A 72,089-nucleotide genomic window follows, 5' to 3' on the forward strand; every position below is an offset into this window, starting at 1 on the left:
GCCAGAGCACAAAGGGCTACAAGCACAAATGTGAGAATCATACAGACCTAGTTTCCAGTCAAGGCTCTGCCAGTTGTTAACTCTCTCTTTTTGCAAGTTATACGACCATTCTGGGCTTCAATTTTCTTACCCGCAAAATGATCACTAGTTGTTCTTTCAGGCTGTTGAGTGTCTAAATCTTCTTCTAAGCGTCATTAAATTCCCCACCATATGAATCTTGATGGGACAGAGCCCTCCTGTCACTATAGAAGCTTAAAATGCTAGATACTGCTCTGGCTAATTTGATGAGATACCTGCTCTGGTCTGAAGAGCTCAGATAATTATCTCTGCGAGTGAAGGTAATTACAACAAAGTCCCATTCCTCAGGAAGTAGTGCCCAGAGCATCAGCCACACAAGTTGCTGTACCTACTGTGTGGCAGTAATGGCAGCCATTTTCCCACTGGACCAGGTATCTGCTATTATCATAGGAATTAAGTTGGCTTACATTTTATTCCTGCATATACATTCTCCAAGACTGGATTTCTAAGCATCTGGGGAATTCTGTTGTTTTCCATCATCACTTTAATTCATTTGTTTTTTGCTTAAGTCAAACAAGATCTACTTTCAGGTGTTAGCACAAATGATTCAAAACTGTCTTTTATATAGCACCATTGTGAATAATGAATAAGCTAATACAGGCTATATAATTAACACAGGAAGAGGAAAGCAACATGTGCTAATAAATATTAATGTTATTACCAATTAATATGGTATTATTCCTTGGCTGCTTAATTGCTATTTTCCAGAAGATAAAAATGTCACTCCTATATTAGGTTATTTTCATTTTTATAGCCAACAAGAAAAGCCAAAGAACAAGAAAATAAAAAGCTTCAAGGTAGATTAACAGAAAATGAAACTCATAATGTCAGACCATACTAAAAATACCAGTTATTTATATTATTCAAGTGTTTAAAAACTTGTCAAATAAACACTATAGTGATAATGCTTTGCAGCTAGTTCTTATAATAGCCAGACAATTTTTTTAATGATTAGTAAAAATTTATTCATTAAGTAGATCCCGAGATTAATCCTTAAATTACCAGTGTGCTGTGTGATTTATATTACTAACTTAACCATTAAGACTTTAAAATTAATGGATTAGACTAGGAAATATCCACTCCCTCTTATGTCTAAAATTATATTTTTAAATATAATTGTTATATAAATGCTATAATAGCATTTTGGATTGCCATCTTATGTATTGTCTTTTTTCTTAGAGATTTCTTTATTTATTATTGTAGAGAGAGAGAGAGAGAAAAAAAATCTCAAGCCGACTCCTCACTGAGCAAGGAGTCTGATGCAGGGCTCAATCTCTAGAGTTGAACGCCTAACTGACTGCACCGCCCATACATCCCTTGAAGTTTTTATGTATTTTCAATGAACAAAATGATAAATGAGTTAAAATAATCAGGACAGAGGTAAAGATTACAAAATAGAGACAGAAATGTTGTAGCAACTCCTAAACTCCTATCTACTTAGAAAAGAAATTTTGCTTGAGTAGAAACTCAGGAAAATATGAAAGAAGATTATTCAATGAAAATTCACATCCTGAATCCTAGGATATGTTATTCCCAATACCTGGCAATCATAAACCCTGAAACCTCATAATTTTTGCACGTGTGTGTCTGTGTGTGCGTGTTTTATTGACCTATAATATTATATTAGTTTCAGGTGCACAACGTAGTGATCAACGTTTATGTACAAAATGATCACCACAATAAGCTTAGTTGCCATCTGTCACCATCAAAATTATTACAATATTATTGACTATATTCCCTATACTATTCATTACATCCCTATGACTTACTCATTTTATAACTGGAAAATTGTACCTCTTAATCCCTTTCACCTATTTTGCTCATCTTCCCACATCCTCCACCCCATCTAACAACCATCAATTTTTTCCCTGTATTCATGAGTCTATTTGTGTTTTGCTATTGTTCATTTACTTTGTTTTTTAGTTTCTTTAATAATATGCTATTTGCCTTTCTATTGCCTTTCTGACTTATTTCACTTAGCACAATACCCTTAGGCCCATCCATGTTGTCACTAATGACAAAATTTCATCCTTTTTTTTTTTAAAGATATTATTTATTGATTGACAGAGAGAGATCACAAGTAGACAGAGAGGCAGGCAGAGAGAGAGAGAGAGAGAGAGAGAGAAGCAGGCTCCCTGCTGAGCAGAGAGCCCAATGCGGGGCTCTATCCCAGGACTCTGAGATCATGACCTGAGCCGAAGGCAGCAGCTTAACCCACTGAGCCACCCAGGCGCCCAATTTCATCCTTTTTTATACCTATTCATTCTATTCTGTGGTTATGGTAATATTCTATTGTAATATCCATTTTTTATGGCTAAGTAATATTCCAATATTCCATACCACATCTTCTTTATTCATTCATCTACTAATGGACACTTAGCTACCATATCTTGGCTATTGTAAATAATGAGGCAAGGAACATAGGAGGGCACACATCTTTAAAATTAGATTAACTGTCATAGCTTGATTATCTGGCCTCACAAAGGCAATTTTGGTAAAATCATAGGAAGAGATCATCTTTTGTAGCTTTCCCACTTAGCTCATCTGTTCCTACTCAAAGAGCATTCCCTCACAAGTATGCTGAGCCTTTATTTAATCACTATTCAACAGCTATTTACATGAAAGAATCACTATGACATAATACCATAAACTAAAAACACAGACCTAGATAAGATGTGGTTTTGCCCTCAAAGAACTAGCATTTATTGTCAAAAAGACCAGTTTAAGTAAAACATAATGCATTGTGATGGAAAGAATAAAAGTAGAGAAAAGAGATTTGGCAAAAATCCGAATGGCCTTGATGGAAACAATACATAAACTGAAATTAAAGAATTATAATAAAAGTGAGGTTAAAGAGAAGAGCATTACAATCAAAGGAAATACCATGGATTATGATAGAGGGTGAAAAACCATCATATCTTTGGGGAACTGTTAGTATTTCTTCATAGCTAAATCAAAGATAATTGTGGTAGTAACAGGAAGTGAGACCTAAGTAATAGCAAGGAAGAGATCATGAGGAGCTTGCATGATAAACATGATTACTCTTAAATATATCTGATATAAATGAAAAAGTAAGAAGAGTTTTCAATAAGAAAGTGACATGATCTATGCCGCCATTTAAAAAGTTGACCATAGCAGTGCTATAGAGTCTGACAGTCAGCATCTTATTTTGCTTTAATCTGGATAATAATGACAATAATAATAATGTCAGTCCAAACTAAGGCAGTGGCCCTGAGAATAGAGAAAATGAGTTGGAGAAAGAACTTGAGAAAAACACACCAGAAAGGATAAGTAAATGATGAGAGAAGAGCACGGATGAGCAAGAATAATGTCACTCAACACTGATCACCAGATCTGCCTTAAGAAGTTGAATTGTTTGGGGCGCCTGGGTGGCTCAGTGGGTTAAGCTGCTGCCGTCGGCTCAGGTCATGATCTCAGAGTCCTGGGATCGAGCCCCGCATCGGGCTCTCTGCTCGGCAGGGAGCCTGCTTCCTCCTCTCTCTCTGCCTGCCTCTCTGCCTACTTGTGATCTCTCTGTCAAATAAATAAATAAAATCTTTAAAAAAAAAAAAAAAGAAGCTGAATTGTTTGTTAATGGTAACATTTGCCAAGGTGGAAATACTGACAGTTAAGCCCATTTGTGTAAAACCATAGAGGAATGTTGAAAAATTATTTTTAATAGTTGGTTTAAGGGACTATGAGATAGCCAAGCAGAGATTTCAATTAGACCGTTAGAGAGGGGAAGCATGAGAGATTTAGAATGCAAATATATATTTGGGATATGATTGGTAGCAGTCACCATAGATTTGAATGAGGTTATCTTGGAAGAACATAGAGTAGGAGGTGAACATAAGGCTTAAGATAGAGCCTTAGGCATTAGGAATATTTGTAGGTTGAGCAGAGCAGGGGGACTTGTGAACAGGTTTGGGAAGATCCCAAAGAGTTAAGAGGAAAACCAAAAGTGTGCTTTTATGTACACCAGAGATAGGAAGGAAAGATTTGAAGGAAAAGAAAATGGTCAAGGGCATCATAATCTACAGAGAGATTTAAGATAAAAAAGAAAGAGACTTTTAAGTTTGGCTGTGAAAGCTGATTTTACAAAGAATAATTTGGTAGAACATGGAAATAGAAGCCAATCTGGGAAGGAACTGCCAATGAAGTAGAGAAAACTTAAATGATAGATTGCCTTAAAAAGCTTTGTGGAAGGAAAAGAAAGAAATTATAGAATAACTAGAAGGGATTATGATTTAGATGCAGAAACTGGAGGATATTAATGTGTTAAGAATGACAGGATGAGTTCCTAGCAGAGGGGTTCCAGTCTTTGGGAATTGACAATTAGGGAGAGAGTGAGGACAGATTAAATCCACATTAGTGGAAGATAACTTTCCTGGAGAAGAAGCAGGTAAGCCACAGATAAAAGGAAACATGCAAATCATATTTTTGGATGATAGGAGTAGAATTTGAAAGGTGCTTGACTACTCTAAATGCCTTTATGTCACTAAACAATAAATACTATTTATGAGTTCATAATATGGATCTGGTGATTTAAAATGACATTCCTGGGAAGGTTCTGTATTTTATCAGAGTTAGAATTGTGCAAGACTATGCATTTAGGAGAGGCAATCTGGAGAGTATGGTAATAATATTTACAGGACAGCTACCTTGTACAAGGTCCTTTCTTATATGTGCTATCATAAGAAGGCACATAATTCATACTTATATTAAACTTCTATTTATTCCAGTTTAAGATAAGAGAAAAACAAGCCTCAGGAATCTGCAGTATTTTACCTGAAGTCATAAAATAGTAAACACTTCTGTCCCATTTTTGCTGTTTTTTTTCTTTTTTCCCCTGACTTCAAAGCCCATTCTTCCTCTACCAAGTGCATCAGTTATCTCTTAAATTCCTCAAAACATACCAGGTCCATCATTGTCTCCATTGACAAATGATACCAGTAACAGATCATTCATTGTAAATCCAGCTTGGATTATTCCGAAGTAGTATTGTCTTTCAGGTGCAGGGAAGAAGTCCAGAGGCCAGAGATGTTTTAGAGTCTTAAATAATTCACTGACAGAAAAGTTTAATAATGCCAATATTTCTAATGTAACAGTTCAATTTACCTTAAGAAAAAAAAAAAGGAGATGTTAATTTCCTTTTCCAATTGGTGATTATTGCAAGAAAACTTAAAATAGCAATCACTATATTAACTATCAGTCCAAACCGGCTCCATATTTTACACAAGTTTACTAACTTCTTTAGAAATTGAGGGTCATTCAAATACCTTTCTTCTTAACCTGAAAGATCCTAATACCAAGATTTATTCTGTGAAAGCTTTTTAACTTTTGAAAAGGATCTGAGTATTTATTTAAATACTGATCAAAAATGGGCTTTTAAAGAATCTTCGAACATTTCACTTTTTTTGAAAAGTAGTGGAACATGACAGCAAGCCCAAATGTTATTTCACCCTCCCTCTGCCCTATTTTATTTGGGGAAGAATAACTGACAGATCATCGCAATAAAAATAAAAATAGCTATCCTTATTTTATTTATCTACTTATTTATTTATTTATTTATTTATTTATATGAGAGAAAGAGCGGGCATGGTGGGAGGGGCAAAGGAAGAGGGAGAAAATCTTGAGCAGACTCCAAGCTGAGCATGTGACTCAATGCCAGGACCCTGAGATCACCACCTGAGCCAGCCAAAACTGGGAGTTGGACACTTAACCGACGGTGCCACACAGGCACCCCTCATTCGTGTTCTCTTTTAAATCATATCAACCATAAAAAAGAAATTCAAGTGTCAGGTTATATAATTTCAAAAGCTAACTTACCATGTCCTTAACCAAACGTTTTAGAAAAGATCATCTCAAAACAAATCTGCTATATCTGGCACTATAAGCAATCTGAACAGATAGAATAAAAAGAGAAATAATTCCCTTGTTCATAACTGTGTCTACTGTATTCATATTGCAGTACAATCATTCAACAGTCCTCTACTTCCTGGAACCCTTCAATGAGTAGTATTCCTGATTACTCTCAAGCTCTAAGAGGAGATTTCTAGAGTTCTTCCTATACGGGGACATGGATGACTAAGAACTCATCTCAGTTCTCTTAAATTTCTTCAACAGTAGCTACTAAACAGCTTGAAGATTGAAAAACAAACTGTTCTATTCCTCTTCCATATGTTTTTCTTGCTTCTCTTGCCCTTGCTCTTCCAGGATGCCAAAAGCATTTCTCAGCATCTCCGACCTTAACAAATGACTGTGAAGGAAATAAAAGGGGCTACAAAAATATAGATTTTTTAAATGTCTTTAATGAAGTTGAAGGATAATTGCCTAATGCTCTCCTTTCTGATTTTCACCTGGCACTCTGGCACTATTAGGACCCTGCCGGATTTGTCTTCTGATGCTCATATGTTGACTGTGGGAGCAAGAGGCTGTGTAAAATCATAGCCCAAGGCAACACTACTCAGACCCTGGCTTTCCTGGCAGATTTGAAGTCAGAGCTGCTCATTAGTGGCCCCAGGCCCTACTGCTTTAGGCACCCCCTTGGTGTAATGAGAGGCCTGGTAACCATAAGGTTGCTACAAGTTGCAAAAATGAATCAACTTCGGGGAGAAGCTTGACTTACACGCTTTGTCATCTAGAATTTCTTAAAATAAACTGACAATAGGGACATTCCATTACACTTTATTAGCCCACCCTGATCTTTTCTTTCTTTGACATTTCCTCCTAAGAAATGTGCTTCTGAATTTTATTTTCTTATGTTGCCTGTTTTACTCCCATATTTATTTTATGTTTCCTGCATGTGGGAAGGTCAGAATAGGGAAAGATACAGCAGTGTACTTTAGAAGTCCAATGAGCTATCCATTGCGTGTACTTTATACTCAGCATTCCCTTTTAGTCTTTGTTCATTTTCACTGTCTTTCTATTTCACACTCACATTTTTACTTCCACTCATCCCTAGATTAACCAGTTGTGTTTAACCATGTTTGCTCAACTTCTGAAATTCTTTTGGGAGGAAACTTCGCTCATTTTTTTTTTTATTACAAATCTGCCTTAAAAAAAAAAAAAAAGCCCACAATCTCGCTTATTCCCTAAGGCAGCATTCTCAGAGCTCATTTCACAGGACTAGTATTTTTGGAGTGTCGTCTGAGGGCCACTATGAGGCTGCTGAAATGAATTATAAAATGTCATATAAAAGAGTGAGCTTCCTAATACAGATGGCTTCTGAATTCATGTCAGTAGTTTTTGTTGTTGTTGTTTGTTTGTTTGTTTGTTTGTTTTTAAAGATTTTATTTATTTATTTGGCAGAGAGAGATCACAAGTAAGCAGAGAGGCAGGTAGAGAGAGAGAGAGGAGGAAGCAGGCTCCCTGCAGAGCAGAGAGCCCGATGTGGGGCTCGATCCCAGGACCCTGAGATCATGACCTGAGCCGAAGGCAGAGGCTTAACCCCCTGAGCCACCCAGGCGCCCCATGTCAGTAGTTTTATAGCAGACTATTTTATATCTTCATAACCTATGAATAAGATTGCACTCAATTAGCACTCTCGAAGAGAAAATATTTTTAAATTCATAAAGGCCATTTCCTGGGTGTTAGCACTAAAAGGTGAAAAGACAAAAGGGTATATCTCAGATGTGTAGGTGGCTCAGTCAGTCAAGTGTCTGTGGCCCAGGGTCCTGGGAATCAAAGACCTTGCTCAGTGGGGAGCCTGCTTCTCCCTCTGCCTGCTGCTCCCCCTGCTTGTGTTCTCAATCTCTCTCTCTCTTCCTCCGACAAATAAATAAGTAGAATCTTTAAAAAAAAAAAAAAATGGCATACCTGACCCAACACTTCCATTCCGTCATCCTGGCTTTACAAGAGAACGATTTGATCCACCTGATTTTTGTTTTTAGAAGTTACATAAACTTAGAGCTCTGATGCTTTCATGACCTAAGAGTCCAGACCGAAGACTGGACTCTTAGGTCACGGCCAAATAGGTGATATAACAGGTCAGAAGTTCAAGGTAAAGGTCAGGTCCATTACAGTTTGGTTTCAGTGATTTTCTCCTCTGCTTCCCACCAGTTCTGTCAGTCTACATAAATCTAGTTCCTAGCTGTTGCCTGTCACATGGACTCAACTTCAGATTGCTCATTTCTGAAAACTTGGGCAAAGCATCTGAATTCTAACTATTCTTACATCAATTATCTTTTCTTAAGGAACAAAAGAACACTTTCATGAAGCGTAACATTATTTTGGCTATTGACTTTATGTTACTCTAGAGAAAATATTTTCCTGTTCCTGCCTCATGAGTGTTTCTGGGGAAAGAACACTGGGATGTTGGCTAGAAGACGAGCCTTGAAATTTCAAGGGTGATTGAACAGCCGCAGACAATGGGAGAGATTTAGAGTCTACTGGTTCACATTGCAGGTGGGAAATGAAACTTTGATCAATGAGTCAGTCATTCACATATCAAAAGATTAGAACCAAAGGTCTGAGGGGGAAAGCAGGCAGCATGTAGTCTGTATGAATTAGCAGATTCATCATTTCAAGGTTTCTCTTTTCCTCTTTTCCAGGAAAAGCTTGTTGCTTTAAGTAATGACAAGTCTTATACTCTGAAAACCTTATGTTTGCCTTCAGGGTAATATCAATTAATGTGGTTGCTAAAAACTCATCAGACCTATGAAAGTTATCTTTCAATTTATGATTCATATTGAGCCAAATATGTTAAATATCAGTTGATTTTTTAAGAGGAGTAAATATGATAAAAAAGAATATTCAAAATAAGAAAATTCACATGCAAAGATCAACACCCTCTTCATGTTTTTGAAACAAGCCTCAAGGTTGAAAATCACAAAGAAAATTTTAAAAATTGCATCTTCCATTTTCCAGTTCTACAGAAAAGTGAAGAAAGAAAATCTTTGCTGGTAATCATTAGTAGGAGTCCACAGATTAAAACCATTATCTTACAGCTATCAGAATGTCCAAAATGCTGACAGCATCAAACACTAGCAAGGACGTGGAGTAACAGCAAAGCTCATTTATTGCTTGGTGGAAGTGCAAAATGGTATAGACACGTTGGAAGACAGTTTGATGGTTTCTTACGAAATGAAACATACTCTTACCATTCCATCCAGCAACTGCACTACTTAATATTTACCCAAAGAAGTTAAAAAAAAAAAAGTCTCTCTATACAAAAATTGCATATGGTTGCTTATAGTAGCTTTATTGATAACTGACAAAACTTGGAAGCATCCAAAATGTCCTACAATAGGTAATTAGATCAATAAATTGTGGTACATCCAGACAATAGAATAATACTCAGTGCTGAAAAGAAATGAACCACCTAGACGTGAAAAGACATGGGGAAACTTAAATGCATATCACTGAATGAAAGAAGCCAAACTGAAAATCTACATAGTGTATGATTCCAACTAAATGAATGAAAAGCTATGAAGACAGTAAAAGGATACATTATTGTCAGGGGTTGAGGGAGGGAAGGATGAATCAGCAGTGTACAGAGAACTTTTAAGGCAGTAAAACTATTTTTATGATAACACAGTGGTACATACATGTCATTATACATTTCTCAAAACCCTAGGATAGACAACATCAAGAGTGAACTGTAGTATAAACTAAGGACCTTGGGTGATAATGATGTAACTTCATCAGTTATAATAAATGTACTGTTCTGATGGGGGATGCTGATAGTGGGGGGAGGTTGTGTCTGTGTGGGGACAGGGAGTACAAAGGAAATCTCTGAACCTTCCATTCAGTTTTGCTGTGAACCTAAAAATGCCCTAAAATATAAAGTCCACTTTAAAAATAATATCTGAGAGGGGCTTCTGGGTGGCTCGGTGAACTAAGCATCTATCTCTTGATTGCAGTTCACATCATGATCTCACGGTCCTGAGATGGAGCCCCTCATAGGGCTGCATGCTGTGTGTGAAGCCTGCTTGAGATTTTCTCTTTGTCTCCCTCTGCCCCTCCTCTCTGCTTGCTCTCTCCCTCTCTCTCTCACACACACACACACACACACACACACACAAAAAAAAAAAAAAAAAAAAAAAAAAAAAACCCTGAGAACCGTCTAGTTTATTCATTTATTCAGTATGGGAGCCTTTAAGGAGTACCTACCATATGTCAGATACAGTGACCTCTGCCTTTGAAGAATTATAAAATAGGGAAAAAACAATAAACTGGAGGAAATATGGCAGCTATTATAATATTTTAAAAATCTAAGATATTCTACAGAAAACAGTCTCTAAAATTCACAACCACAAAGATCAAAAGTTATGTGGTCAGATCCTGAAAGAGATTTGCTCTATTTCTGCAGCAGTTCTCTGACACTATCCCTCTCCATAAAAGGAAAAATGTTACAATATCACATCTGATGGTTAAATGTGGAGTGGAACGTGTAGGTCAACAGCACAGTTTTATACATTGTTTGTAGAGCTTTCGATCCATAACAGAAGAAGCAATGGGATGTGGGGATATCCAATTATTTGTCTGTGCTCCAGAGTAAAATCCTAAACTGTGATACCCTTGCAGAAAGGAAACTGTAGTGACATGAGTAATTTGTTTATAATCTGACTTGGAGTTACATGCATAATCTATTCACAATTAATTTTCCTTTCTTTAATTTTGGTTAAAAAATGTATAAACATATTTGGAAAATAATATAGAGTTTTATCAATACTGGATATTATAATGTTATTCAGTCATTTACAAGAATTTATAATGAATTCATATTACTCAAATACTAATGTAACCTAGAGGTAAAATAAGAGAGTAAACGTAGCAGGTATATTTGAGAAGGAATGCTTTCAAATTCAAGTAGGAAGTCCAACTGTTGGGGCACCTGGGTGGCTCAGTGGATTAAGCCTCTGCCTTCGGCTCAGGTCATGATCTCAGGGTCCTGGGATAGAGCCCCGCATCAGGTTCTCTGCTCAGCGGGGAGCCTGCTTCCCCCTCCCCCTCTGCCTGCCTCTCTGCCTACTTGTGATCTCTTCCTCTCTGTCAAATAAATAAATAAAATCTTATAAAACATTATAAAGAAGTCCAACTGTCAGTGGTTTAAATAAATGCTTAGTTTTTATATATGAAATGAAGTCTGAGTTGGCTGTTGCTGTAGTTCAGTGCTGTAAAGTGTCATACAGACCCTGTGCTAGGAGATTTTTACATTTTTGCCTACATTTTCCATTCATAATCATATTGGTTGCCTTGTGGTCATAAGAAAAGTGCTGCAACACAGTATCAGGACTGAATTCAAGGTGAAAAAAAAAAGAAAAAAGAAAGAAAAAGCAAAGGAAGAGAAGTGTCAGCCACTCTTCTGTTTTATTAGTCAAGCAAAAGTATTCCTGTTAGGTAGAAGCCAGACGAGCAGTGGAAGGAATACCAGAGGCAGAGTGCCAAGTCCTTGAAGGGGAAGAACAGAAACAGGAGCTGAAAGCAAGGACGGTGACAAATAAGCTACACAGTATAAATCCAAGAGCTCAACATCCTGACCTTGTGGCTTCCAAGATGTTGGGCCTGAGAGCAATAACCACTGGTGCAGAACATGTGCTCTCTTCTTCCATTTCTGCCCCAAGGTAACCTCTAGACTCATCATAATGCATTTGCATTGAGGGAACAGCCCCAACAGATGGAGAAAGACTGCCATGATGGTTCTGGTACAAACCTTGTAGGGTCAAAGTCTTCCCCTCCCAACCTATGGTAGTTTCCCAAATGACTGGAAGCAGCCTCCATCAGAGACCACTCCACTGTATGTTGCAGTTCCTCCTAGCCCACAGAGAGTCAATAATATCCAATTGCAAAAGAACCTAGGATTGGTTCCACCTTGTGGGACCTGCCCACTCTCCCACCTTGAGAGTGTACTTTTCCTTTAATAAACCACTTTGTGCTTGTTCCTTTCCTACTGATTATCTTTATTTGAGTGTGTATTCTCACATAAATCTTCTTGTAGGGAATCCAAGTACCAAGACCTCCATGTACACAACACAGACTCTCTCAGAAACCACTCCATCACACTTACACTGAAATGTCAGTGGAGAGGTTGCAGACAACCTGGCAAGGACAACAGGATAGTTATGAATGGCTCAGGCAAATCATGATGCATGACCAGAGGCTGGCTTCTGTTACCAGAGAGATGGGAAATAAATATTGGGCAGTCAATATATTCCATAGTGTACCACCCAGCTCTATGTACCAAACCTATGCATCGTGTGGCCAGTCCTTTCTCAGACCAGAGAAAAGAGAGTGGTCCCCCATCTGGGAGCTGATTTCCCATGATACCTCACATTTGTATATTCAGTGTAAGGCTACACTTCCAACAATCTTTGTATCAAAGACAGGAGTTATGCTTTGTTGTAGGAAAAAAAAGGCAGGCAGTAGAAGAGGCAGTACCTGGGAAAATCATCATGGAAATTTTATATGTCTATTATTCTTTCTAGTGAAGGAAATGGTACAAACCACTTCAAATTCTAGAAATGAATTTTATAATTCATAGCAAGACAATCAGTTACTAGAATTGGCCGGTATAGTTTCACACCAATAGTACTAAATGGCGATAAAATGTCAAGAAGTTGAGGGGCACCTGGGTGGCTCAGTGGGTTAAGCCTCTGCCTTTGGCTCAGGTCATGATCTCAGGGTCCTGGGATCGAGCCCCACATCGGGCTCTCTGCTTGGCAGGGAGCCTGCTTCCCCCTCTCTCTGCCTGCTTCTCTGCCTACTTGTGATCTCTGGCTGTCAAATAAATAAATAAAATCTTAAAAAAAAAAAATGTCAAGAAGTTGGTTAGGGCCTGTGCATATCAACCTGGGTTTAGCTTTAATGCCTCGAAGATGATGTTAGTGTCAAAAGCTAACAACTAAGAGAAATTGAGGTGACTCTGCCCATCCTGTTTTCAATACAAAAGTAGTAATAGATAGAGCTCTTGTTAATCTGCTGAATTCAAAGACTAAAGCCCTATAAAAATGAATCTTTTTGAAAAAGAACATCTATAATTCAACTTTTAGAAGAAATGCACACATTTGAAAGAAAATATCCATTAGAAATAAATTTATATTACCATAAAATTCAAAAATTTTATCCTTTGTGAAAAAAGAAACTGGTGCCAGGTGGACTGGAGAGACCTTGGGTTCTAAGGCCTTGACAGCCCATCCAAAAGATGTCACCAGAGGCTCTTGATCTCCGCAGTTTTCTTCCTTATTTGGTCAGGGGTTTCCTGCCATGGCCCCTCAGTTAGGAGATTTCAGTGTGCTAACAGGGTAAAATGAAGGAATAACATGAACTTTGACCTACTTTCTCAGCCCTCTGGTTTGATCTGTTTTCTTGTTGTTTTGTGTTGGACTGCTGCCAGGACAGGCCTCTGACCTCCTTGTGGTTGGCCATGACTTCTTCTTTCCTGCCCTGCAGACATGCTGTTAGCACCTAACTAACTGCCTGCTCTCACAAAACGAAAGGTGAAGTGGTAAGCAAATGCTGCAAAGGGCAAAAGAAATAATATACAAAAAGAAAAAAAAAGAAGTTAGATACAAAACGGGGACATGATAAGGCAATTATGTTGTCATCGTGGAGTTCAAATCACCATTGAAATTTTTTAAAACCTTTGCACATATTTAAATTTGAGTGACTCTGAACTTAAAAACTAGACTGGCCAACAAAGTTATAGTGAAGAAAATAAGAATGTGCTACTACAGGTAACATTTAACCAATACAGCCAAAGCTGTAGGCAGAGAAATTCACATTCCTAATAGTTCACGTAAAAGGGAACAATGATAAGAACTTGAACTAATCTTCAAATAAATAAATAAATGAAAAATAAAGCTAAACCAAGGAAATAGAAGGAAGGAAATAAAGTTACCAAGAGCTAGAAGGGTAGGGTGTGAAATTAGAACACAGTATAAACAAGAAAGGGGCAATAATTCTCTGAATCTGGTAAAAATGTTGTATGGAAAGATACAAAAGTCGTTTTGAGTAAGAAATTTGTAAATGACACTTATTCTGTACTAGACAATAATCCATGTCAATATGGTATTACTTAATTCTGACTACTGCCCAAGGAGGTAGCTAATTTCATTATTCTGCTTTTCATATATGAAAAAAACTGAGGCATGGAGAAACTAAGTTAAGTTGGATTCTGTGCCTAGCCTAACCAGGGCACAGATCACAGAGAGGAGGCAGTAAAACCAGGATTTGAACTAGAGCAATCCATCTCCTGGCTCCTGACTTTGGACTTAACATAATGCCATAGAAACCATGCTTCTAAAATGCATCAATAAACATAATTTAAAACAAATACCCAAGGTATATTTTTGGACTTGAAAAACTAATTGTAAATTATATTTTAAGAATCTTCAAGAATGTTTTGATTTAGATGAATAATAGAGATTGATTTTACCACCAGTTATTATGGAACACATAATCAGTAATATTGTTCTGTAATTAGACTAGATAAATCACCATAACATACCAGAAAATGACAAAACTAAGCTTACTAGAATGAAATATGTGCAGTGATGAGATTTAAATCAGTGGTAAGAGGATTAATTCATAAATGGACAGACATTTATTAGAAAATATTCCTATGTATACAATGAATTACAGAATGATTTAATGGTTAATCTGTTTAAATGAGCGAACTGTAAAATACATATATGAATATTTAGCTGACCTTCAGCTGGGTATTGTCTAACTACAAAAAATGAGAAATGTATAAATTGATAGATTTAAATATAAAAAGTTATGAGACAATATGACAAAAACTGCAAAATTAAAAAATAGTCTGAAAACTAAAGTATATTTTATTTTATTTTTTTTTTAAGATTTTATTTATTTATTTGAGAGAGAGACAGTGAGAGAGAGCGTGAGTGAGGAGAAGGTCAGAGGGAGAAGCAGACTCCCCATGGAGCTGAGAGCCTGATGTGGGACTCGATCCCGGGACTCCGGGATCATGACCTGAGCCGAAGGCAGTCGTCCAACCAACTGAGCCACCCAGGCGTCCCTAAAGTATATTTTAAATATACACACACAAAAAAATTGACTAGAGTATTCTACCAAATAAGTTAAAAAAAAATAAAAATCCCAATTGTAAAACATAAAAGGTAATTCCAACAAAGTTACCCTCTAAAAGAGAGAATATAAATGACTATTGAATATGTAGTAAAATAATGAAACTTTTTACCAAAGACACAATAAAACAACAATAGAGTATTATTTGCATATTATCAAACTGTCGAACTTTTTAAAAAAAACTTTTGAAAATAGCTCCATGAATCAGGTACATTTGTGCATTATTGGTGGTCATATAAATTGGTACAACCTTCACAAAATGTAATTTGATAGAAATAAATTAATGTACTAAAGCATTCACGAGCACTTTCAAAGAATTCTGTGTTAAGAATTTTCTTTCCTTTTTTCTCTTCTTTTCTTCTTTTCATTTCTTTTCTTTTCTTTTAAGAGGTGCCTGGGTGGCTCAGTGGATTAAGCCTCTGCCTTTGGATCAGGTCATGATCTCAGAGTCCTGGGATCAAGCCCTGCATCAAGCCCCGCATCGGGCTCTCTGCTCAAAAGGGAGCCTGCTTCCTCCTCTCTCTCTGCCTGCCTCTCTGACTACTTGTGATCTCTCTCTCTGTCAAACAAATAAATAAATAAAATCTTTTTTAAAAAAGAATTTTCTTTTAATTTGGTATAGAATGTAGTAGTGAAGCATGATTTCTAAGCTTCCTTCCTAAATTAGGTGTTTTCCTATCTACCTCTCTATCTATCTATCATCTATCTATCTGCCATCTATCTATCTATCTACTGTCTACACACACACACACGCACGCACACACAGAGTATTCAAGATGATACACATATAGAAAGCAAAGTGCATAAAGGAAAACTATAGTCATGCAAGAACTTACTTCAAAAAGAGAGAGTAAGAGAGATTTGCCTCTAGCAAGCACAAGTGCATAGTGCATAATTTATTGCACATTTCCTTCCAATTTTACATAATAGCTTGCATTGTTCAGGCACCAGTGTTAGCTATACCAGTTTGATTGCTTTTTTATGGCAGAAAATTACAGTGCTGCAAAGTCCATTATTTTTTATATAACATTTAATAAACAATTCATTTTAGGGTTTTGGAACCAAAGGAAATGAAAACTACCTCTTGCAGATGGGTAATCCCAATGGTTTCTATATTTAAAGGAGAATGAATCCTGAATACCTTGTTTAACTCAATTGATTTTAACAAGTACTGTATATAACACTGGACCACGCTTTGAGATGCTCACCAGAAAATCTTACTGAAATTCCAATGCTTAAAGAAGTAGGTAAGAATGTCATAGAGCCAAACGATGAAACGATAACATAAGAAATATTGTTGACAAGTCCTTCCCTAAGTCACAACTTCTTTTACTGATATTTACATAAAATTCACATCTTCTGATCTAAAGGGGCAGGTGAGTCTGCTCAGGATAAATTGTCACTGTGGATAGAGAATAATAGGAAAGTAAAAGAAGGGTAGTGTAGAAATGAATGTTTTGCTAGGTGACCCCACATTTCAGTGCAAAAAGAAAATAAGAGCCAGAGGATTTTTTCTAGATCCTGTGAGCTCCTAAGCTAATTTGTGTCAGAGATTTGTGATTTTAAGGTCTTCAGGAAGGAGGAAGGATGTGTTTCAGGGATGTTATTTGCTCTTATGTATCATGACTGGGCCTTTTCTTCTCTGCCTTGATCTATCTTAGCTGGCTAGTGAAGGATGAAGTGGTGTTTGTTATTTCAGTCTGTTTTGCTTCTTCTCTCTTACAAATATAATACAAAATGTAAAATAATGTAAATGTAATGTACCAAAATCCCCCTTTGTTATCCATAACATAAAGATGTAATCCTCTAAAAATATGCAATAAAGTTTTATGACAAATATTCAAATTTTTAATATTCAACAAGTTGGTAAATATATTCTAAAAATCAAATCAATGGCAATATCTACCATATTGCAAAATTCTCCCCAATCTTCACAACCTTGCCAATGTCACAAAATTGATAAATCTTTCATACAAATAAACTGGTAGGACAGAAGGAGAACAGGCTCTCTGTTGCATCTGCCATCACTTTGACTAGGAAGTGTGATTCTGAGGTTGATAGGGTAAGAACTGATTCATCCTTCCAGTACCTTCTCCTTGAAACTAAATCCTTGGATAGTGGAATTATACGATAACATTAAACGTGATGTAATTCTTCTTATCAAGTGTCATTTCCTTATTATTTGCTTAATATTCCATGTAAGTAATTTATTCTAACCACCTAGCTTTAAAGAATGTTTAGTGGGAGAAAACATACCTTTGCTGGTCTGAACATGTTTATTATATAGGCATACCTTGGAGATATTGTGCATTTAGTTCCAGACCATCACAATGAAGTAAATACTCTAATAAGGCAAGTCAAACAATTTTTTTGGTTTCCTAGTGCATAATAGACTGTAGTATAGTCTATTAGGTATGCAATAGCACTATGTCTAAAAAAATATATATATATATATATATATATACACCCTAATTTAAAAACACTTTATTGCTAAAAAATGCTAACCATCATCTGTGCTTTCAGCCAGTGGTAATCTTTTTGCTGATGGAGAGTCTTACCTCATTGTTGGTAGTTAAAGACTGATCAAGGTGGTGGTTGCTGAAGACTGGGGTGGCAGTGGCATTTTCTTAATATTAGATAGCAATGAAGTTTGCTACATTGATTGACTCTTCCTTTCATAAATGATTTCTCTGTAACATGTGATCCTGTTTGATAGCATTTTACCCACAGCAGAAGTTCTTTCAAAATTATAGTCAGTCTTCTCAAACCCTGCCCCACATTTATCAACTAAGTTTATGAAACACTCTAAATCCTTTCATAACATTTCAACAATCTTCACTGTATCTTCACCAGGAGCAGATTCCATCTCAAAAAAAAATTTTTTTTTGTTCATCTATAAGAAACAACTCTTCATCTGTAAATGTTTTATCATGAGATTGCTGCAATTCAGTCACATTTTCAGACTCCACTTCTAATTCCAATTCTCATGCTCTTTACACCACATCTACAGTTACAGCCTTCACTGACATCTTGAATCCCTCAAAATCATCCATGATGGTTGGAATCCACTTCTTCCAAACTCCTGTTCATGTTGTTATTTTGATCTCTTCCCATGACTCATGAATGTTCTTGGTGGCATCTAAGTGAATTCTTTCCAGAAGATTTTCAATTAACTCTACCCAGACCCATCAGAGGAATCACTATGGCAGCTAAAAGCCTGGGATGTATTTCTTAAATAATAAAATTTGAAAGTTGAAATTGCTGCTTGATCCATGGGCTGCAGAATGGATGTTGTATTGTGTTGGTAGGCATGAAAACAATAATATTGTTTTGCATCTCCGTGAGAGCTTTTAGTGATCAACTGCACTGTCAGCGAGTTGTAATTTTTTGAAAGAAATCTTTTATCTGAGCAGTAGGCATAGAATATTCAATATTCAATACTCCCCAGTGGGCATAGAATATTCAATAAGCCATGTTGTGAACAGATGTCTGTCATCAAGGCTTTGTTGTTTCATTTAAGAGCATAGGCAGAGTAGATTTAGCATTATTCTTTTTTTTTTTAAGATTTTATTTATTTGACCAAGAGAGATCACAAGAAGGCAGAGAGGCAAGCAGAGAGAGAGAGAGAGAGAGAGGAGGAAGCAGGCTCCCCACAGACGGGAAAGCCCGATGCGGGACTCGATCCCAGGACCCTGAGATCATGACCTGAGCCCAAGGCAGAGGCTCAACCACTGAGCCACCCAGGTGCCCCTAGATTTAGCATTATTCTTAAAGGCCCCAGAATTTGCAGAATCATAAGTGAGGCTTGGTCTCAATTTAAAGTCACTAAGTTGCTTTAGCCCCAAAAAGGGAAGTCAAACTATCCCTTGAAGTTTTGAAGTCTTGAAACTAGTTATTGACTTATCTTCTCTAGCTATGAAAATCCTAGATGGCATCTTCTTTCAACAGAAGGCTGTTTCATCTGCATTGAAAATATGTGGTTTAGTGTCACCACCTTCATGAATTATCTGAGCTAGATCTTTTGGATAACTTTCTGAAGCTTCTACATCAGCATTTGTTGCTGCACTTTGCATTTTTACGGTATGGAGATGGTTTCTTTCCTTAAACCTCATGGCCCAACCTCTCCTAGCTTCCAGCTCTTCTTCTGCAGCTTCCTCACATCTCCCAGCCTTCATTAAATTGATGAGAGTTAAGGTCTTGCCTTGGATGATGCTCTGGCCTAAGGTAATGTGGCTGATTTGATTTTCTATCCAGACCACTAAAACTTTCTCTATATCAGCAATAAAGCTGTTTCACTTATTTATTCATGTATTCACTGGAGTAGCACTATACCATTTCCTTTAAGAACTTTTCCTTTGCACTCACAACTTGTCTTGTGCAAGAGGCTTTCAGCATACCAAAGCTTTTGACATGCCTTCCTCACTAAGCTTAATCATTTTCTAGCTTTTGATTTAAAGCAAAAGATGTGTGAATCTTCCTTTCACTTGAACTCTTAAAAGCCATTGTAGGATTATTAATTGGCCTAATTTCAATATTATTGTGTCTCAGGGACTAGGAGTTCCAAGAGAAGGAGAGAGAGATAGAGAAATAGTTAGTCAGTGGAGCAGTCAGAACACACACAACATTTATTGATTAAGCTTGTTGTCTTATATAGGTGCAGTTTGTGGCATTCCAAAATAATTATAGTAGTAACATCAAAGATCACTGCTCACATATCACCATAACAAATAGAATAATAGTGACATATTTTGAAATAATGCAAGAATTACCAAAAGGTGGCAGAGGCAGCAATTGAACAAATGCTATTGAAAAAATGGTGCTGCTGGACTTGCTTGATGAAGGGTTGCCACAGACTTTCAATCTCTAAAAAATGCAACACCTGCAAAGCACAACAAAGGAAAACAAGACATGCCTGTATTTCTGGGGGAAAAAATCTTCTGATACTTTCATATTTAAATAATTTACAGGGATGCCTGGGTGGCTCAGTTGGTTAAACATCTGCCTTAGGCTCAGGTCATGATCCCAAGGTCCAGGTCTTTGTTCCACAGAAAGCCTGCTTCTTCCTCTTCTTCCCTCCCATTTCTCCCTACTTCTCCTCTGACTGCCACTCCCCCCACTCTTGTGCTTGCTCTCTCTCTCTGACAAATAAATAAAGAAAATCTTTTTAAAAATAAATAAATAATGTAAAGAATCAAACCATTTTAAAGATACACAATGCACAAAGATATAAGCAACAAACCAATCAGTAAACATTCTTGCTGACACTCCAGCTGCCCTGAGAGCAGAGGGCATACTGAAGCAGGTACTGGGGCTTGAGTTCTCATGCCCACACAGAGACAAGAGATGAAGGTAAAAAATAAGAACTTTCATGAGAGAATCAGGACCCAGGTTCGATACAATACATCATCTAAAATGTCTAATTTTGAATAAAAACTGAATCATGACAAGAAACAGGAAAATGTGACCCATATACAGGGAAAAAAGCAACATAAACTGTGTCAGGACCGAGATGCCAAACTTAACAAAGATATCAAAGCATCCATTATAAATGTGTTCAGAGAACTGAAGGAGTTTAGAAGAGACAAAGGAAGGCATGATGACAATGTCTGATCCACCAAAGAATATCAATAAGGAAATGGAAATTATAAAAAAGAATCAAATAGAATTTCCAGAGTTGAAAAGTACAATAGCTAAAAAAAAGTCAGTGAACTTGAAAATAGAATTGATATAGATTATGTAATCTGAAGGGCAGAGAGGAAATATATTTTTAAAAAAGGACTTCAAAGTAATGTAAGCACCAACAAGTATACCAAGATACACACAAATAGGAGTCCCAGAAGAGAGAAAAAGAGGAGAAAAAAGACAAATAAATAAATAAAAAGTTCCAAAATTTTTTGAAAAACATTAATCTACACATCCAAGAAGCCCAACAAACTCTAAAAGGATAAATGGAAAGATATCACACCAAATATATCATAAAAAAATGCCATAAACCAACAACAAAGAGAAAATCTTAAAAGTGGTAAGAAAAAAAATCAAGCAACCAAGTAAATAATGCTATAACTGAATTTATATAGCTTAGAGATACTTATATACTGTGACAGTGAATACTATAATTTTTCCTAGGCTTTATATCCTTTAGATACTTTTAATTTTCAAAGTGAACCCTGAAATTCTAGCATTCAAATCCAAATCTAAGAATAAAAAGAATAACAACCACTAGAATCCAAGAACAGACAGATGAACTGAGTGAAATTCAGTATTTTTTTACTTGATCCTGGTTAATCACTTTCATGTAGAAATTTTAAAAAATCATTTAAGTCGGGGGTGTGGTGCCTGGGTGGGTAAGTCGGTTGAGCATCTGAATCTTGATTTCAGCTCATGTCATGATCCCAGGGTCCTGGGATCGAGCCCTGAGTTGTGCTCCACACTTAGTGTGGAGTCTGCTTAGGATTCTCTCCATCCCTCTTCCTCTGCCCCTCCCCCAGCTCACACACACCTGTACTCTCTCTCTTTCTAAAAACAAATAAATAAATCTTTTTCAAAATCATTTAACTTGGTTTTATTCATGAACTCATAAACTCCTCCATAAGTAATATGTAACTACTATTCCACTTGTGATATAAATCAAATCTATCAAATTGTTTAAATATGCCAAATAATGTAAAAAAAAAAAACTTATAACTGTTGAATCACTATATTATACACCTGAAACAAACATAACGCTGGAATTTAAATTAAATTAGACTGAATTGAAATTGCATAAAAGATTTTTAAAGTTGGGGCGCCTGGGTGGCTCAGTGGGTTAAGCCGCTGCCTTCGGCTCAGGTCATGATCTCAGGGTCCTGGGATCGAGTCCCACATCGGGCTCTCTGCTCAGCAAGAAGCCTGCTTCCCTCTCTCTCTCTCTCTGCCTGCCTCTCCGTCTACTTGTGATCTCTCTCTGTCAAATAAATAAATAAAATCTTTAAAAAAAAAAAAAGATTTTTAAAGTGATCTAAGGAAATATTTTTGTATATTGTTTATATTATTTCTAAGAGTATCTATTGGCAAAAAAAACCCTATCATCTATGGAAAGAAGGCAAAATTTGTTATTTGAAGATCAGATTTTAAGTTTTCACTGACATTTACTAGCAATATATATTGCTCACTTGAATCAAACTCTGTAAGTCTTCATATTTTTACCTATGAATTAAAAATATTTCCTTAATACCCAAGGAAATAAGTCACAACAAAATGTACTGTGAGATATGAAGCATTTATAAACTAGTTTTCATGCAGGCTGGGTATGGCTATTCTACTTCCCTAAACCATAAATTCTGTGAAGATAGATGTTATCAACTGTGTATAACACCGAATCTATGATACTTATTGATATATACTTGACAGGAACTGACACTTCTTGTGTAAATTGAAAGCACTGTAGAGTAATGTGTATTTGAAATACAAATACTGTTCTTCTCAAAGTTGTGCTCTCTTGAACTATAATTAAAGATGTATTTTCTTATTTAACAGATATGACAACAAAATGAAATGTTCAAAGCAGTGAGTGATGAATCATACAACACCAACAGGAAAAATAAACTGCTCTTGACTATTGAAAGTTACTTGTCCTGGTGAAATAAATTGTTTTACAAATTATATTTCTGTCTCAGGTTATTGATTTTGCCAATCCATTTTCTTCCTGGCTCATGTAGAAATACATATTCTTAATAAAATACTAATATCTGTAGTGTTATATTTTGTTATCCCATTTATATAAAAAGAGACATAGGTACAATCTATTAAAACAACATCTTCTTGGGTGCCTGACTACTCCATCAGTAGAGCATCTGACTCTTGATCTAGGGGTCATGAATTTGAGCCATATGTTGGGTAAAGAGATTACTTTAAAAGAAAAAAAAAGGAGTAAAATGCATCTTCTTTTATAGGAGAGTATATTATCTTATTGTTTTCAATGAGGTTATCTTTCATTGTAAAAATAAATGGAAACAAATTAACTAGAGAGCCTTTTAAATTTCTCTGCCCCCTTTCTCCATTTCCTTTTTTACTTACCCTTTTATTTTTAAGAGAGAAAGAAAGTGTGCACACAAGTTGGGGGGAGGGAGAGATAAAGAGAATCTCAAGCAGGCTTCACACCCAGTATGGAGCCAAACTCAGGGCTCCATTTCAGGATGCTGATACCATGACCTGAGGCAAAATCAAGAGTCAGCCACTCAACGGAATGAGCCACCCAGTGCCCCTACCCTACCTTTCTCCAACACCACCACTCAGCTCTTAAGAGAAAATCATTAACATTGTGTCGGCAAAAGTTTTTGTTTTTAAGAACTATGTTCAACAAGAGCTAAAGCAAAATAAATACATCAAATGAACAAATAATTAGCCAAATAATTACCATCTTTGTAAGTATTCCCTCCAATTCTGTAAGCAATGATGATCTTTGATAGATCAGGATTGACTCTAATCCTGTTGTCATTATCTATGTGACCACCAATTTTTTTTATGAATTTAGTAGGCTATGAGGATACACCAGGCATTCCATTAAGTGCTTTGAATACTTTATCTCATCTTTATACTATTTTACTGAGAAGAAAACTAAGACTCAGAGCACTCATTTGCCTAATATGGTACGGTAGGGAAGAAGTCTGAGACTAGAGGACAAAGACGGTTGGTCTTTAATAGTTGGTCAACTACTGTCAGGTATTGGAAGTTGAGTAACTTATTAAACACTTCTTGCCCAATTTCATCCTCTGTACAATAAGGACAATCAAAATATCTATCTCATTAAGTTATTATGCTTATTAAGTGAGATGAGTTTATGTGAACACATTCTCAGATTATTTGTCATATAACAAGTAAAGCTTAATAGTTAGACACAGGACCTCCCCCAAACATATCACTCATTTAACATAAATTTCTAAAGTTACAAATCATCTATAATAGCGATATCCTTCCCTCACCTATTATTAATTTACATTGTACTTGTTTGGAACCAAAAGCGAATCTGAATATGGTTAGAGTGATGATTTCTATTCTAATTTATAGAATTTACCAATCCTTTTTCTATGCATGAATAATTTGATCTTCAAAACATTGTTTATACAGTCTGGAAAGAGAAGAATTCTAATTACTTATTGTTTTATAAAACTAAGAGCACATTTTGAAATTACTTATTTTATTAAGACTTTCTTCTTCAGTAAAGAAGAAATTCATGAACCCTAAAAGATACAGAGTGCGGGACCAGAAACCAAAAGTTAAACTCAAAGCATATAATCCAGTGTGCTAAATAATACAACGGACACATCATTTGTACTATCATCCCAAGAAATATTTTAATTATGTCAATATAAACTAGCTCATTTAATCTGAACAATAACTTTGAGGCAAGTATCATTATTATTATTTCCAGTTAACAAATGAAAAAATTGAACATAAAAATATTAAGCAACTTCTTAGGGTCACACATCTAATGGGTGTCATCTACACAGATATAGCACCTCTGGGAAAGTTATTTACCCCATCAGGGCCTCTGTTCTCAATTGTGAATAAAAAGGTTGAAGATATCACAGAAGGTAGGATTTTTAAATCATCACTGCCATGAGTCACATCTCTTACCCAGTGTCATTTTTCATTGATAATTCAGTGGATAGGGGTGGCAGGGAAACAGATAAATATGGAAAGTTCTCGAATTCCTGAACTAGCTGTCTGGGTCTTTTCTTGATGTATAAGAATACACCCTGGCCCAGAGCTAATGCATGAGGTCTCTAAGTAAACCGAAAATGGCCTCATTGTATAATGAAAGCTCTTTTAATCATGAAACATCTCTATTTTATACTTCCTAACTACACAGTTCACACTGACATTTTCCAGTAAATCACAACTCATCAATCCATAAACAACCCAAACAGACCATGTATACCCTGCTAAAATCATTCTATAAATAGGAGTTTTATCTTTCCATCAAGAAATAGTTTCAGGAGGCATGTTTACAAGGTGATTTGATCAGGTCATTTTTCCCCAGGTGTCCTAGGTTAGAACTGGGTACCAATCACCTGTGATCTTTTTCCTGCATGCTGATCTAGATTATGTCCAAAATATCTTTCAAGTCTATCATTGTGATATTTCAAGGTCAGTTGTGTTATAACCCATATCCCTCTCAATTAACATTAAATTTCTCATTAACATCCAAAATAATTTAGTAGGCTAAGGAGATAAGAATAAGCAAAATATCACTGCTAGGATTTAGTCATTCAGTATGGAACTTAAAATGTTAAATATTTTTTAACAGAACATGAGTTTTTGCCATAGAATTACTCAATAGAACACTGTCAGGAAAAAAAAAAAATCCACATAATTCAATAAGCAATTTTTAAAGCTTCATCAAGGGCTTGGGTTTTCTTTTCTCCTCTTGCCTGTTATTGAGCAACCAGAGATTTAGTAATAGCTGTTGAGAATTCATCACTCATCATATTAAAGTCATAACACATTGTCTTCAAAAATGAATGCCAAGGCTGCCCTGGTGGCTCAGTGGGTTAAGCCTCTGCCTTCGGCTCAGGTCATGATCTCAGGGTTCTGAGATCAAGCCCTGCATCAGGCTCTCTGCTGGCCGGCGAGCCTGCTTCCCTCTCTCTCTCTACCTGCCTCTCTACCTACTTGTGATCTCTCTCTCTCTCTCTCTGTCAAATAAATAAATAAAATCTTTAAAAAAAAAAAAAGAATGCTAAGAATTACTTATATCTTTTAGGCTACCTTAAAGTTTTAGGACAAATACTGATAATAAGTATAAAATTGGTGATAAGCATAAAAACATCTACCCAAATAAAAGGGAAATATACCATCTAATATTACATGAAAGATTAAATAAGTAGAAACAATGCAATAATTAAGATAATAAAAACAAAATTAAAAAATTAGAAAATACTAAACTATGGAATGTCAAATACATCCTAGCATCAGAGTGTATGGGTGTGTATACACATCTTACTAATTACATATTCATACATATACATTAATATACAACCATATAAAGACATATTTCTCCAATTATGATTTGTTTTATAGTTTTCAATTTTTTAATTACATATGTGGATTTTCCTTTGTGATTTATTTTATTTACTCAGTTATAATTTCCCTCCTCATCTGATTTTGTCAGGAAAATCTTGTCTTTATTGTGTTATCATATCAGGGATTTTATTTTTATATTTAAGTCATCAATCCATCTTGATAAAAAAGATAATGAGATTAAATCCAAGGATAGTTAAAAATAGAAAACTCATCTACAACCGTACCATTTTCTGAAACAAGACAAGTTTTCCAGTTGGCTCATAAAGGACTGGAAAACATAAAATAGTCAAGGATCAAGGGAGCTACTTAAAATTTTCAAGCAATAATTCTTAAAATACTGTGAAACTCATGGCTGGCAAAGTATATAAGAAGCGAGGGACTGGTAGATGTCTAAACCGCTACAAACATTTAGAACAGCAAACTTACAATAGAAATCAGAAGCCATACAATTTTCCTCATCAATAACTCTACTTCCAAGAATCAATGCTAATAAATAATCTCAAATTCAGATGTTACATAGGAATTAAAATATTGTGCCATTAATTATAATAGTGAAAACCTGGAAGAAATTTAAATGTCCAACAGTGTGAAAATAGCCTTGTAAACTAGATATATATAAAGGAAGAAATTATATGGAGTTCAAAATAAATTTTCCTAAAAACATTAATTCCATGGTGGTGTTTAAGGTTTATTGAAAATCTGTGGTACAAAATTGTAAGACAGTATAATCTTTTTATATAAATGGTATAAATTTCCTAATTTACACTTAATATACACACATGCATACATAGAAAAATGCATAGAAGAAAATGCACTAGAATGAAAACAGTGATTCTCCTTGGGAGAAGAATTTGATATATGATTTTTATTTACCTTCTTTCAGTTTTCTATGTTATCCATGTTAACAGCTTTGTTATTTGAGTCTTTGATACAGCAACCAAATCCATATCCTAATTTACACATCATTTTTGAGACTGTGAATTTGTCTTCAATAAAATGAAAAAAGATCCTTGAAGAACATTTATAAAAACGCTGATGAATAATTATTTAGATTTCAGTATCTTAAAAGTATGACTTTCGAATTTCTGCTTGTTTTTCCAAAAGAAACTAAGTTTCCCATAAGAACTCTGAGTCCTTAGTAGCTTCCTGTCATGATTTAGAATTTACCATGCTGGGTTAGCTCACACTCAGACCAAAAATATCTCATAAACAGAAATGCCAAAAAGTGGGGTGCCTGGGTGACTCAGTGCGTTAAGCCTCTGCCTTTGGCTCAGGTCATGATCTCAGGGTCCTGGGATCAAGCCCTGCATCAGGCTCTCTGCTCAGCAAGGAGCCTGCTTTACCATTACCATCTCTCTCTCTGCCTGCCTCTGCCTACTTGTGATCATTAAAAAAAAAAAATGCCAAAAAGCCATCCTGTTCCTTTGATTGTACCATGTAGGATTACATATTAGCCATGATCTCCAAATATCTTCAATTTGATCAAATGACTCATAGATCTGATAGGTAATCAAATATGGGTTCCATTTTTTTCTCAACTCTCAGAGTATTCTAATATCTTTTAAATTTGTTCTATCAACAATATTACTATATGTAGATGTGAAATTTTTCAATTTGTTAAGTTTTGTGCTATCTATTTTATTTGGAGGAATATAATTGCTAATGGTATTCTTACCTATAAATTTTAACTCTCATTTATGTTTTTGTAAAACCTGTGTCTTTCTAGTGATGATGAGAAAGAACACGATGGGCTGTGGGGAAAGGTGAGCCAGCTTGAGGTGAGTACTGAGTGCCCTGTTCCTCCTTCATGTCACTGGATTGCATGCAAATTGCCCTGTGTCTCCAACTAAGGTGCATATGCTTACAGCTTCTCTCTGAGGCAACAGAGTATAGTACAAAGCATTTTGTTTAGACCCAAAGACTTGGTCAATGTCAGTATTACAAAGCGAGAAAGTTAATTTCTTGCTGTCCCAGACATCAACTAGTTGATATTCAGACTCCGATACCACTGCAGTGTCCCCCACATCCAACCTTGTAATACCCTCAGAGCCACTGCCCTGAGTACTGGGTACATTTGGGGTTATCTTTTTCAAATTCATCCCAATGGCTTTTCTGCTTCAGGTGGTTTTTCCAAGTTGCTGCTCCCTTTCAACTTGAAATTTGTTCTGATTGTCATGGTAATTATGCATTTTGCTTATCTTTTTTAATAAATATTCATTCTCTGTCATTTCTAAGGATTTGAGTTCTGGGCAAAGATGGTACATTAATAAAATAAAACTTAAAAAACACTTTTTCCAAATGTATCTTAGGTGTTTTTATTCTATTTTTTAAAACCGCTTAGTTAATTAAAATAACATTATATTATTTAAATCTGGAGAAATTTGGCAGGAAATAAATATCTTTATGAAAGTCACTGTAACAAGGAAAATATTCCTCCAGGCTTCTTTTATATTTCTTACAAATAGCTGTTTTATAAAAGTCAGACATGCCTTTTTAAAATGTATTTTGGTTTTGCTATTAAATTATATAACTTTAATGTGGTTTATTAATATATAATTGATTCTCATGAATTTTTCATTTATTGAAATATTTTATTTCTTATATATCTATTACATTTTGCTTTTGCTTTCTAATATTTCCTATTGTGTTATATAATTTTTCAAGGAAAAAAATTATAAAATACAGAAGTCAGAATGGTTATGCTGGTATTTTTTCTTTCTAATTTACATGAGAGAAATTCCAACATTATTATTGGTTTTTTATTGATTAATTCCTACACTTTAATGAAACTTTAATTTATAATTTTTTCTGATCTACTTTTGGAGACCAAAAAATCATGTGACAAGCTCTGTCTTTCAAATCTTTATTGTAGGAGCACCTGGAAGGCATAGTTGGTTAAGTGCCCAATTCTTGATTTTGGCTCAGATGGTGATCTCAGGGCCCTGATGTTAGGACTGTGAGAACAAACCCTGTATTGGACTCAGTGTGCTCAACATGGAGTCTGCTTGAAATTCTCTCTCCCTCTCCCTCTGCCCTTCCCACTGATGCTCTCTCTAAAATGAATAAATATTTTTTAAATAAATAAATAAATTATATTGTAGAATGTATGATTTATCACTATCATGATTTTTCTCTTCATGATTTTTAACTAAAATTTTCCTGTTTCCCATATTAATATTGGGATCCATGCTTTCGTTTTTGTTTTTTGTTTGCATTTTCTTATTTTACTTTTATCAGGTCTTTTATTTTTCAAGTTTTTAGGAAGATGGGGAACATATCCATTTTATATTGACATGATTTTTATTTTTATTTTTATATTACATTATATTTGAAAAACCTTAGAGTTTCCATTTTTCTACCAATGATTTTAACTTTTCTATCTAGCTTTGTGTTTTATGTTTTAATTCTATTGTATAGTTTATTCACTGCTTTGAATCTTGTTCTTTTTTAATTTTGTTATATGGCCTACTTTCCTTTGGTGTTTCTACTTTTTCTCTCTTGTTTTCTAAGTATGGACTCTTGTTGTGACTTAAAATATTTTTATATTCAAGTCTTTTTAAAGCTGAATAGAACCCATCTTTATTTCATTATCTATATCAAGACTGGGATAGTATATATTGACTTTATGTGATGTGAGACAAGATCAGCACATCCAATTTTTGCCATTGTTAAACCACCAGATTTTTCTGTGACTTCACTAAAATAAAAGGAAAATAAAAGTAGGAATACCTACTCATTCAAATGTAATTTTTTAAAAGTTTCCAGGACACATAACACCAGAATATTTCTATAAATACTCTACATGCACCTTTTTATCCCATAATTGTACTCACTGTGCCAATAGTGACTTTTCTCCTTTTTCTCTCTCAAGTAAAATATCTTGCCTTGTTCATTTGTCTTTTCTCAAGTCTTCATCCTCTCAACCTTCCTCCCATCTCTTCTCTCTCACTTCCTTCCCTTCTGTCTTCCCCATTTATACTTGTTTCTATGCCCTCCCCAATAACCATAGAGCCACTATTGGTCAGTCCTTCTCAATTATTTAAGTATTCCCTCTCTCACTTTCTATAATTCCCACTCATCACCACAGTTAGCAAATCAAATCATTTGAAGAGGTTAACTCTCCTCTGAAGAATTAGCAGGTGCATATACAGTTGGCCATTGAACAACACACAGTTGAATGGCACAGGTCCACTGACCCATGGATTTTTTACAGTACAGGGCTACGAATGTATTTTCTCTTTCTTTTAATTTTCTTAATAACATTTTACTTTCTTTAGCTTACTTTAGTGTAAAAATATAGTTCATAACACACAAAATGTGTGTTGACTGTTTATCTCAACAATAAGCTATCAGTAATTAAGTTATGGGGCAGTCAAAATTTATATGGCTTTTTTTTTTACTGTGTCAGTATTGGTGTCCCTAATGCCCTTATTGTTCAAGGGTCAATTGTCTATGCTTATCATTATTGATCTGTAACTTTCTTCTACCAGGAAAATAAGTGATGATCATATACAAAGAAAGCAGCACGATCTATGCTGTGGCTTCTCTATCATTTTGGGGCTCATGGCCAAATCCTCTCCCCTATTCTCTTTCCCTGTATAGTCAGGCTTAACTCAGCGCTGAAGGCTTTAGGGTGTTTTTGTCCACTTAAGCTTAATTGTCATCACAAACACCTGGGAACTAGATTTTTAACTATCTTGGAAATATAAATATCTGTCTTAGATCTGAAAGGAAATCAAGCTGGTGAGTCAGTAACCTCTGTTAGCATCTCGCCATACCTCTACTGCCCATCCTCCTATTTCTTAGGGAAAAATAATCTTGGATATTTGTCTTAAAAAATTAATCTCTCCCTCTAGAGATTCTCTAGAGTCTCTGTATCACAGCAAAAGGAAAAGAACTCCACATTTATATAGGATCTCTTCCCCCCCCCCACATGGATATAGTCCACATAACATGTCCTTTGTCCCTCCTTGTTTTACCCCCCCCAAAAAAAGGTAAAGTCATTTCTTCCTCATTAAGCCCTGGGTATAACCTTCCATTTATCCATGTGATCACACTAGAAGCAAATTAAGAGAAACTGTCCCTGGGGCACCTGGAAGGCTCAGTGGGTTAAGCCTCTGCCTTCAGCTCAGGTCATGATCTCCAGGGTCCTAGGATTGAGCCCCATATCAGGCTCTCTGCTCAGTGGGGAGCCTGCTTCTTTCTCTCTCTGCCTGATTCTCTGCCTCTTATAATCTCTGTCTGTTAAATAAATAAATAAAGAGAGAGAGAAACCGTCCCTAAACTATGTTAAGTACTTAGGAACCTTGATTGGAACTGGAGTTCCACCTGTCATGACTTCCCTTCTTTTCAAATCCATGCCTCCCTGAATATGTTGCATCTTACTTTTCACACACCAGATCTGCCAAATTTTTATCAGGGATGGATACAACATAGGTAGTATAATACTTCTTACTTCCTCTCAGTAAATTCTGACTCCTTCTTCCTCCAACTCCACCACAACCAACTAACATCATTCAGTTAACTATTTACTCTACTGTCAGAATAGTCTCCCTAGCTACCCTACAACCCAGCAATTGCACTACTGGTTATTTACCCCAAAGGTACAAATGTACTGATCTGAAGGGACACATGCACCCCAATGTTTATAGCAGCAATGCCCACAATAACCAAACTATAGAAAGAGCCTAGATGTCCATCAACAGATGAATGGATAAAGAAGATGTGGGGGGTACACACACACACACACACACACACACAATGGAATATTACACAGCCATCAAAAAATGAGATCTTGTCATTTGCAATGATGTGGATCGAACTAGAGGGTATTATGCTAAGCAAAATAAGTCAGTCAGAGAAAGACAATTATTATATAATCTCACTGATATGTGGAATTTGAGAAACAAGGCAGAGGATCATAGGGGAAGAGAGGAAAAAAATGAAACAAGATAAAACCAGAGAGGAAACAAACCATAAGAGACTCTTAATCTCAGGAAACAAACTGAGGCTTGCTGGAGTGGAGGGGGGTGGGAAGGATGGGGTGGCTGGGTGATGGACATTGGGGAGGGTCTGTATTGAGGTGAGCACTGTGTACTGTGTAAGACTGATGGGCACCTGGGTGGCTCAGTTGCTTAAGCACCTGCCTGCAGCTCAGGTCATGATCCCCGGGTCCTGGGTTCAAGTTCTGCATCAGCTCCTCCTGCTCTGCGGAGAGTCTGCTTCTCCCTCTCCCTCTGCCTGCCACTCCCCCTGCATGTGCTCTCTCTCTCTCTGTCAAATAAATAAATAATTCTAAAAAAAAAAAAAAAAAAAACTGACCCATACTCTCAAAACAAATAATACATTATATGTTAAGAAAAAAAAAATAGTCTTCTTAATTCTTAAGTCTGATCCTGTTTCTCTTCTGCCCAAAAAATATTATGCAATAAAATTCAAACTCCTCAAGATTACACTCATGGTTCTCCGTCATATGGTCTCAATCTACTTCCAGATCTTAACTTTTACTGTTTTTTTCTCATTGCTTATATTGCATTCAAATCAGACATTAGCAAATCCATTTTCATTTGCATGCTTTTTTTCATGCTGGATTTTCATGCTTTTTTTGAATGCTTTTTCCACTTGAAATGCTATCGACACTTGGAGACAAACAGAGGATCATAGGGGAAAGGAGGGACAAATAAAACAAGATGAAATCAGAGAGGGAGACAAACCATAAGAGACTCTTAATCATAGGAAATAAACTAAGGGTTGCTGGAGGGGAGGAGGTAGGAGAATGGGTTAAGGGGGTGATAGACATTAAGGAGAGCATGTGATGTAATGAACACTGGGTATTATATAAGACTGATGAATCGCTGAACTTCACCACTGAAACTCCACCTCTGAAACTAGTAATACACTATATGTTAATTAATTGAATTTAAATTAAAAAATAGCAAAAAAAAAAAAAAGAAGTGCTTTCGACACTTGGAAAATTTTATCAAGCCTATAATTTGAAATCTTATCAATCTCAAATCTCATGTTCATCCTTGGCCTACGTTATTCCTCATTTCAAAATAATCACTCCTGACTTTTTAATCCCAATGGAAAACAACAATCTACTCTCCCTTTTTATTTCAGGTGTATGGTTAACTCTTACATTGACAGTCCAATGAATGCTGCCCTTAGTATTCATAGTCTTCATATCTTATGTTATATTAATATTCTCCTACAATGACCCTGGACTTGGCAACATTACTGTTTATAAAATGGACATTAGCAGATGTGATACAAGTAGAGACTTGATAAGTTTTTGAACATTGGTCCTTATCTCCTTGGGAAAATTCCTCTTAGAATTCAAGAAGTTGTTACACTAAAAAAAAAAATTCTAGACTATCCTGCTTAAAGAGAGCTCATGTAGTAAAATACTGGAAGATTGTACACAGATGTAGAAAGGGACCACTTGGAAAAACAAGTGAAGTGCTCTAAATTGTGGTCATCACGAAGACCCAAAGACATGAGAGAGATCTTCAACTTTTAGCCCAGCCCATTCACCAGTTTCCTACCACATAGGCAAAAGAATGACCTACTCAACTCAAAACATCATGCAAAATAATGTCATTGTTTTAAGTCAGTAAGATTTCAGGTGGATTATTATGCACTGACAAATAACTGAAATAGTGTATTTTTCTTTACCACTGGATTGAAAACACTTTAAATTGATTCAATGTGTTTTCACTTTGTTGAACAATACTTAGCATAGTGCCTTACAAAGTGTATATATTAAATAAATATCTAATTTAATATGGTCTTCTGGTATATTCATTACAAATCTGGAAAGTTAGCATGACAGATTTTTTAACCCCTATTTTAAAATGATAGGAATATCTGTTAACATTTGTATAGTAATTTAATATGGTTCCAAAATGGATTTAAAAAAAAAAAGACCAACTCTAGAACTAATATTCAAGTATAACAAGTTTACAGAATATAAGATTATTATACTAAAATTAATTGCTTTCCTATATACCAGCAATGAACTATTGGAATTTGAAATTAAAAACACAACAAAGTGGTGCCTGGGTAGCTCAGTTGGCTAAGCAACTGCCTTCAGCTCAGGTAATGATCTCAGGGTCCTGGGATCGAGCCCCACATTGGGCTCCCTGCTCAGCAGGGAGTCTGCTTCTCCCTCTGCCTGTGCTCCTCTCTCTGCTCATGCTCTGTCTCCCTCTCTCAAATAAATAAAATCTTAAAAAAAAAAAAAAACCACACAACAAAGATGACTTTTTTTAAAAAGAAGAAGTAATTCATATTCATGGAGAGGAAGATTCAATATTGTTAAGATGTCAGTTCTCCCCAATTTGATCTATAAATGCCACAAAATCCCAGGAAGTTGTTTTGTGAATACCAACAAACTGATTCTACAGTTTTTATGGAATGGCAAAGGACCCAGAATAGCCAATGCAATATTTCAGAATAGCAAAGTCAGAGAACTTACATTACCTGACTTCAAGATTTACTATAATGCTACAGTGATGAAAATAGTGTTGTATTGGTAAAGGAACAGACAAATGAATGGAGCAGGAGAGAGAGCCCAGTAATAAAGTTACATAAACAGAGTCAACTAACTTGACAAAAGAGTAAAAGCAACCCAATGGAGAAAGGACAGCCTTTTCAACAAATGGTCCTGGAAAAATTAAAGATACACACACACACACAGACACACACAACTAAGTCTAGATATGAATATTATATCTATTCCTAGAATTACCTCAAAATTGACACAGACCTAAATGTAAGATGCCAAACTATAAAAATTCTAGTAGAAAACATTGAAAATCTAGATAGATGACTTTAGATTTAGTGTACAACACAGAAGTACAATCCATTAAAAAATTTGATAAATTAGATTTTATTAAAATTGAAAACTTCTGCCTATGAAAGACACTGTTAAGAGAATAAAAATGCAAGCCAGAGACTGTTGCAATGTCTGAGAAAGGACTATTATCCAAAATATACCCAAAAAACCCTTAAAATTTAACAATAAGAAAACAAACAGCAGCACTAAAAAGTAGACGAAAGATCTAAAGAGATACCACACCAAAGAAGATATATAGATGGCAAATAAGTACATGAAAAGATGCTCACTATAACAGGTCATTAGGGAAATGTAAATTCAAACAATGAGGTACCACTATACACCTAGGCCAATAACCAGAACATTGACAACACCAAATGCTTGTGAGACGCTGCAACAACATGAACTCCCACTCATTGCTGATGGGAATGCAAAGGAGTACAGACACCTTCAAACATAGTGTTACATTTTACAAAGCTAAACATAGACATATCATAGCACCCAGCATTTGTGCTCCTTGGTATTTACCCAAATGAGTTGAAAATATGTCCACACAAAAGCCTGCAAAAATCAGCTTTATTCATAATTGCCAAAATCTGGAATAAAACAAAATATCACTTAATATGTGAATTGATTGATGTGGTGTATCTATGCATGAGAGTAGTATTCATTGATAAAAAGAAATGAACTGTCAATCCATACAAAGGCACGTAAGAATCTTAAACATATTGCTAAGTGGAAGAAGCCAGTGTGAAAGAGCGACATACTGTATGATTCCAACTATGTGACATCTTGGAAAAGGCAAAACTATGGAGACAGCAAAAAAGATCAGTGGTTTTCAAGGGTTTCTGAGAGGCAAGGAGGGATGAATAGGTGGAGTACAGTGGATTTTTAGGGCACTGAAACTATTCTGAGTGGTACTGTAATGATGAATATATGATTATCTATTTTTCAAAACCAACAGTACTATGCAACATGAAGAGTGAATCCTAATATAAACCATAGACTTCAGTTACTAATGTATCAATGTTATTTCATTAATTATCAGAAATCTAATATATGAAAAAGAAAACACATGGTATAGGGCTTGGCATTTAGCAGCACTGCAATGAGCCATGACTACTTCCTATAACTAAAATGGTTAGCAAATACTAGGAAATATTATTGTGTAATTGGCTTCTAAGAAGTGAGATACTGAAAGTCCATTTGAAAAATATTTTTGTCTTGTATACATTTTCCCTTTTTTTATTCAAGTAAAAAAATTCATTATACAGTAATTTTATGTATCAACTTGACAGGACCACAAGATGCACAGCTCTTTGATCAAACATTATTCTGGGTGTTTCTCTGAGAGTGTGTTTTGGCAAAATTAGCATTTAAATCAGAAGACCAAGTAAAGCACACTGCCCTCCCTCCTGTGGATGGGTCTCATCTAATCAGTTGAAACCCTATATAGAACAAAAAGATGACTCTCTCCCAAGTAAGAGACTCCCACCTGACTGGTTTCAAACTGGGAGATCAGCTTTCTATCTGCCTTCAAACTCAGATTGAAACATTGGCTCTTCCTGGGTCTCCTGACATATGTAAATACAAATTAAATTTTGTTGACCAGATGACAAAATTATGGCCTAATTTTTGTAAAGTCTACTTGCATTGAGGTCCTCTTTCACTCAATGGACTGATATGAGTCTATTCTTCTTTTCCTGAGAAGCCTGACTTACTTTTTCACAAATACCTTGATAATAAGATTATCCCTACAATTATTGGTGTGACCTTAGTGAATCTCTTTCCTATAGCACAAAGGACCTACAGGTACCTTTGTCACTGCTCTTAATATTACATTATCCACAAAGTATCTACATTTTTGTAATGTCGGTTATCATTTTTTCTGATTAAGCTACTACAGAATCATTATTTCTGTAAAATTTCCCTTAAAATTTTCCAAATTTCTTGTCTTTGAAGTTACAGCAGTTTTCAGAATTTATACTGTGATTTTCATGAGAATTAAAAACAGATATTAAGTAAGTATGTCTAGTTTGTTTCTTTTCTATAGAGTTCTTTTTCAAATTATCTCTTTATCCTATTCCTATCTCCTTTATCTTGTCAACTCCTTTGATACATCTGTTAGGTCTTTCTTTCTTTCTTTCTTTCTTTCTCATGCACACCTAGTGGCAATTCTGGTTTTTTGGTTTGTTTGTTTTTTTTAATCTGAAAAATAATGGCTGGAGTTTGGGATCCCCCACAACTAACTATAACTTTTTTTTTTTTAACCTTAAAAGAAGGGTAAAATGATCTCGGTCTGAATTTCCTATTCAAAAAAATGGGAAATGGGAGATATCTGAAAAGTGTATTTTCTAACATATTTTTGCTGAAACTCTTGAGTCAGGCTGAAATTTCTGTGTACTTTTTTCTACCCAGCAAGATCTCTGCTTTAGACAGCTCTGGTGCATGCTGTACTGGCTTTAAGCTTTTCACTTCATGTTTAAACTCTGGGTTGATAAAATGCTTTTACCACGAAGGTTTACCACTAACTCATGAAATGTAGAAAAATAACAACATATAGATGGTTTAGACAAAATAAGTAGTATAGATTAATATTTACTTACTGTTTTGCCTTAAATTCCAAGAAGCTCTGTGATAAATAAATTGCTCTATTACATTATTATTAAGAATATCTAACTTATCTTCAGCTCCCTTTTAGTTGCATTTCTGGGCCATTATATGCTAATTAAAATTTGATAGATATATATATAACATTATCAGCCCCCGTAATTTTTTTTTAATTTGGTGTTATATTTAATTAATAAAACAGAGGTATTTATAAAGAAAATATGATTATAGTCTTTACAGGTAAATATGAAATGAAACTCACATTGAGGTCATTCTTCTTTACATACAACAAAAGAATAAGGAACGTATTGTAAAATAGTGCTTACTATGATTCCAAGAATTTCTGAAACATTATATGGGTATAAACAATAAAAGCAAAACCTTCCAAACACCCCCAGCCCCCCAAAATAACATAATCATATAAACTTTGACCAAGAACTTCAATCCCTCCCCTAAAAAAGAACTTCAAACCAGAGCTCAACAGTCAGCATTCTCTTCAAGTATAATAAAAGTGAACTTCCCTCTGACAATCTTTTATTTTTTTAACTTCTGTGATGTTCTTGCCAAACCTGACACTCACCAGGAAACAGATCAACAGTTTCTTGGGTGCAGAGACGTCCACTGAGAAAGAAGGAGATGTGAAACTGCCCCAGTCACCCAGTTCATACCAGGATGTACCCCCATGCGAAATGACTTTATCCTTCATAAATTCAGTTTGATTTTTTATAGAATAAGTGTATTTAGAGTTATTCATTTTTAAAAGTTATAACATTATATAAGTGACTTATCACTTGTTATCATAAAAGGCCCTCTCTTCCTTCAACTAACATGAGCCTATTAGGCCAATCAATACTGGGTATAGAGGCAAGAAAAGGCAAATTTTGCCTCTGTTGGTTTAACTGCCCTCATTGCATGCATTTTTTTTTCAAATAATATATCAACACATTTAAAAAATATAAAGGTTATTTTTAAATTCATCTTGTCACATTTTTTAGAATTGGAAGTCATAAAGACGTTCTTTTTTTTTTTAAAGATTTTATTTATTTATTTGACAGACAGAGATTACAAGTAGGCAGAGAGGCAGGCAGAGAGAGAGGGGGAAGCAGGCTCCCTGCTGAGCAGAGAGCCCCATGTGGGGCTCGATCCCAGGACTCTGAGATCATGACCTGAGCCGAAGGCAGAGGCTTTAACCCACTGAGCCACCCAGGCACCCCTCATAAAGACATTCTTGACTTCTTATTCCCACATCTCTTTTTACTTCTAGAGATACAGGTTATCACAGTGAAATTTTCTCTGACAGCTAAAACTCATGCTTAATATTCTATTTCCTGTGGAAAAGGATTGGATTATATAAATGTGACATGTGTCAAATGGCAATTTCAAACATTAAAAGTTACCATCTTACCCGGAGGCCATCACTCTGAGTTTAAAGAAGAAATTTTTTAACTACTTGTAAGATTAAATACCATATTTTGAATTTCAATCATTCTAAATCTTGTATCAAAGAATGTTTTGATATCATCAATAAATATGTGAATGCTATGGTTTCAGCATGTGGCCAGACTCCAAGTCACATTTTGTCTTTTTGGGGTTTGGACATTCAGAGCACGTTGTTTTCAACAGAATTAGAACTCCAAGTCTGTGTTCAACATAGCACCAAATTTACAAACAAACCATTCCAGCACGTAAATTACACTGATGACCCTGAAAGTGATGATTTTGACACAGCTGAAACAAGGACAGCTAAAGCTGTGTGCCCTTTCAAAGCAATCAAAACTGTTCAGCGTCAAGAAGGAAAAAAAAAAAAAAAAAAAAAAAAACAGAAATTGTCACAATGCAAATGTTTACTCAACTTAAGTATACTCTACTTTAACCAAGTACACAAATAACTGATCTGAGTTGACTAATGTGTGGATATAAAAGGGTAGGCTGTCTTCAGGAAACACAATGAATTGACAGTGATAACTTACTGCAGAACATCACAAAAAGGGAGATAAAAAGAAAAAATAAATAAATAATATTAAACCAGTTTCCTTAGCAACTAACCAATTGACACAAAAAAGAGTAGGATATGTTCTGTCTGCTTTGAACTGTATGCTGCCACATAATTTGCTTATTATAGATTCTATACAGAGGAGTATCTGATGTAGGTTTTTTTTCATTATCTCCATGTCCAAAAGTCCTAGGATTTTGTCAACATGTAAAGGTCATTTAAATAACACTGTTTTTCTATCCTTTACTTGGAACAAAACTATGAGAAACATAAACAAAACCAGAGAATTTCACTGGGTTTTTAATATCATATTGAAATACTTGATCTACCTTTGTTGTCTTTACTGTGTGGAATTGCATGAGTATGACAAATGTCATGGTGAAAATATCTAGATTTTCATTTATATGAGAAACATGGTGGGAAGATAATTTTGCGATAGTGGTAAAATATATATATATCTTGGTGACACTGTGATAAGTCAGAATCTGTTTGTAGGTGCAGAGTGAGAAGTCTTTCCCTGCTACATGGGGATGAACAATAGACGCTCAGAAGGACATTCAACCCCCAAAGCAGCAGCCAATGACACATGTCTGTGGGAAATGCCACATGGAAAAGGACAGAAGATCCAGTCAGAAGATCCAGTCAGAAGCAGAGAATGCACATACAGAACAACATACAAGAAAAGAATTAAAAGATTGGTGGCTTTTGATACTTGATGAAACACAGAATTCAGAGAAATGCCTTCATTTGTATTTGTTGTTTTGTTTCTCGTTGTATGGCTTTTCATTGGTATACTTACCTTTATGAAATAAATACAAATACCAAATACGCATGATTTCATATTTCAACCACATTGCATTTAGGTGTCTATCAATAGTTTTTATAAGAAAAATACTTTTTGTTCAACTACTCTTGAAAAATAAAAACTTATTTTTGGCTCAATTAATGTGTATGTAATCTGACACACAATGGAGGTTGAAAGTTCTTCCCCAAACAATACTTTCAATCAAAACCTGAAATCTTCTGGGGCTATTGTTAAAAAAGAAGGTTTCTAGAGCCCTCTAAAGTTCTGATTAGGTAAGCTCCTTGGAAACCACTATTTGACATCACCAACTGTTAACTCTAGCATCATACAGAATAGAATATACCAATGCACTTACTGTCAGTGTCCACACATGATTTGGAGTTATATTTTCATTTGTTACTTATATAGGCCTTTCTATATCTGTATATAATGCTTGACTATTTAAACCTTTATTTTAATTCAGTTGGTTAACATACAGTGTTATGTTAGTTTCAGGTATATGTATAGTGATTCAACACTTCCAAAGGAAAGAAATTTTAATGGTTGTTTTCTGTAAAGCAAAGTCAATCCCAAGGAAAGTGGATAAAGCAGGTTAGTAAGGAAGGCACAGTTTACTAGGTGTAATCATTTATTAAGGTAAAAAATTCTTTCAGGATATAAAAATAAAAGGGATTATTTTACACTGAATTACTGGATAAATGTCTCAAACTTTTGCCTTGATTTTAGGATTAGAAATTGATAGTTCCACACCTATACTCAATCTATTTCAGGATTCCATCATTATGGAAAGTTGTGGTGGCCTCCTTAACATTCATTTTAAAGATTAGATCTATTCTAATTATTAATATTTTTATTAATATTTATGTGTCTCTGGCATTTGAAAATTTATCTATGCCCATTTGTAAAAAAACAAACAAACAAATAAACAAACAAAAAAAACCACCTTTCTACTCCCATCCTCAAATGCTGTTTTATAAATATATTACGTGCTTTACAAATAATACTATGCTCAAATTTTCAGTGTTTCATTGATCCAGGTTTTTCTTTAGCCATGTTTCTGTAATTCTGTCTTTGTGCCATGTTAATTCTATACCTTGGTCTTTTTAGACAGAGGGGTCCCCATAAATGTGACTTCTCTATGAAAGCCCTTATGTAGTTACTCTTCACTGTCCTTAATTTGATCACAGGTCCTTTGCATGCCAATAGTTTAATTAAATACTATTATTTAGTTAAGGTGACATCAGTTTTGTGGAAAAAGTATTACCCCTGGAACACAAGACTGCCAATTTAGGCAGTCACCTACATTTCTGTGTCTCCTTCATCTATAAAATTGGGGTAATTTGACCTCTTGCTTCCTTTGACAGTTTTAAGGAAAAAATGGGAAAATAGAAATGAAATTGCTTTTAAAAGGTTATTTTGAATAGCGCTCATAAATATAAGTATCAGTAAATCTGAGCTTGAAGTTAACACATAACTTGTGCCCTGCTGAACTACTTACCAACAACTATGGATTTGCTCTTCAGGAAAACTATATCCAGATCTATGGGGAAAAAACACTGGAAATGGGTTAGTCTAGTCCTGTTACTCACTGATAGGCCAGTTTGCTTCATTTCTTTTAACTTCAGCTTCATTATCAAAGTGGAGAAATTATGGTGATCAGTACATGAAGGAAACTGCTTGCTGTGAGTCTCTGAAGCTTTGTTCAGAGACTGAACTTACAAAAAATTCTAAAATAATGGGTGAAATCAGAAATGACTAGTCCTGGGGCACCTGGGTGGCTCAGTCTGTTGAGCGTCTGCTTTCAGCTCAGGTCATGATCTCAGGGTCCTAAGATTGAGCCCTGCATCAGGTTCCCTGCTCAGTGGGGAATCTGCTTCTCCCTCTTTCTCTCCCTGTCACTCCCCCTGCTTGTATTCTCTCTCTCTCTCTGAAATAAATAAATAAAATCTTAAAAAAAAAATGACCATTCCTAAGGAAGAATAAAATATACCATATAAGGTAAGAAAGGGTAAATCGAGAAGATGTAAAAGTAAGGTGTTTTTTCACATATATAAATACACACACATCCCCCTCCCTCCTAGAGTGAGTGTCATGTAGGAAATTAGTCAAGTGAGCATGGTTATTTGAGCAGAGGGCTCAAGGATGACAGGAAACCTGCCAGAGAAAGACAAGGGGAAGGGGCATTCCTAAAAGAGGAAAGAGCCAGTGGAAAACTGTGGGTAGAAAGTAAGTTGGCCTTGCTCCCATGAGATTCAAATTTAAAGGTAAGTGGAGGCCAGCTCACTTGGGACCTTGTGATGGGAAGCCATTGGAACAGTAAGCAGGATACTGATGTAGTTTAAGACCTGAAAGATTATTCAGCTGGTTCTGTGACAATGGAAAATACATAGACAGGTGACAGCAAGGAAGCCCACTGCAGAGGCACCTGTGATGATTCAGGCTGACAATAATGGGGGCTGGGCCAGGGTGGCAGCTTGGAGGGAGTGTGAAGTAGCCGGTTGTGAGATACATTTTGAAGTTGAGCTAATAGAACCTATTTGATGGATTGGCTCAAATGCTCAGTAGACAGCGTGGACTTTGGTGAAAGGCTTTGGGTCCAAATACCCATAGTGCCCTTTGTTATGAGTGTGAATTTCCTAGTATTCACTTTCCTCACTTATAAGATAAACATGAGCTAATATCACTGATCTCAATGGGTTGTTGCAAGATAGAAGGAAATAATCCATAACAGCTTTCAGTCTAATAAACATTCACTGTTCTTGGGGCGCCTACGTGGCTCAGTGGGTTAAAGCCTCTGCCTTCAGCTCAGGTCATGATCCCAGGGTCCTGGGATTGAGCCCAGCATTGGGCTCTCTGCTCAGCAGGGAGACTGCTTCCTTTCCTCTCTCTTCCTGCTTCTCTGTCTACTTGTAATCTCTTTCTGTCAAATAAATAAATAAAATCTTTAAAAAAAAAAAAAAACGTTCACTGTTCTTATCACCACTACTATAATTCCTACCACTTTCCATAGACAGTTGTATTAAACCTTGGGACTGATCTCCCAGCTACTGGTCTTCCTGTCCTCTGCACTCTTCAAATTGCTCTTTCTCAGGTACAAATTTCACAGCTCTGTCCTGCTGAAAACCTTCAGTAGCTCCCCATTCAGATAGAATCAACAATTGAGGGGCACCTGGGTAGCTCAGTGGGTTAAAGCCTCTGCCTTCGGCTCAGGTCATGGTCCCAGGGTCCTGGGATCGAGCCCCGCATTGGGCTCTGTTCAGCAGGGAGTCTGCTTCCCCCCCACCCCCTCTGTCTGCCTCTCTGCCTACTTGTGATCTCTGTCAAATAAATAAAATCTTTAAAAAAAAAAGAATCAACGATTGAGAATAGTATATTTGGTACTTGATAATCTGATCCCTTTCTTACCTCTGTCACCACTTTAACCCACTTCTCACTTAACCTTTGGGTTCTAAGGAGACATTTACAGTTCCATGAAGAGGTGACAGGTCTTATTTCCTTCCTGCCTGTGCCTTTTCTTGTGCTTTTCTCTCCGCCTGAATTGACCTTTGCTGAGGTTCTTTTCAGGACTCAACTTGAGTTGTAGCCTCCTTCAGGGAGATTTTCTTATTTAACAATCCGATTCAGAGTCCTCTCTTAAGAAACCCCATAACATCTGATCTAGATTATAAATTCTAAACAAGAAAAACTGCTGTCCGATTAAAGCTGCGTCCACTGCGGAGCAAAAGTAGATGCTCAATAAATAAATGTTGAGAGAGTTGAACTTTTTATAAAAACCTTAAAACATAAAATGTGTTCTTCTTTTGACTGTCTACTGAGCAGAGCAGGGAAGACCTCATATGGGACCCAGGATTGCTGAGATTCTCAGCTGTCATAAAAGAAGGCTAACCCTACTCACACATCATATATTACATATGCTTGTAAATTCAACAGAAAGCTACATGAAGTTAGTTTTCAGAGACTAGCCCACTGGACTGAATAGTATTATACCTACTCTATCAATCTAGATCAGTCAAGAGATGTTTATTTAAACCAGTTCATTTTTCCCCCAACCAAATTATTTTTACTAAAAGAAGCTCCAGTGTAGGGATGCCTTTGTGGCTCAGGTCATGATTCTGGGGTCACAAGATCGAGCCCCTCATTGGGCTCCCTGCTCAGTGGAGAGCCTGCTTCTCCCTCTCCCTCTGTTTCCCCTACTTGAGCTCTCTCATGCACTGTCAAATAAATAAATAAACTCTTCAAAAAAAAAAAAAGGAGCTCCAGTGTAATGACATCAACATATATTGTGGATCATTAAAACCGTCCTTGAAACACTGTAAGAATATTGCCCCAAAGTTTGTGGAAACACGTTTACATAATTGCTACTTCTGGTTGAATGGCAAGAGAAATCCTTGTATTGTCATACTTCATCTTGTGAAATTGCTCGTGTTTGTGTTCTTATATGGTAATTTGCTTGTTAATCAGAATTCCTTAGTCTCCTTTGTCTTAGAGCCAAATCAGTATAGAGGTTATAATAGTGTGGGGTTTGTTTTGTTTGCCAAATTCCTAATCTATTGTCCCCACCCTGTTCTATTTTCTCCTTTTGTCCTACCTTAAATCAGGAATTTCAGTATTAACTGGTAACACTAGGGATGCCTAAGTGGCTCATCCACCTTCAGCTCAGGTCAAGATCTGCATCTGGTCCCAGGATGGAGCCCCACCTAGGGCTTCCTGTTCATCAGGGAGTCTGTTTCTCCCTCTCTCCCCCTTCCCCTGCTCCTCGCCACTGCTCGTTTTCTCTCTCTCTCAAATAAATAAATAAAATCTTTTTTTTTTAATTGGTAACACTAGTTATAATAAAGAGTAACAAATATGCTGCAGAATCTCTCCCGCGCACAGAATCTATGGACACGTGCAGTCCTGGAAAGCTGTCTCAAGCAGGCTGAGGCTACCTCTAGGTGGTCACTCCAGAACCCAGCTAACAGTGACTTTGTCATCTCTAGTACAGGCCTTCAATGTAACAGACATCATTTTTACCCCATTCAACAGGAAGAGAGAAGAAAGAACATGGATGGATATAAATAGAACTTTCTTCTGGCCAAACCTGGAAGGGATACCCGCCACGTCTGCTCACACTCTCTGGCTAGAATTCAGCAGCATGGCCTTACTTACCTGCTCTGGAGTCTTGGATATATAATTTAATTATGAGCCCCAAACAGGATCCAATGGTAACTTGTTAAATGGTTAACAATATCTTCTATAAACATATTGGCAAGTCCCAAACCCTTACTAGACAGAGTAAGATTAAATAGAAGCATCCATATGGAAAAAATGTTTTTAAGACATTTATAATATAAGCAGATATTAGGAAAAAAAAAAAAAAAACCACAACTCAAGTTAAATAATGTAAGATATAAAAGTAGTTAGAATTTCAATCTTCCTTAATCTCATATTATTGTCACATTTGAGGAAAATTAAACACTTAAGAAAGTAAATATTGAGTGTTATTTATTTGGATTAAGTAAATGTAGCTTCATTTTGGAAGAGAAAACATAGCCAAAACTAAACTGCATTTAGTGTGTAGTGTTTAAATTTTGTGGAACATATATTTTTCAGATTAAGTTTTATTGCTGATTCATGTATACAGAATTTATAGGAGAAAGAACATATTTTATTAGCAATTCCATCTTGTTATGCTGAATAATAGAACATTTTAGAGAATGAGTCAAATAAAGAAGAAAATGTTTTTCACACAGTGTCAACAGGGAGATGGGGATATCTTATATACCAATATTATATGAGTGCCTAGAGTTGTCAAAATCATAAAGACAAAAAGTGGTAGTTGCCAGGGATAAAGAAGGGGAGGAAAAGGTACAGAGTTTGAGCTTTATTTCAACTTCACAAGATGAAAAGAGTTAGGGGCATGGATGGTGTGTGGTTGCGCAACAGTATGAATGTGTTTGGTACCACTGAACTGTACACTTAAAAATGGTTCAGAGGGTAAGTTCGAGTTATGTGCATTTTAGCCCAACCGAAAAGAAGAGGGGGAAAAAAAAAACAAAGGATAGCACACAAAGAAGAAAGAAATTGTTAATCTGGCATTTCAAGTATGTGCAAAACTCCTAAATAAATACTAGCAAAGTGAGCCATGCACTGTACTGAAAGCCTAATGGATTGTGACTAAGAAAGATTTTGTCTTAGAAATCCAAGAAGACTGCAATTTATTAGAAAAACTACTAAGGAATGAGTGTCAGCAAATGAAAGGAGAGCAACCTCTCATCATCTCAATAGATACTGAAATTGCAACTGACAGAATGCAACATTGCTGCTTTAAAAAAAATCCTAATCAGGTAGAGAGAGAAAGAAACCTCTTTCAAGTTGCTGAAGGCATACGTGGCATAAGCCAGCTGGAGCAGCAGCCAGGGAGTCCCTGGCATTATCACCACCCAAGTGTCTCTCTATTGACCTGTCTGGTGCATGGGGCTTGATCCCTGTGAGGAACCTTAATGTTTACTGTAGGTTCAGTTTAGTAATCGCGTTCTGTTTTAAGAAACAAAAGAGGAAACAATGGCTCCAGAAGATGATTCAGTCTTATATTTTCTAGAATTAAACACAATGGCATTTTAAAACTCTGATGGGAATAACATATAATTTCAAGGTCACTGCTTTGTTTGTGGCATTTCTTGGGTATTTATTGCAACTAAATTTGAGTTGGGAAAACTATGTGCCTTAATTTTACCTATTTTTATTCCTTCTTCCCCAATAATTCTTTAACTAGCCCCCATATTTAGAAAAGTATGTGCATTTTCTTGTTCAGTGTACATTTTTCCCCCATGCACGTATGAAATGCAGAAGTACAGGCAGGGTGTGTGCTCAGAAAACAGGACATGCATGGGAAAGCAAGAAGCCATACCCTTGAGCTCTACTACCACCTTCTGTACAACAAGAGAGGATTCCAGTTGCCAACATGGTGAGCCACAAGAACCAAAAAAACATAAAAACTTAAGAATTCTGCCAAAGGAGAGAGCAAAAAGAGTGGAGAAGGTGTGCTGATACAAAGAGAAAGCCTCAGTTAATAACAACACCATCAAACAGAATACCCTGTCCAAAGCTAACTAGCAAAGATTTCAGTAGGTGTCTGTTGCTTCAAATGTAAAGACAGCAACATAAACTGTAAGAAACATGAAAAATCAAGGAAACATGTCATCACAAAAGAAAATAATAATTTTTCAATAACTGAGCTTGTCTTCCCAGCTGTGCTGGTCATGGCCAGAGAAGTCTTGTTTCTCTCAGGCAGCACTCAGAGTTGTGATGCATAACCTCCAAGTCTGAGCGGAGGGAGGAGGAAAAAATGGGAGCAAATAAGAATTTCAAAGGGACACAGCTCCTGCTGACTGCTTCAGAATCCTGCATGCAAACTTTTGGGAGTAACCCACTGGAGGATCACTCCACAGGGGCACCCTCAACACCCCCCTCCCCAATGCTAAACCCAACCCCCCACCCCACCCCACCCCACCCACCCCCACCTCCCTGCCAGACCCTCAGACTTGCTCCCTAGTGCTGTGGTAGACAGGTCTGGTGAGAAGAATGCTCTCAGAAAAAACAGACCAGGGCCAGCAAGGGAAGAACTACAAACTGGTGCTTTAGTGCCACCCTCTGGAAAATAAAAAAAAGTTTCCAGCAGCCAGCCTGGTGAGTTGTAACACAGGAAAGCATAAAGAATTTAGAATTCTGCCACAAGAGGGAGAGAGGAGTGGAGCAGGTCCACCGCACAAATCCTCAACAACCCCAGATAAAGCAACAACAATGAAGAGTGTCACCTCTGAATAAGACTAATCAAGGAAATATGTCACCATCAAAAGGAAAATAATAATTCCTAACAACTGCATTCAAATCCATGGAATATTGTGACCGAGGTGATGAAGAACTCAAAATAGCTGCTTTGAAAAAACACTAATTCAGAAAGATATCTGTATCCTCATGTTCATACCAGCATTGTTTACAATAGGCATAGACATGTAAACAACCCAGGTGTCCATCAACAGATGAACGGATAAAGAAGTTGTGGTACAATGGAACATTATTTGAAAAAATGAAAAATACAATGGAGCATTATTTAACTATAACACACACACACACATACACAAAGGGGGCAGGCACATGGGTGCCTCAGTTGGTTAGGCAGCCAGCTCTTGATTCTGGCTCAGGTCATGATCTCAGGATCCTGAGTGTGCTTGAGGATTTTGCCCCCCTCTCCCTCCACCCCTCTTCCTGCTTGTATTGTCTCTCTCTCTCACTCTCTCAAATAAATAAATCTTCAAAAAAGTAAAATTAAAATTTAAAAATGCGAGGAAATCCTGCCATTTGCAACAACATGGATGAACTTTGAGGGCATTATGCAAAATGAAGTAGAGAGACAGAGAAAAGTAAACACTATATGACCTGACTTGTATGTGGAATCTAAAAACAAGCACACAAAAAACACACCAAACTCAGGCAAAGATATGATTTGTGGTTACCAGAAGCAGGAGGGTAGGAGGGGAGGGAATGGAGGAAGGAGGTCAAAAGATAAAAACTTCCAGTTAGGTAAATTAGTATAAGAGATATAATATACAGCATGACTATAGTTAATGCTGTTATATTGTATACAGGAAAGGTAAGAAAAAAAATCCTGAGTTCTCATTAAAAGGAAAAAAAAAATTTTTATTTATTTACTTTCTCTTTTTATTGTATCTATATGAGATGATGGATGCTAACTAAACTTGTTGTAATCATCTCACAATATATGTAAGTAAAGCCATTACTCTGTACCCCTTAAACTTATACAATGATGTATATAAATTATATTTCGATAAAACTGGAAAAAATGTTTAAAATAGCTGTTTTGAAGGGAAAAAAAAAAACAGTGAGCTACAAGAAAACTCAAATATCTCAATGATATAAGGGTAAAAAATACACAACCAAAATGAGCTTGTTACCAAAGATACTGTTACAGAACTTGGACTAGATCCTGGCCAAAGAACCACTCAGCACTCAGAGACCTTGGAGGATGGGAGGTTTATTTAACACTAGCGGGCTCAGAGGAGAGTAGTCTCCCAAGATCTGAGACCCAAGCACAAACAAAGGGGTAGTTTATACACTTTTACTTCCATATCTGTGCCACTCTTGTGCCTGTGGCCAGGGCAGGGGGGGTGATTAGGGGGGAAAACCTGTAATGGCCCTAGGACCTGGACTGGGATTCCCCTGCTGGATTGATTGGCCAACTTAGAACACAGATTTCCCTTATCAATATCAACAAATTCCAAAGTTAAGAATTCAGCAAATGAGGACAGGGTTCAAGATGACAGTGTAGGAAAATCCTGAGCTCACCTCCTCTCGTAGACCCAACAAATCCACAACTACATATGTAATAATTCCCTCAGAAGGAGACCTAGAAACTAAATCTATAGAGCCTCTACAACAAGGGACAGTAGACACCCAGAGAGATAAGACGTTCCACAACTCTCAGATCCTGCATAGGAGAGAAAAGTCCCCAAAACACATGGATTTGAAAACCAACAGGGAATATCTCCAGGAAAACTATCGAAATGAAGGGAAAGGAAAACCCACTCTTAAAGGACTCATTCACAAACTCACTCAACCTGGAAACCAGCACAAAAACACCAGACTGAAAAGCATATAGACCATAGGTGATGGAGACCAATGACTAATCTTGGAGGGCCTACAGGAGAGGGAGGAGACAGCCAGGACTCTCCCTGAGGATTGAGACACTGGTAGCAGCCATTTTGCTATCTTGCTCTGCTCCACTGATCCTGGATCTGGCAGGCAACATTTTAAAATCCTCCCTTTAGACTGCTAACACCAGGTGTCCTACCACATTGCCAGCCATGCACAACCATTCACGTTGGCCAGAACTATAGGTGACACAACAATATCTTCACCCAATAACAAACCCACAGCAGTCACAACCAGTCTTCATAACCAATCTGGTTGGTGGGCCACTCTCATCTACCCGCATGATCTTAGGAGTTATGGATGAACCATGTAGCCAGCCAGGCATGGGATAGTCCTACAAATCAGTACATCTCCAGCAGGCACGGCCCCACCACAATAGGAAGATTGCATTAGAAATACTAAAAGGACTTCCTTAAGTGAAAAGGAAAAGGCTATTACTAGAAATAAGAAAATATATGAAAGAAAAAAATCTCACTGGTAAAGGCAAACATATAATATAGGTAAAGGATCAATCACTTATAAAGTTAGTATGAAGTTGTTGAAAGACAAAACTTATAAAATCAAGTATAACTGCAATATTAGTTAAGGAATACACAAAATAAAAAGACTTAAAAGATAACAAAAATATAAAACATGTAGGGGAGAGAAATGTAGAGCTTTTATAATGCATTCCAATTTAAATGACCACCAATTTAAAATAGACTGTTTTATATATATAGGTTTTTATACATGAACCTCCTAGTAACCACAAACAAAAAAACTATAATAGATACACAAAAAGTAAAGACAGCGGAATCCAAACATAACACTAAAGAAACTCATCAAATCATAAGAAAAGAGAGCAAGAGAAGTTAAAGAACAGAGAACCACAAAAGCAGTCAACAAAATGGCAATAAATACATACACATCAATTATTATTTTAAATGTAAATGGACTAAATGTACCAATCAAAAAATATAGCATAACTGAATGGATTTTTAAAAAAACAAAACAAAACAAAAAACCAAGATCCATTTACATGCTGCCTACAAGAGATTCACTTCAAACCTGAAGACACACACACTGAAAGTGAAAAGATACAAAAAGATATTTCATGCAGGGACACCTGGGTGGCTTAGTTGGTTAAGTATCTGCCTTCAACTCAGGTCATGATCTCAAGGTTCTGGGATTGAGTCTTGCATTGGCCTCCCTGCTGGGCAGGAGTCTGCTTACAGTGTAAACAGTATCAAGTGTACAATATAGTGATTCAACACTCCATACAACACCCAGTGCTCATCACAACAAGTGCACTATTTAATCCCCATTACCTATTTCAACTATCTTCCCCCACCCCTACGTCCCCTCTGGTAACCATCAGTTTATTCTCAAAGGTTGAGTCTGTTTTTTGGTTTGTTTCTCTCTCTTTCTTTCCCCTTTGTTTTGTTTTTTAAACTCCACATATGAGTGAAATCATAAGGTATTTGTCTTTCCCCGACTGACTTATTTCACTTAGCATTATACTCTCTAGCTCCATCCATGGCTAGCTTTCATTCTTTTATATGACTGAGTAATATACTATGGTGTATATATACTATATCTTCTTTATCCATTCATCAATTGACAGACACTTGGGCTGTTTCTATAATTTGGCTATTGTAGATAATGCTACTATAAATATCAGGCAAAAGAGATTTTAAAACAAAGTGTAACAAGACAAAGAAGGTCATTACATAGATAGGAGCACCTAAACATACAAAACAAATATTAAAAGAGAAAAGGGGATAAATTAACAATAACACAATAGTAGTAGGGGACTTTAATAGCTCACTTACATCAATGGATAGATCACCCAGACAAAAAATTAATATGGCAATGTTGGTCTTAAATGATACATTAGGCCAAATGGAACTAATAGACATATATATATAGAACATTCAAACCCAAATCAGCAGAATACATATTCTTCTTAAGTGCACATGGAACATTCTTCAGAATAGATTGCACATGAGGCCACAAAACATGTCTCAATAAAGTTAAGAAGATTGAAATCATATCAAGCATCTTTTCCAACTACAATGATATGAAACTAGAAATCAATTACAATAAAAATGGAACAAACAAACATACACATGGAAACCAACATGCCATTAAACAATCAATGGGTCAAGAAAAAAAAAATCGAAAACTACCTAGAGACAAATGAAAATGAAGACACAGGTCTTGCAGACACAGCTGCCCTAGAATCACCCATATCACCCAGCTGAGGACAACCCCACTGTGTTCTTCCACATCTCCATGGACGGCAAGCCTTTAGGTCACATCTCCTTTGAGCTGTTTGCAAACAAATTTCCAAAGACAGCAGAGAACTTTCTTGAACACCAGGGAAAATGGATTTGGTTATAAAAGATCCTGTTTTCACAGAATTATTCTAGGATTTATTTGCCAGAGTAGTTATTTCACATCCTATAATGGCACTGGCAGCAAGTCCATCTCTGGGGAGAAATTTGATAACGAGAATTTCATCCTGAAGCATACGGGTCCTGGCATCTTGCTCATGGCAAATGCTAGACCCAATACAAATGGTTCCCAGGATTTCATCTGCGCTGCCAAAATTGAGTGATTGCATGACAAGCACATGGTCCTTGCAAGGTGAAAGAGGGCATGAATATTATGGAAACCATGAAGTGCTTTGGGTCCAGGAATGCCAAGACCAGAAAGAAGATCACCACTGCTGACTGGACAAATCTGATAAATTTGACTTGTATTTTATCTTTTAAAAAAATGAAATAGGGGGCACCTGGGTGGCTCAGTGGGTTAAAGCCTCTGCCTTCGGCTCAGGTCATGATCCCAGGGTCCTGGGATTGAGCCCCGCATCAGGCTCTCTGCTCAGCAGGGACCCTGCTTCCCCCTCTCTCTCTGCCTGCCTCTCTGCCTACTTGTGATCTCTGTCTGACAAATAAATAAATAAAATATTAAAAAAAAAATTAAATAGGCCCACCTCTGGAAACAAGAAAAATTTCAAATGTAAGCCATCTAATCTTACTCCTAAGGAAACTAGAAAAAAAAAGGACAAAATTAGTTGAAAAAAGAAAATGATAAAACTGAGAGCAGAAATAAACAGAGACTAAAAAAATAAATCTTTTCTTCAAAAAGATAAACAAAATTGATAAACCTTTAGCAAGACTCATCAAGAAAATAAGAGAGAGGGCCCAAATAAATAAAATCAGAAATGAAAAAGGAGACATTACAACTGATACCACAGAAACACAAAGAATCATTAAAGACTACTAAAAGCAGTTATACACAAATAAATTAGAAAACCTAGAAGAAATGGATAAACCCCTAGAAACAAACAATATTCCAAGACTGAACCAGGAAGACACAAAAATCTCAGCAGATTGATTACTAGTAATGAAAATGAATCAGTTATCAAAAATCCTGACAAACAAAAATCCAAGCCCAGATGCTTCACAGTTGCATTTTACCAAATACTTAAAGAACAGTTAATATCTTTCTCAAATTATCCCAAAAAGTTGAAACGGAAGGAATTCTTCCAAGCTCATTTTATGAGGCCAGCATTACAGTAATACCTAAACCATCCAAATTGGAAAGGAAGAAGTTAAATTGTCAACTACATTCTGGTGGCATAATGCCATATATATATATATATATATATATATACACATATACATACATACATACATACATACATATATATATATATACACACACACACACATATATATACTTTAAGGCAGCCACCAAAAACTATTAGAATAAATAAATTCAACAAATTTGCAGGATACAAAATCAATATTTGGAAATCTGTTGTCATATACTAATTTCTAAACACTAATAATGAACTATAAGAATGAGAAATTTAGAAAATAATGCCATTTATAATTATATCAAAAAATAGAATAAAATGCCAAGGAATAAATTTAACCAAGGAGGTAAAACACATATATTCTGAAAGCTATAAGTCACTGATAAAAGAAACTAAAGATAACACAGATAAATGGAAAGGTATACTATGCTCATGGATTAGAAAATTTAATATTGTTAAAATGTCCATACTACACAAAACAATCTTCAGATTCAATGCAATATCTATCAAAATACCAATGGCACTTTTCACAGAACTAAAACAAATAATCCTAAAACTTGTATGGAAGCCCAGAAGACCCTGAATAGCCAAAGCAATCTTGAGAAAGAAAAAAGCTGGAGGTATAATGGTCCCAGGTTTCAAATCATACTACAAAGCTATTAGTAATCTAAACAGTATGGTAATGACACAAAAATAGACACATTGATCAATGGAACAGAATAGAAGCTCAGAATTAAATCTATGGCTTAAATGGCCAATTAATCTGTGATAAAGGAGGCAAGAATATACAATAGGGAAAAGACAGTCTTTTCAGTAATTGGTGTTGGGAAACTGGGCAGCTACATGCAAAAGAATGGAACTGGACAACTTTCTTACACCACATACAAAAATACATGCATAATGAATTAAAGATTTAAATATAAGCTCTGAAACCATAAAATTCCTAGAAGAAAACTTGGGCAGTAAGCTCTTTGACATTAGTCTTAGCGGTATTTTTTTGGATCCATCTCCTCAGGCAAGGACAACAAAAACAAAAATAAATGAGACTACATCAAACCAAAAAGATTTTGCACAGTAAAAAATACCACCAACAAAATAAAAAGACAACCTGCTGAATGGGAGAAGATATTCACAAGTAGTATATCAAATAAGGGGTTGACATCCAAAATATACCTTAAAAACATAAGACTCAATATCAAAAAAATCAAACCATCTGAAAAATGGGAAGATGGCATTTTGTCCAAAGAAGACATACAGATGGCCAATAGACATATGTAAAAAATGCTCAATATCGCTAACCATCAAAGAAATGCAAACCAAGGGGTGCCTGGGTGGCTCAGTGGGTTAAAGCCTCTGCCTTCGGCTCAGGTCATGATCCCAGGGTCCTGGGATCGAGCCCCGCATCGGGCTTTCTGCTCAGCAGCAAGTCCGCTTCTCCCTCTCTCTTTGCCTTCCTCTCTGCCTACTTGTGATCTCTATCAAATAAATAAATAAAATCTTTAAAAAAAAAAAAAAAGAAATGCAAACCAAAATCACAGTAAGCTATCACCTCATGCCTGTCAGGATGGCTATTAGCAAAAAGACAAGAAATAACCAGGGTTGACAAAGATGTGAAAAAAGAACTCTCATGCACTGCTGATGGGAATGTAAACTGGTATAGTCACTATGAAAACCAAAATAGAGGTTCTTCAAAAAAATTTTAAAAAGAACTATCAAACAATCCAGGAATTTCACTTCTGAGTATTTGTCCAAAGAAATGAAAACATGAATTCAAAAAAACATATGCATGCCTATGTTTACTGCAGTATTATTTACGATCACCAAGATGTGGAAGCAAACTAAATGTCCATCAATAGACAAATGGATAAAGATGTGGTGTGTGTGTGAAGTAATATTACTCAGCCATAACAAAGAATGAAATCTTACTATTTGAGGCAACATAGAGAGATCTAAAGGGTATTATGTTAAATGAAATAAGTTAGACAGAGAAAGACAAAATACTATGTGATTTCACCTGTATATGGAATCTAAAAAACAAGAAACAAACAAACAAAACAAAACAAAAAAAGACTCATTGATACAGAGAACAAACTGGTAGTTACCAGAGGGGAGGTAGTGGAGGAATGGACAAAATAGGTGAAGGGGATTAAGAGGTATATTCTTCCAGTTATTAAATAAATAAGACAGGGAGATATAATATATATCATAGAAAATATGGTCAATAATTATAACAACTTTGTATGATGACAGATAAGTTTGCAATATATAAATACCAAATCACTATGTTATGCATCTGAAACTAATACAATATTGTATGTCAGTTATAGTTGATTTTAAAAAAGGATTCAATGAATGAAATGAAGAATGAATAGAGAATGCCTGCAGTAGAGTAGAACAGATGGAATAGTAAATAAGTTAGAGGACAGGAATTTTGAAATAACACAGTTGGAAGAACCAAAACAAAAGAATTTAAAAAAGCAAAACTATGGATCTATGGCATTCAAACAAAAAGATGTTAGAATAAACTGGATTCCAGGGGTGTCTGGGTAGTTCAGCCAGTTGGGCATCGGACTCTTGGTGTCAGCTCAGATCATGAACTTGGGGCCCTGGGATATAGCCACTTGCCAGGCTCTGTTCTCAGCGGGGAGTCTGCTTGAGATTCTCTCTCTCCCTCTCTGCTACTCTCTCTCTCTCTCCAAAATAAATAAATAAATCTTTAACAAAGAAAAGAATAGAAAAGAATCTGGATTCCAGAAAGAAAAAGAGGAATTATGGGACAGAAAGTTTACTTAAAAATGTAATAGTTGATTAATCTCCCAAACCAAGGGAGAGACTTGGACATTCAAGTTTTCAAAGCTAATAGATTATTATCTGTGCCCTATTATCTCAATGCGAAAAGATGTTCTCCAAGAACCTTTATAACAAAACTATTAAAAATCAAAAATAAAGAATCCTAAAGAAATTCTGAGGGAAAAACTGCATAACTCACAAAGGAACCACTATTAGTCTGTCAGGGACTACCTCAGTGGAAACCCTACAGGCCAGGAGAGTGTAATAATGTACCCAAAGTGTTGAAGATAGTAACTGACATCCAAGAATAGTCAATGGCAAATTCTGCTTCAGATATGAAGGAGAAGTAAAGACATTCCCAGATAAACAAAAATGAGGAAGCTGATCACCCCTAGATCAGTACTTCACAAAAAAAAAAATAAATAAACTTAGTCCTTCAAGCTCAAATAAAAAGATGTTAGTCAGCAACATGAAAACACATGAAAGTATACAACAAACTGGTAAAAGCGAAAAATACATTGTCAAGTTCAGAAAACTTTAGGTCTATAATAACATAGTGAGTTAACCACTTAACTATAGTATAAAGGTTAAAGAGGGGAAAAAGTACTAAAAGTAACTCTAATGACTTTAATTGGTTAATAAATGCACAATGTATAATGACATAAATTGGGACATCATAAATGTAGAAGGTAGGAGTAAAAGTATAGAGCTTTTGTCAGCTATGGAAGGTAAGTTGCTATAAACATAAAATGGTCACCCAGCTAAGCCACACCCAGATTCTTGACCCACAGACACCATAAGGTAATAAATGTTTGTTATTTTAAGCCACTACATTTCAGGGTATTTTGTTATGCAATTAATACATAATACATTGTCCTTGTGACATTTCTATATAGTAGTCATTCTATTTCATAAAATGGTGATAAGCTATTTTATTCTATCATGTGAATTATTCTCATAAAATAGAAATTATCCAAAGAAGATGTAGTGTATACACACAAACACACACACACACACACACATACACACTGAATACTATGCAGCCATCAAAAGAAATGAAATCTTGCCATTTGCAATGACATGAATGGAACTAAAGAGTATTATGCTGAATGAAATAAGTAAATCAGAGAAAGACAATTATCATATGATCTCTCTGATATGAGGAATTTAAGAGGCAGGGCAGCGGGTTGTGGGGGTTAGGGAAGGAAAAAATGAAACAAGATGGGATCAGGAGGGAGACAAACCATAAGAGACTTAATCTCACAAAACAAACTGAGGGTTGCTGGGGGGTGGGGGGATAGGGAGAGGGTGGTTGGGTTATGGACATTGGGGAGGGTATGTGCTATGGTGAGTGCTGTGAAATGTGTAAGCCTGATGATTCACAGACCTGTACCCCTGGGATAAATAATACATTATATGTTAATAAAAATAATTTTTAAAAAACAGAAATTATCCATTCCTTGAAAGTTGTACATAAATTCTAGCTTGAATGTGAAAAGACAGAACTTTGACTACTTGTAATTTTATTTTATTAGCCAAGTTTGTTGACAACTGTATTTCCCTTAAAGTGTCCATTTAATTCAGATATTTGATATAGGAAGTTTGTAGTATCGTGTTATAATCTTTAAATTCTTCTCTACCTGTTATTTCAATGGAAAAGAAATAAACCAAAATAGTAGTGAACTTTAAGTGGTAGAATAATGCATTATATTTGTTGTTATTTTGATATTTTTATGGGTTTTCCAATTTTAAAATAAAAAGTCTATTGAGGAATCAAAATTTGAAAAAAATGAAAATATAACAGTTTATAAGCATCTATGGGTGTATATGTGAACATGTATTTGTATATATAGAGAGAAAAGTTATAAGTGACTTAGCACAAGTATTTTCAGTAGAAAAATGAAGGAAAATGTCAGAAACCTACAAGGTAGGAAGTGAGTGGAAAGAATTGGGTTTAAACAGAGCATATACTACTATTTTCCTGAGAGAAAGGTGAAAATGGTAGAGTCTTACATAAAAAGTAAACTAAAGACAAGAAAAATAATTTTATATTTTGTTTTTAAAGTACAAGAACTTGAGGCTATTTACAGGCCAAAGGTAAGGAAACATTTAATTTAGGAAGATTGCAACAAGAAGAAAAAGAAATAATTGATGCCTTAAGAACTGCAAAGCTTTCAATACTACTGAATACAGGGAGGGAAGGCAGACAATAAACACTTGATTATAAATTATTTATTGAGTATTTAGTGCCTTTCTGGAGAGCTATGTCCAATAAAACCCAGTAATTTTCCTAGTTCTAATTTACTATCTCATGGTAAATTAACTCCTATCTCCTTCTGCTGTGACAGTTTGTACTTTGATAACTTGATAGCTATCTGATTTTCTTCTCCGTGTTCTTCTAAGGAAAGGCATTTCTCAATGTGCCTTTTCCCCCACCCGGAGGCCCTAAACAATTTAGTGATAAGCTACCTTTCAACATTCACCTGATGCACACCAACCCACCCCCAGAACACAGTGAACTTCTTCTTATTCTTTCTTTGATGTCCCTGATTGCCAGCCCATGGATCACACAATGTTCTTGGGCCTCCTGGGCAGCCTATCAAGCCCACCTCTTGGCTCCAGATTTACCTGGATGGGACATAAATATTTATAGAAGATGTCAAAGTATCACTGAAAATTCTGCCCTCAGTGCCCCATAAGGGAACTTGATGATGTGTTCATAAATTTGATTTCTTTGCAATGTAAGCTATACTTCCAAAGCTTTTCCTCATGATCAAGAAGGCAAGAATTCCAAGACACATAAGAAAAATCAGTAACTTCTGAATTTATAATCAGAGATACTAAAGAATCCAGGTCAGAAAAGTTAAAGTAAATGGAACAGTCCTCAATAACCAGCACACACCCCCAAAGACCCTAAAATTTCACTGTGAGTTTTTAGGGTTAGGGGAGATGCTTATTCCAAGGTACTACTGTCCCAGCAATTTCAGAGGAGAAAAAACATGAACCCAGACTTAGGGAAAGTCATCCCCAGAGCTTTCAGCAACCCCACTGGCTTAGACTAAGACTTTGGAGGTTTATATCTTTCAAGACCTACAGTAATAGCACCACGTGCCTCCACCAATCTCATATCTTGAATTAGCTCAAGAAGTCATTTTCAAAGTCTCAATAGCCAGGGAGGACCTTCTCCAATAATGAAACTATGTGTCCCATTCTCCTCCTGTTAGTGAGGAAATAAATTGAATAGTTTAACTCTGGAAATGCCTTAACCTTTTCAGTTCTGCCAGGACCCATAAGACAATGATTTTTCACAGACTCTCTTCTTCCTTCACTATGGTTTTCCTCCTCTGTAAGTGTTGTGCATCCTATTGTCCTTGCCTACACCCAATCAACCATTTGACAAATGTACTTTGAATGACTGATAATCATCACTTCTCGGCCTTTGGGCTAAGATCAAGTGAATGACTGATAGTCATGTCCATTACATGCTGTTTCCTGATATGAAGGCTCATTGGAACACAGAAATGTTCTTGCTACTCAAAGGTTCAATAATCATACAACAACTCATCTCTTGAGTCCTAAATATACAAAGATATTCTCTTCATCCAATCTACTGATTCTCTCCAGTTATTCAACCATGAGGGTCTTGCATTCCATCCTTGGAGTCTTTGCTTTGCTGTCCATAGTTCCTCAAGGTAAGACAGAAATCTTTCATTCCAGAGATATGAAAATATACATGAAAGAAAATACAAGGTCTTCCAAGAGTTTGAAAATAGATTAGACAGGTGAAGATTAATGAAGAAGGTGAGAGGAGTGAATTGGCCCTCACAGGAAGAGTTCATGCTCAGGACAAATTCTTAAGGTGGTCCCCTTCAGTGATTTCACTTATTTTGAACTCTAACTTGAGGACTGTTGTTTGATCCAAAGATGGTGAGATGATGTTCACAGAACACAGGAAACTTGGGGAATTGAAATAATGGGAAGTAAGTGGTTATTAGAATGGCCAAGGGTGAAAAGGAGGCTTCCCCATCATAATCTGTGGTTCACAGAACTCTGACCACCAATATCAGTAAGGACATCAGTGGAAATGACTTTGTGTATGATGGGAACTAAGATTCCATCTTAACACTATCCAAATGACCAATTATACAGGCATATTATTGAATGATTAATCTAACCATCCCAAGTTAATTTTTAAATCCACCAATACTATTTAATAAAAATATATTCATCTTTGGATTTATGACAGGAATTTATATTATTATCTATGGATTTACCTCTCTTTTCTGATGCACCCATTACCTTAGAGTACATTTTAATAGCTGGCAATTTAAGAGTCCTCTCTTTGTTCTTATTTTTTATGTATTTTTGATGAGATAAAATTAGCTCTTTTAAAGTATACCATTTCAGTGGTTTTCTATATATTCATAAAGTTGTGCAACCATCACTACTATCTAATTTCAGAACATTTCATCAATTCCATAAAGAAACTCTGTGTTCTTTAGTAGTCATCCCCAATTTTCCCCGCCCTTCAGACTCTGGCAGTCTCTAATCAACTTTTTGTCTCTACCAATTTACCTATTCTGGGTATTTAATATAATCAAACACTATGTGACCCTTAGAGTCTGTTTTCTTTTACTTGGCATATTTTTCAAAGTTCATCCATGTTGTAGCATCCATCAGTGCTCAATTTCTTTCAACAGAGGAATGGTATTCTATTGAATGGATATACTACCTTTTACTCATCCATTCCTCAGTTAATGGACACTTAGAAAGTTTCTACTTTGGAGCTATTATGGATGGTGTGCTATGAACATTTATATCCAGGTTTTTTTGTGGACATATTTTCAATTCTTTTGAGTATAAAACTTGGGATAGAATTGTTGTGTTATACAATAACTATGTTCAGGGGCACCTGCATGGCTCAGTTGATTAAGCATCTGACTATTGATTTTGGCACAAGTCATGATCTCGGGGTCCTGGGATCGAGCCCCAAATCAGGCTCCTCACTCAGTGGAAAATCTCCTTGTCTCCCTCTCCCTTTGCCCCTCCCCTTGATCACTCTCTCAAATAAATAAATAAATCTTTTTTAAAAATGTACATTTGGGGCACCTCGGTGGCTCAGTGGGTTAAAGCCTCTGCCTTCAGCTCAGGTCCTGAACCCAGGGTCCTGGGATTGAGCCCTGCATGGGGCTCTCTGCTCATCAGGGAGCCTGCTTCCCCCTCTCTCTGCCTGCCTCTCTGCCTACTTGTGATCTCTGTCTGTCAAATAAATAAATAAAATCTTTAAAAAAATGTACATTTAACTTTCTGAGTAATTGTCAAACAATTTTCTACAGTTGTATGTTTCATCTTATAATCCTACCAGCTGTGCATGAAAGTCCAATTTCTCTACATCTTCACCAACATTTGCTATTGTCTGTCTTTGTTATTATCATTATCCTAGTTGCTGTAGCAATATCTCATTGTAGTTTTAATTTGCATTTAACTTGCAACTTAATGATGCTGATCATCTTTTCGTGTTTTATTGGCCATTTTTGTATCTTCTTTGTAGAAATGTCTATTCAAATCCTTTATTCATTTTTTAATTAGGTTGTCTTTTATTATTGAGTAGCCAGTTCTTTATTATTCTGGATGGGAAACCTTTATCAGGCATAGGTTTGCCAATATTCTCTCACATTCTGTGAGAGTTTTTTTTTTAATATTTTACTGTAAATGTTTGCTGTACCAGTGAGTATGTTTTCAGGTTCAAGCTACAAACAACTCAGATTCAACTGACTTAAACAATTAAAAAATATATAGTATTGCACATAAGAAGTCCAAAGGTCAGAGAGTTCTGAACTGGTTAATCCAACAGATCAACCATACCATCAAATGTTGGAAGAGAGTCAGATTTATTCTTGACTAGCTTTTCCTATGGTCACAAGATACCTGTCACTGCTTTGGACATCATATCCAGATCCACCAAATTACACCAGAATAAACAGAGTACATTCCTTCTTATATTGACAAGGAATATTTTCCCAGAAGTTCCCCAGAAATGAATTGCATACATACCCTCAAACTAATCACTGGCAGAGATATAGAGAACACTATCATTGGCTTAAGCTAATACAGATTTTTGCCTAGGATAACTAGAAGAATGGTAGACAACCAAACATTAGTATTCTGGCTACAAGAATACATATTAAGATTCTGACTCCAAAGCAATATATCTATACACTGTTGTTTAGTTTTGTCACCTTGCTTTAAAATTCATATAAGTGAAATGATATAGTATGTACATTTTGTATCTGGCTTACTATATGCCATACAACATGCATGAAATTCAACTATGTTATTGTATACAGCTGTAGTTCATTAGTTTTAATTCCTCTATAGTGTTCCTTCATAGTAATATGCCACGGTACATTTATTCATTTTACCATTGAACATTTAGATTGTTTCTAGGATTTTGCTGCTATAAATACTGTTACTGCTGTAAATTTTTGCTAAATGATTCTTGTTGTATATGTGAACACATACTTATCATGTATATTCCCAGGCATTAAAGTTTTTTCATAGAACATGTATATCTTCAACTTTAGGAAATAATGCCAAAGAGTTTCCCAAGCTGTTGAACTAATTTACAATATCTTCAGCTGTGAAGAACAGCTCTTTTCGGTCCACATCCCCACTAACAGTTTAAATAATCAAGGTATTAATTTATATTCATTCAGCAGATGTATGGTAGTAACCAAATGTGCCTCACATTGAAATTCATATACTAGTAGTAAGATTGAAGATATTTTCATTTGTTTTCTTGGCCACTTTAATATCAATTCCCAAATATCTTTTAATTATTTTGTCCATTATCCCATTGGGTTGTTATTTTCTCAGCAATCTGTAGGGTTTTAATATAAATTCTGCATGCAAATGCTTTATTACACGTCTTAAAACCATCTTCTGCCCAATGGCTTGCCCTCTTACCTCCTTTATGATATCATTTTATAAAAAGAAATTTTTAATGTCAACAGTCCAATTCATCAAATTTTGTTTTAATTTGGGCTTTTTGTGTTCCTTTCTCACCTAAAGTTCATAAAGATATTCTCTGAATATTTTCTTCAAAATGCTTTCTGTATCTTCCAAAAGTTTTATTATTTTGCCTGTCAAATTTAGATTGTAAATCTCTACCTAGTATTGATTTTCATGAAACTGGGGACAAATTTATCCTTAAATTTGTTTTTACCATATAATATAGCTAATTGACCCAACAACCTTTCTTGAAAAAAAAAACTTTTCTCAATGATTTACAGTGCTCTTTTGTCATAAATCTAGGGTATACCCTACGCTATCTACTCTGTTCCATTGCTCAATTTGTCTCTCTTGGCACAAATAATATACTATTCTAATTAATGAGAATTTATGATGTCTTCATATATGGTAGAGAAGATGTCTACATTTTCTTTTTTTCAAGGACTATCTTGAATATTCTTGCTCCTTTGAACTTTCATATATATTTTAGGATAATCAATTCAAGTACACATACATGCATATTTAGTGAGAATTTTCATTGAGACTGTAGTGAATCTAGAGATCAATTTAGGAAGAGCTGACATATTTACAAAATTAAATCTTTCTACAATTTTGTAATATTTTGAAATCAGGAAATGGGATCCCTCCAGCTTTGTTTTTCTTTCCCAAAGTTGTTTTGGCTCTTCAAAGTCTTTTGTGGTTCCATATAAGGAAAAATAATTGACATAGAGTAAAAAAAAAAAAAAAAAAGAAAGAAAAGAAAAGAAAAAAAAAAAATCAATGTAACCAAAAGCTGGTTCTTTGCAAATATAAACAAAATGTGTAACTCCTTAGCCAGACTCATCAAGAAAAAAAGAGAAAGGATACAAATAAATAAACTCAGAAATAAAAATGAGATTTAACAACTGACATCATAGAAATACAAAGGATTATAAGGGAATACTATGAAAAAATACATGCCAAGAAATTGGAGAACATGGAAAAAACTGATAATAAATTCCTTAAAGAATATAATCTTTAATAAAATAGCAGAAAGAGAAATTAAGAAAACAACCTCATTTGCAATTACACCAAAAAGAATAAAATATCTAGAAATAAACTTAACCAAGGAGGTGAAAGATCTGTGTTCTGAAAACTATAAAACATTGATGAAATAAATTAAAGACTACACAAACAAATGTAAAGATATTCCATGCTTATGGATTGGAAGAATTAATATTGTTAAAATGTCCATACCACCCAAGGCAATCTGCAGATTCAATGGAATCCCTATCAAAATACCATTAGCATTTCACAGAACTAATCCTAAAATGTGTGGAACCACCAAAAAACCCAAATAGCCAAAGCAATCTTGAGAAAGAAAAATGAAGCTAGAAATATCACAGTTCTGGATTTCAAGATATACTACAAAACTGTAGTAATCAAAACAGTATGGTACTGGCACAAAATAGACACATAGATCAATGGAACAGAATAGAGAGCCTAGAAATAAACCCACACTTATATGGTCCGTTAATTTATGACAAAAAAGACATGAATACACAATAGGGAAGAGACAGTCTCTTCAACAAATGCTGCTAAGAAAACTAGACAATACATACAAAAGAATGAAACTACCACTTTCTAACACCACACATAAAAATAAACTCAAAACAGATTAAGGGCCTAACTGTGAGACCTAAAACTACAAAAATCCTACAAAGGAACACATGCAGTAATTTCTTTTACATCAGCCATAGCAACATGTTTCTAGATTTGTTTCTTAAAGCAAGGGAAACAAAAGCAAAATTAAATTATTGGAACTACATCAAAATAAAAAGCTTTTGCAAAGTAAAGAAAGCTATCAATAAAATAAAAAGGCAACCTACTGAACCTACTGAATAGGAGAAGATATTTGCAAAATGGTATATCCAATAAAGAGTTAATTTGCAAAATATATAAAGAACCTATACAACTCAACATCAAAAAAATAAATAATCCAATCAAAAATGGGCAAAGGGCTTAAATAGACATTTTTCCAAAGAAGACATAAAAATGGCCAACAGACACGTGAAAAGATGCTCCATAATATTAATCATCAGGGAAATGTAAATCAAGACCACAATGAAATATCACCTTATGATATCTGTCAGAATGGCTAAAATCAAAAAGAGAAGGAATAACAAATATTGACAAGGATTTGGAGAAAAAGAAACCCTCATATGCTATTGATAGAAATGAAAATTGGTATAGCCACTGTGGAAAACAGTATATAGGGTACTCCAAAAATTAAAAATAGAATTACTAAATGATCTAGTAATTCTACTACTGGGTATTTATCCAAAGAAAATGAAAACACTAATTTGAAAACATATATGCACCCCTATGTGTATTGCAGCATTACAACAGCCAAGATATGGAAGCAACCTAAGGGTCCATCAATAGATAAATGGACAAAGAAAATGTCATATATACACACACATAAAACACACACAGAGACACACACACATGGAATATTACATAGCTATAAAAAAGGATGAGATCTTGCCATTTGCAACAACATGGATGGATCTAGAGGTTATTATGCCAAGTGAAGTAAGTCAGCCTGAAAAAGATAAATATCGTGATTTCATTCGTATGTAGAATCTAAAAAATAAAACAAATGAAATAAACAAACAAAAAGTACAATCAGTTCTATAAATACAAAGAACAAACTGATGGTTGCCAGAGAGAAGGGGAATGGGAGGATAGACAAAAATGGGTGAAGAGAAGTGGGAGATACAGATTTCAAGTTATGGAAAGAATAAGTATGATAATAAAAGACACAGCATAGGGAACAGTCAATAATATTTTAACAGAATTGTGTAGTAACAGATGGTAGCTACACTGTGGTGAGCATAACGTAATGTATAGAGATGTTGCATCACTATGCTGTACACCTGAAACATGTAGCATTGTGTGTCCACTATCCCCAAAACAATTAAAAAAAGAAAAATACTTCAAGTAAACAAGCTCACTTTATAACCAAGGAACTAAAAAGAAAAACAAACTAAGGCCAAAGTCAGCCAAAGCAGGAAATAACAAAGATTAAAGTGGAAATAAATGAAATAGATACCAGGAGAAAATAGAAAAAGATCAGTGAAATGAAGAGCTGTTTTTCTGAAAATATAAAATATACAGTCCTTTACCTAGACTATCTAAAGGGGGAAAAGAGAGGGGTTTCAAATGAATAAAATAAAAAGTGAAAAAGCAGACATTACAACTGATACCATAAAAATACTTAGATCATAAGAGATTACATGAACAATTATATGCCAATAAATTGGATAACCAAGAAAAAAAATGGATAAATATCTAGAAACATAAAACCTACAAAGACTGAATCAGGAAGAAATAGAAAATCTGAACAGATCAATAATAAATAAAAGATTAAATCAGTAATTAAAAACCTTCTCACACAAAGAACCCCAAGACCAAACGGTTTCACTGGTGAGTTCTACCAAATATTTTAAGAAAAATTAACACCAGTTTTCCCCAAATGTCAAAAAAATTGAAGAGGAGGGAATACTCCAAAGCCCATTTTATCTGGCCAGAATTTATGCTGACATGAAAGCCAGACAAAGAACACTACAAAAAATAATAAAACCACAAACCAATATTTATGATGAATATAGATGAAAATTTGCCAACAAAATATTAGCAAACTGAATTAAACAACATATTAAAAGTATGATACAACATGATCAATTGGGATTTAACCCTAAAATGCAAATATGGTTCAACATATCCAAATCAACAAGTGTAATACAGTAAATTAATACAATAAAAGAAAAAATCATATATTCTCAGTAGATGAAGAAAAATCATATTACAAAGTACAACGTGTATTAATGATTTTTAAAAATCCTCAAAAAATTTGGTATAGTAAGAACATACCACAAAATAATATAGACCACATATGACAAAACCACAACAAACCATATTCAACTATAAATGTTTAAAAACTTTTCCTCTAAGATCAGGAAAAAGACAAGAGTTTCCACTCTCACCACACTTATTCAACATAGTTTTGGAAATCCTAACTAAAGCAATTAGGAAAGACTAAGAAATAAAAGGCATCCAAATTAGAACAGATTAAGTGAAAGTGTCTTTATTTGCAGGTGATGTAATCATACATAACAAAACATTACTTAGCTAGAAAACTGTTGGAATTAATCAACAAATTCAGTAAAGATTCAGGATATAAAATCAACATATAGAAATCAGTTTCATCTCTACATACTAACAACTAGATATCAGAAGAAATAAAGAAGATTAATTATTTCACTCACTATACCATAAAAAAACAAGAAAATGTAAGTTGGGTTCAAAATGATGGCAGAGGAAGATCCTGAATTCACTCTGTATCAAGGCTACAACAAACATATATAGACAAATTTCCTCTGAAAAAGACCAGGAAACTAGATGAACACAGCATCTATAACAAAGGACAAAAAGGACAGCATGAGGATGAGTAGGAGAGGCAGAGACACCATCTTGCCAAGAAAGCCCCACACCAGATGTGGTGATCTACATTTGAGGGAAATCTCAAAAATGTGGAAATTTTCCCTTGAGAAGTAAGGGATGTGTTTTCCACATCAGGCACCACAACCCTTAGATGCTTCACAAACCCTCTATATAACGGGCTTTGAAAAACAATGGGGATTATTTTCAGGAAAACCACAGAACTGTACGGAATAAGAACCCACTCTTAAAGGGCCTGATGGCAGACTCACTCTGGGACCCAGAGCAAAAACACCAATTTGAAAAGAGCCTAGACCATATGTGAAGAAAACCTACTTGTTAATCTTGAAATACCTGCCAGAAAAGCAAGCAACCATTGGGACTTTTCCAGGTATGCAGACACTAGCCAGTGCTATATTTGTGACCTCATTCTAACTTGCTAAGGGTGGCACTGAAAAGGTGACATTTTGAAACTATCTCTCTAACCTTTTAGAGACAGTGGGCATGCCCAACTGAGAACCCCATCAGTCCCTCAGAATAATTGTGCATCACTGTTGGGTCAGGCAACAGCTCAGCCAGTGCCCATGTTCCAGCAGAGCCATGTGTCACAGTCAGGCCAGCCCCCACAGTGCAGCCATGTGTATCAGCCACACCCACCCTTCCACCACAAATATACCCCAGCATAGCAAACAAATGTGTACAGCACACATAGGAGACACTCTTGAGCATGCAACTCCCACAGTCAGAGGGGACTGCATTCCAGGGCTCCAGGTGATATATCCTACAAAGACTGTTCCTTTAGGACTGAGAAAGGTACTTAATTTACCTATTAATAGAACCAAGACAGAATCAGGCAATATGAGAAGACAGAGAATTACATTCCAAATGATAGAACAAAACACTTTAAAAAAAAAAGCATTAATAAAACAGAGATAAGAAATCTACCTGGTAACATAGATCAGTGGAACAGAATAGGACTCCAGAAATGGACACTCAACTCTATGGTCAATTAATCTTTGACAAATCCAGAAAAAACATCCAATGGAAAAAAGACAGTCTCTTCAATAAATGGTGCTGGGAAAATTGGACAGAAGAATGAAACTGAACCATTCCCTTACACCATACAAAAAGATAAACTCGAAATGGATGAAAGACCTCAATGGCGGACAGGAATCCATCAGAATCCTAGAGGAGAACATAGGCAGTAACCTCTTTGACATTGGCCACAGCAACTTCTTTTAAGACATGTCTCCAAAGGCAAGGGAAACAAAAGAAAAAATTAATTTTGGGACTTTATCAAGATAAAAACTTCTGCACAGCAAAGAAACAGTCAACAAAACTAAGAGGCAACCCACAGAATGGGAGAAGATATTTACAAATGAGATTATAGATAAAGGGCTAATATCCAAGATTTATAGAGAACTGCTCAAACTCAACATTCAAAGAACAAATAGTGCAGTTAAAAAATGGGCAGAAGATATGAACAAACACTTCTCCAAAGAAGACATACAAATAGATAACAGACACATGAAAAAATACTCAACATCATTAGCCATCAGGGAGATACAAGTCAAAACCACAATGAGATACCACCTTAAACCAGTTAGAATGGCAAAAACTAAGAAAACAGGAAATAACAAATGTTGGTGAGGATGTGGAGAAAGGGGAACCCTCTTACAGTGTTGGTAGGAATGCTAGCTGGTACAGCCACTCTGGAAATAGTATGGAGTTTCCTCAAGAAGTTAAAAATAGAGCTACCCTAGGACCCAGCAATTACACTACTAGGTATTTACCCCAAAGATACAAATGTAGTGAAAAGAAGGGCACACGCACCCCAGTGTTCATAGCAGCAACATCCACAATAGCCAAACTGTAGAAGCAGCCGAGATGCCCTTCAACAGATGAATGGATAAAGAAAATGAGGTTCATATATACAATGGAATATTATTCAACCATCAGAAAGGATGACTACCCACCATTTGCATAGACATAGATGGAACTGGAGAGGATTATGCTAAGTGAAGTAAGTAAAGAAGAGAAAGACAATCATCATATGGTTTCACTCATGTGGAGCATAAGCAATAGCACAGAGGAACACAGGGGAAGGGAGGGAAATCTGAAAGGGGAAAAATTAGAGAGGGAGATGAACCATAAGAGACTAGGACCTCAGGAAATGAACTGAGGGTCTCAGAAAGAAGAGGCATAACAGGGTGGTGGGTATTAAAGAGGGCACGTGTTGTGATGTGTACTGGGTGTTATACATAACTAATGAATCACTGAATACTACATCGAAAACAATTATGTACTATACAGTGGCTAACTAAACATAATAATAATAAATAATTAATAAATAAATAAATAAATAAATAGAAATCTACCTGGTAAAGATTTGAAAGTAATGGTAATAATCATGCTCGATGAACACAAGAAAGGAATGGATAGGGGCACCTGGGTGGCTCAGTGGGTGAAAGCCTCTGCCTTTGGCTCAGGTCATGATCTTAGGGTCCTGGAATGAGCCCTGCATCAGGCTCTCTGCTCATCAGGGAACCTCCTTCCCCCTCTCTTTGTCTACCTGCCTCTCTGCTTACTTGTGATCTCTGTCAAATAAATAAATAGATAAAATCTTTTTAAAAAAAAAGGAGAGGAATGGATAAGCACAGTGAGATCCTCACAAAGAGGTAAAAAGTATAAGAAAGTTTCAAACAGAAGTTACAGAGATGAAGAATACAATAATTGAACTGAAAAACACACTAAGGTAATCAACAACAGACTGGGTGAAGCTGAAAATCAGATCAATGAGCTAGAAGACAGGCAATAGAACTCATCCAGACAGAGCATCAAAAAGAAAATAAATTAATGAAGATAGCTTAAGGAAACTTTGGAACATCAAGTGTAATAACATTTGCATTATAAGGGACCAGACAGAGAAGAAAGGACAAAAAAACTTATTTGAAGAAATAATGGCAGAAAACTTCCTTAATCTGAGGAAAAAAATGAACATACAGATTCCAGAAATACAAAAATACAAAAAATACAGTTGCGTTTCTACACACTAACAACAAAGTATTCAAAAAAGAAGCATTGAAACCAATCCCGTTTACAATAACATCAAAAGAACAAAATACTTAGGAATACAAAATAACCAAGGAGATGAAAGATTTGTACACCGAAAACTACAAAATATTGAAAGAAATTAAGGAAGACACAAATAACTGGAAGGATAACCCATGTTCATGGGTGGAAAGAATATTGTTAAAATATGCATACCACTCAAAACAATCTACATGTTCAATAAAATCTTTATGAAAATCCCAATGTCATATTTTTGCAGAAATAGAAAAAACAACACCAAAACATTGTTTAAGGAAATATTTAAAACAAAGATTAAAAATTTAAGAATAGAAAAAAGTGTAAGAATGAAAAGAATGAAGGAAGAAAGGAAGGAAGAAAACAAATCCTAAAATTTATATGAAATTACTAAAGTCTCTGAATAGTTGAAACAATTTTGAGGAAGAAGAACGAAGCTAGAGGTATCACTCTTCCTGATTTCAAAATATATTACAAAGCATCTGTTCTTGATTTAAAAAAAAAAAAAAACTTTGAAAGTAGGGATTGAGGGAACATAACTCAACATCATAAAGTCCATATCCAAAGACCCACAACTAATATCATTCTCAATGAGTAAAAACAGAGCTTTTCCTCTATGATCAGGTACAAAACAGGGATGTTCACTCTCACCATTGCTATTTAACATAATATTGGAAATCCTAGCCTCAACAATGAGACAACAAAAAAAAGTAAAAGGCATGCAAATCAGCAAGGAATAAGTCAAACTTTCATATTCACAGAGAACATAATATTCTAGAAACCTAAACATAGAAAACCTGACTAGGGGCTCCTGGGTGGCTCAGTGGGTAGGCAGCCAATTCTTATTCCGGTTCAGGTCATGATCTCAGGGTTGTGAAATAAAGCCCCACTTTGGTCTATGCACTCAATACAGTCTGCTTGAGATTCTCACTCTCTCTGCCCCTCCCGTGGTTCTCTCTAAATAAATAGATAAATGAACATAGAGAGA

The 72,089-nt window shown here is 35.7% G+C and overlaps 1 pseudogene; it reads left to right on the forward strand.

Moving 5' to 3' along the window:
• Positions 1-24,595: 24,595 nt before the first annotated feature.
• Positions 24,596-59,164, forward strand: LOC125094058 (peptidyl-prolyl cis-trans isomerase A-like; annotated as a pseudogene).
• The last annotated feature ends 12,925 nt before the right edge of the window (positions 59,165-72,089 follow it).

This window comes from Lutra lutra, chromosome 2 (genome assembly GCF_902655055.1).
Source record: "Lutra lutra chromosome 2, mLutLut1.2, whole genome shotgun sequence".
NCBI classification, from domain to species: Eukaryota; Metazoa; Chordata; class Mammalia; order Carnivora; family Mustelidae; genus Lutra; species Lutra lutra.